The sequence below is a fragment of the Pinus tabuliformis genome, chromosome 3_2 (assembly GCF_031772625.1).
Source record: "Pinus tabuliformis cultivar Carrire ecotype Pingquan chromosome 3_2, CPIR1, whole genome shotgun sequence".
Lineage (NCBI taxonomy): Eukaryota > Viridiplantae > Streptophyta > Pinopsida > Pinales > Pinaceae > Pinus > Pinus tabuliformis.
In genome coordinates, this window is record NC_142302.1 from 1108063584 (window position 1) to 1108135672 (window position 72089).

The 72089-nt window shown below is 35.6% G+C and overlaps 1 pseudogene; it reads right to left on the bottom strand.

Moving 5' to 3' along the window:
• Positions 1 to 32219: 32219 nt before the first annotated feature.
• On the bottom strand, positions 32220 to 33135 carry LOC149184537 (RNA-binding protein 208 pseudogene; annotated as a pseudogene).
• Between the last annotated feature and the right edge of the window lie 38954 nt (positions 33136 to 72089).

Consider the following 72089-nt stretch of genomic DNA (forward strand, 5'->3'; position numbering starts at 1 on the left):
AAACGACCTCATACTTTAGGGGGCAACTGTTATAGACATTTTTGTGCCTAACAGCATGAAGCATGAAATGTCAATAATCTGAGGGATCCAAAGTCCCTAAACATGTTGTTCCTACCCCTAGAGGAACAAGGTCAGCAAACCACAGCACTGAAAATCAGTTATCCACCTGAAAACACTCAAAAACAAGCTATTTCTGGATCATGTCAGCTGCTCCACTGAGCATCTGCGCTGAATGTCAACTGCTCCACCCTGTACCTGCGCTGAATGTCAAAATTAATGAAGGCTACCTGCGCTGGGTGAGATTGGCCAAGTGGCACAGTCATTCTGCAAGGTGTCAATTGCCCAGGAAGCTTCCAAACTGACACTTGGGTCAAGGAATTCGCCTTGTGATGAGTAAGAGGGTCTTGATCTCCAAGTGGAAGCAAGAATCTCCAAGTGGACTCAAGAACTGAAGATTAACTAAAGTGGGAGAGGACACTAGTCAGCTTCATGCCAGTCTCAAGATGACTCATCCTTTCTCCAAATCTCCTATATATAGAGCTCTCTCATGAGGTCTAGGGAGGCTGGAATTTTGTGCAAGTAAGGAAGTGCTGTTGGTTTGTGTATAGAACTATTGGGTGATTGCTTTGAAGGAGGTGAAGAGGAGATTTCTTTCTGCTGGGAGGTGTTGCTGGATTGGGCCTCTTATGGTTGTAACACTCTCAGAACTTTTCTTCTTCTATTAATAAAGCGTTTGAGGTTCTTCTATATGCATGTGTCTCTATGGCGAATTGATACTTGTATATTTGATTTATTCTAATCCTTGAATCAATTATGAATGTATGCTTCTTGTAGTTTCCCTCTCTTGTTATTTTGCAGGATCTTGGTGTAGCTGGGCTAGTAAAAGAGCAAGGAGCTAGGAGCAAGCAGCAAAGAGGGAACATTGGATCAATCATTAGCGGAAGATAATGGTTAGTGGATCTCTTTCTCCTCTCTCTTACATCTCATAAAGAAGTAATATCAAATAGCTTTGCATTCGGTTGTTGCTGAGGTACTATCACCCTTAGAGTGGGATAGGGTCATTCCGTATTGGATACCTTTCCCAACAACAGGAAGGCTTTTCAAAGTAAAGGAAATTCCTGTTTTGGACCCCAGGAAGAGCTTGTTTAACATCAAGGTTGAAAAGGTTGTAAGGTTCTTCTACTTCAAAGTTAATACAATAAGTTTGTTTTCTCAATAAGTTGTTCATTAATGGTTTATTTCATGGATTCCTTGATCACCATAATAGGCATGATTTATGATATTTGATATGTAGGTGCTATTTAATGTTTGCTTGTTTGTGATTGCAATTCTTTAAAGATAACTCTTTCGAACAATTGAAGCATGACTACAACAAACAAGCATTGGATCTAAGGCAAGATCTTAACACCTTTATAGTATTTATGTGTAAATTTCATATGTCTAGAGAAAGACAGGTTTGTTTGTCTCTTTGTTGCTAGACTATCTTCTGATACTAGGGAGATCGGTCTTGTCTGCAAGATTGATTTATCTGGCCAACAAATTGGCGACTCTGTTGGGGAATGAATTTGGTTTTTGGTTTTCCTTTGTTTTGATTTGATAATATTGTTTTTGTTTCTAGTTCTTGATTGATGTATACTGGCTTGGGTAGTTTTCAGAATCTAGATTATTATTTTTTTTTAACGAAGTTTTAAAGGGACCGCACTTTCTCTTTATAGACATTGTAGGCATCTTTGCACTTTTTCTTTAGTAAACAGAGCGGAACCACACTTGTTACTTCTGGAGCCTGCGAACCCTGCAATTTTTTTGAAAAACCTAAAATACATTTTTCCAGTTAGGTTTAGGTTTGATTTAGAAGTTTTAGTATCTACCCAGACCGGTATTTTTGCTGTCCAAAATCTCTTCTGAATGAGTTCCGATAGTATTTTTTTTTAGATGATTTTCTAGAACTTTGCATGCTAGGAGTGGTTTTCACTTTGTCTCTCTAGTGACTCGAGAGATCAGAAGCTTGAGAAACCTTAGATTACCCTAGTGTCTTTTCGTCTTGTTTATGAGTCTGACTTGGTTGTGAATTCTATCCTTTGTGAGAAATAGATTCAGTTTTATTGTTGCAAATCTTTGAACAAACTTTGTTATAAGTTCTGAATTTCATTTTTAGAAAAGAAAACATATATTTGGATTTTTTTTGATTGATTTGTTACTCTGAACAAATGAATCCTTAGTTTACTGAACAACTAAGTAAAACATCCTCAAAAACAATTGAAGCCTTTATTCAATTATATTTTTAAAAGTTTTTAGATCTCAAAATTAGTTTTTGTAGTTTTGAGTGCATTTCTAGAACTTGTAGATCTCTTTTGAGTCAAACTGTTTTTCTTGTAGTTTCAAGTTTTGAAAAGGGAAAGGGATTTACTATGAGCATTAATTATTAGTCTCTTTATGACTTCTTATTGAAAAATACAAAAGGATTTTCTTTTCATTTCCATGTAGAAAGAAAGAATTGTTTCTTAAATAATTGCATTCTCAAACCCTTTCTTTTAGCTAGAATTTCATTGAAATAAAAATGAATTTCTTATCATTTTAGGTGCATTTTTTATTGCTTGGGGTCGAGTCTTCACACCATCAAAGTTTCATTTCCATACCTATTGACTTAAGGAACAACCCATAAAAGCAACGCTTAATTAAAATTGATCTAGTAATCTTTTTTAGTTCTAGGGCTCTTATCACCAATATAGCCTAGGCCAGTATCCTGGAGTAGGAAGTAATTAACTCTCCAAGATAGTTAAAACAAACAAGTAGATACATCTTGCGGTAGGAAATAAATCCAATTGTAATTGATACATTCTAGGAAGCTTCTCTTAAAGGAGTCAATCACGAGATCATGTCCGAACCTTTGAGACAATCAAGTCTGTTTCATTGGGAAAGATAGAAGACTTGTGCGTATTATAAATGGAAAACCTCAGATTAACCATTACTGAGGAGCCTGGGGTCACTTGTTGGTAAACCTCGGATTGACCATGTCAAGGAGCCTTCAAGGAGATTTGAGCTTTGTTACTCTGCCCTTGAGCGTAGATCGGTTCGTAGACTGTTCCCGTAGTTATATTTGTTGATGTTGGTAACCTTAGTGTCCATAAACTTAATATTATTTCCTAAGGTGATGGTGAAGGATGGATCTCACTATACCTAGAGCAGACATCAGCTAGACTCACTTGGAATCTCTGGGGGGTTCTCTTCACTCAAGATGGTTTTGTGAAGAAACTTGTGCCAGTCTGTTTCATTAAGCAGGTTGTCGGGGTAACTGTTCCAACCACCTTTTCTGTATTAAACTTCTACTAAGTTGGATTTCATCACCAACTAGTGTTTTTAGTATGGGAGGTTACTATTTGTGTGTGGTTTGAACTCTTAGATTTTTTAGGTGTGTGATTCAATTGTTTGTTTCTTTAGAGACTTTAGGTGTTTTTATTGAAATTTTCTTTATTTGTATGTGATTAATTAATATTTAATCATGGTTAAATTATGAGACAATCTCTTATACTTCAGGGGAAAGCTCGTAAGTATACACCAAGCCAGCTTGAAGGGCTACGAGCTCTTGTATCACCTAGTGACAGTAGAGTTGGATCACCAGAAGCCAAAGAATCATCTTTAATTATTCATCCTGATTATCAAATACAAACAACAGAGTCTATTCAAGAGCCAATTTCATTTTCCAAAGTTACTGGTAGTATTTCTCCTTCCAGTGAATTAGCTGAAGAACCTTAAATTTCTGAGCCTGGCACTGAACCTGCGTTACTACAACTTCAGGATTTTCTTCTCCAACTTCTAGTAATCCTGGTTCACCTAGGGTAAGCAATATCATTACTCAAAATCTTCCTTTTGGCCTCATTTCTATTGAAGAACTTGTTAACCCAGAAGAAGATGTTACTCTTCTCAAAAACTAACATATTTTAAATCTTATGGAGCACGGATCAATATTCTATATAGTCCTTTTAAGAGTGACACTTAGTATGTGTCATTGACAAATTTTTTAGAAAACCCACGTCTTAGTTTTTCACCACCTCGAATTCCTTTTCATCCTACACCAAGAGATTATTATCCTTCATCCATTATGTTAAGATAGTCATCTATGTTTACCCAAACACCAGAAACATTTTTATCTGGTGGTCCTTCTGTTCCTTTCGGGTACTAGTCACTCTCGGGTACTTTTTCAGGAGCATCTCCTCGAACGATTGAGAAAGTGTTATCATCTAGAAGTAATGGAACTCAAGTGTTGAACACAGAGCAAATCCTTATGATGTATGGTAGTAATCCAAATCCTCAACCTCAAGGTAGTCAGTTACCACCTGGGGGGCAACCTCAAGGTAGTCAGTTACTGCCTGGGGGGCAACCCAAAGGTAGTTAGTTACCACCTGGGGGGCAACCCTAAGGTAGTCAGTTACTGCCTGAAGGGCTTCCTCAAGTTTTTCAACCTCCAGGATAATATATACCCCAAGGTCAACCTTAGACTCAGTACATACCTCAAGGTCAACCCTAGTTTTCATACGTGCCTCAAGGTTATCAACATCAAGGTCAGTACCCAACTCAAGGTTTCCAACTGCCTTCTGGTCAACCTCTTTTACAAGGAGTTGGAAATGTACCGCTTAATTATCAGCCCTACATTCAACCAGGTTATGGTCCTCCATATGCACAACCTTTTATGGGTTCATACTCCAGAATGAACGTGGTGTGGGATTTGTGTCAAACTCAATAGACTATGCAACCTAATGTTCATTTACTTAATCAGCCTATACAACCTTTGGTTTCTCGTTCCACCCAGCAACCTGTCCAACCTACTATTCAAATCTCTGCATCTAGTATAGTTTAGTCACCTGGGCCTAGCTCACCTTGTACTCCATCTCAAACTGCTGCAACTATTGCAACTTCTATTCAAACTACAACACCTGTTTCTCGAGTATTTGCAGCTCTAGTTTTTACTACCCCTGCATCAGTACAAATTCCTGAAGTCTTTGTACCACAGTCAGGGCCTACAGTTCAGACTTCGGTCCAGATGCCTGCGGGACAAGCTAGTACGATTGCAACAATTAAAACAAGTCAACCATAATTCACATATCAAGCTTACCAGGGGTAGTATCAATTCAAGCCTACTGTACAAAACCTAGTTTATCAGTATCAACCATATCCTGGCTATACTTATCAACAGCCTCAACAACCTCAGTTTGGTCTGGTTAATCTTGGTTTTTCAAGAGGTTATAACATTCCTAATGCAAATCTGATTCCAGGTTATCCTAGATATCCTCCTCCTGGAACTCATCTCACTACTCAAGATTTTTGCGACCCTAACCGTTAGTTACAATTTATTGCAACTTTGTATTTACCTAATTTGTTATGCCTTACGAACGATCCAATTTACTATCTTCCATATTGGTCGCCAATGCCTAGTAAGTTGCCTAGTGATATCTTGAAATTCTAAGGTAAGTCACGACAGGATCCATCAAATCACATTATCACTTATCACCTCTGGTGTGCATCTAATTCCATCATTGATGATTCAATTTGATTACATCTTTTTCAATGAAATATTATTGGTCTTGCCGCCAAACGGTACATTGAGTTACCACAAGCCTCTTTTTATAATTTCAATCAGTTAGCCACTGCTTTATTAACTCATTTTCAGTTTGCTGTCAGATACAAAAATGGAAAGAAACTGTTAAATTCACTAAAACAATTCACGTCCACATACATTTCTGATCATATTCATGAATGGCGACGTAGAAGCCGTTTATTGAAAGTTTTCATTCTGGATCAAAATTTAGCAGAATGGTTCATTAAATCATTTTTACATAAAATCACTAAAGATGTAGCTAAGGGAGGAGTTGTTACTGAAGAGAAAGTCATTGCTCAAGCTCAGTACGTTGACCTCATCTATAGACAGTCAGGTACTTTACATGGAAAAATCCCTAATCTTCGAAAACATGGTCAAATAACTACAGCTCCTTCAGGGTCTCATGCCGTTGATGGTATGATTGGTTCAGTTACCACTAAAATTAAGAAGAAATCTTCAAAGAATTCTTCTCCTATAATAACTTTACCCGATTCCCCAACATGAGAGTCTTCTGTTGAAATTTCTGCCGACATCCATGTCATAGAATCATCTACGACCAAATCAAAACCTAGTAGTAGAAAAAGGGGAAGAAGAAAAAAAAAATTAAAAAGATAAAACAGATAAAAATGAATCTACTGAGGAAAAAGCTAAACCTCGTTATCCTTGTTTCATTTGCGACAAGGATCATTCTTCCAAAGACTACCTGCATTGAGCAGAGGTTTTGAAAATTGTTAAAGGTTCTCAAGCACCTGTTGTCTTGAAGGATCATTTTCCTACTCAAGATAATAAGATGATTGGTTCTTCCTCAAATTCCTCAGAAGAACCCATTATGATGATGTCTCATGTTAGGATTGTGACGCAATCACAAGATTATGGTAGTAAAAATCTTGTTGGTGGTAAAGAAGCAGAATCTTCTAATTCAAACACATCAACTACACCTCCTCCTAGTTCTGATCCACTACAGATTGAGAAACCCAACCCTAACTTAGTAATCAAACCGCCTACTAAAGGTATACTTTGGAAATCAACTTTTAATCCACATGCAAGAGCTACTCAGAATTATAACATTGTTGAAGACTTAGCTATTTCCGCTTTAATAATGTCATCTTTGGAAGTGCTGCAATTGTGCCCAACATAGCGTAAATTACTCTTGTATACTATAGGAGCTGTAGATATTCAGGATTCGAACCTAATAATCTTCGATTTAGATAATAGTACACCCCACCTCCCTCATCAAATGGCTTTTCAAATTCCATTTTTAGTAAAAAAATAGACATTGCTTTCAGACTGTGATTGATGAAGGGGATTCTACATGTGTTATGTCGGTCCAGTGTTGGAAATCGCTTGGTTCTCCCACACTTAATCAGTCTCTGAAAATTGTAAAAGCTTTTGATGGCCGAGGGTTCCATATTTTTGGTATTTTGTAGGATTTACCTATAGGGGTTGAAATCAAAACCTTAAATCTAGATGTGGAAGTGGTTAATGCCCCTCTAAATTACAGCCTTCTCCTAGGTCGCAGATGGTCTTATGCGACAACTGTTATTGTTTCATCGGTCTTTCGGCTTATCAAGTTTCCTCATAATGGAAATATCATTACGATAGACTAGCTGACTTATTTCTCATCCAACCCAGCCTCTACAGATAGTATTCAGCACATCGGTAAATGTGTCCCCTTCTATTACAACTATTCATATGATTTCATCAAATACTGTTACTTTTGATGATCCTTGGATCGTACCCTCCAATTATGAGGTGGATTCATTTGGTGGCGCGATGCCTTTGAGTCCCTTTGGAATTGCATATTAGGCTATACAGTCATTTTCTAATCCCTATTAAACCGAAATTGATCCAATGAATGTGGTCCAAGGGGAATCACTTTCTATATCTAGCTCAGCTACAACAACATTTCCTCATCTTGTTCATACTGATGAGTAGATTCGTGAACTATTGTCTGTTGATGATTTACCATGGGAAGATCTACATCACTGATCTTCATTTTTACCTCAGCTTAACCATTTTGAAAATTATTTTTCTTCTATTTTTATGACTGACTATGTCAAAGAACCACAAAATCCATTGCAACATTCTAATTTTGAGTTAAATTTGGAAAATATCTCTCTAACGGTTCCTATTGACATTTTAGTAAGACTGGAATTATTGAAAACATTCATATAGGTGCATCCTATACAGATGATGAAATCCAAACTTATAAAGCCCTATTTCAAGAATTCTATGAAGTGTTTGCCTGGTCATATGAAGAAATGCCAGGAATGGATCCATTAATTGTTGTGCAAGAAATTAAAACATACCTGAATGCTAAACCTGTCCGACAACACTTACGTCAGATACATCCACGAAAAGTTGCTACTATCAAAGCTGAAATTGAGAAATTACTTCACATAGTTTTCATTTATCCAATTCCTTTAACTGATTGGGTATCAAATATTGTTCCTGTCAACAAAAAACAAGGACTGATAAGAGTATGTATCGACTATCGGGATATTAATCGAGCTTGTCCTAAAGACAACTATCCAACCCCCTATATCGATCAAATTATTGATGATTGTGCCGGCAGTGAAATGTTCTCATTCATGGATGGTTTTTCTAGTTGTAATCAAATCAACATACTCCCTGTTGATCAAGCTAAAATAACTTTCATTTGTCCATGGGGAACATTTGCTTATTGAAAATTACCCTTTTGGTTGAGAATGTTGGAGAAACTTTTCAAAGGGCTATGTCTTACACATTTCATGACATCAAGCACATTGTGCAACCTTATCTCGATGATTTACCTGCCCACTCATTCCGTGGAGCTGATCATCTCACTCATTTACAAACTATATTTATGAGATGTAAGCATTATCGAATTCGGCTGAATCCACACAATTGTGTATTCTATGTAGAAACGTATCGCTTACTGGGATTTATCGTATCAAAAGCAGGCATTCATGTCGACCCCTCGAAGGTGGAAGCTATCATCAATCTACCTCCTCCTTTGACTCTTCACCAAATCTAAAGTTTGTAAGGGAAAGCAAACTTTTTACGTCGTTTCATTCCTAACCACGCTGAGATAACGAAAGGTTTTTACTAGGTTATTAAAACATAAAATTACATTCTTTTGGGATGAGATCACTGATCAATATTTTGATGCACTCAAACACGTGTTGACCCATGCACCATTACTACATCCTCCCAATTACAACCAGGATTACTTTTTTGCACCTCGCTGCTTCTCATTCCAGCATTGGGATGGTTTTAGTTCAGGAAGATGAATTCAACAATGAACATGTGATTTACTATCTTAGTCTAACTTTTCATCTAACTGAGATTAAATATTCACATGTCAAGATATTGGCCCTGGTAGTTGTTCAAGCTGTCCAAAGATTTCATCACTACATGTTATTACGCAAAACCATAGTAATTTATGACTGTAACCCTATGATGTAAATCTTGACCAAAAAATTGCTAGGGGGAAAGTATTCCAAATGGATAGTTATCCTGCGGGAATTTGACTTGAAATTTGAAAAATCCAAGGCAAAGAAATTTTTGGTTTTTGTCGAACTGATGTGTGATTTCCCATTTACCGATACTGAAACTGTGGCAGAAGAGCCCATTGCGGATGAATCCTTGTTTCTTATCAGTACTCTTGATCCATGGTATGGAGATTTTATTGTTTAAATCCAAACCTAATATTTTCGGCTTGAAATTTCATGATCTCAGGGATGGAAAATACGTTTCCAATCCCAACAATACAATATTATTGGTGATACACTTTATCTTCGTGGAGAAGATTCTATTTTCCAACGTTGTTTAACTCATGAAGAAGCTGAAAAGGCTTTTAATGATTGCCACTCTGGAGCATGTGGCGGTCATATGTCTCAGTATGCCACAGCCCAAAAGATATTGCACATTGGTTATTTCTGGCCATCCTTATTCAAAAAGTGTATCTATGCAGTTCAGAAATGCCCCAATTGTCAAATCTTTGATCGTAAGATGCATGCTCCACCCGATCCTCTCCACCCTATAATTGTTGTCGGTCCTTTCACAAAGTGGGGTATTGAATTTATTACATGTAACCCTCACTCGGCCAGTAGGCATGTGTATATTATCCTAGTAGTAAATTATTTTACTAAGTGGGCCGAGGCAATGCCTACATTTTTGACAGACAGCAAGATTGCTGCAACTTTCATATTCAATCATATAATTGCTAGATTCGGTGTTCCTCAAGCTATTATTACTGATCATGGAGGTCACTTTCGAAACATCATGATTACTGAACTAATAGATCAACTTGGCCTACACCACGATAGTTCTACTCCATATTACCCGTAGGCTAATGGTCTAGTTGAAGCCATCAATAAAGTTTTAGTCATTATGATCAAACAAATCATTGGTATTCATAAGTCGAATTGGCATACCATGCTATTTTTAGCACTTTGGGCATATCAGATCTTAGTAAAAACATCAACTGGTTCCACTCCTTTTCAATTAGTCTATGGTTTGGAAGCAGTGTTACCTATTGAATGCAAAATTATATCATTACAATTAGCCATAGAGTTACTCCTAGCTACTTCTGAAGAAGAGAAATGTTTTTTGTACTTAGCTCAGCTAGATGAGAAATGACGCACTACTGCAATAGCAAACAAGACTCATGCGAAATGAGTGAAAGCTCCGTATGACAAAAATGTTTCACCTCATAATTTTTCAGAAGGAAACCTAGTTTTACTATATGATCAAGCGAACGATAAGCTAGGGGCTGGAAAATTTTCACCTATGTGGCATGGTCCTTACATTGTTAAGCGAAAGCTGGCAAAAGGGGCTTATGAATAGATAGATTTTGACAGTTTCTCTTTGGGTAAGCTCGGAAATTGGCTTTATCTGAAGAGATATTATGCTTGAATTTGGTGTGGAGATTTTTTGTTAGATTAGTTTTTTATAGCTGGTGTGCTTTAGTTTAGAAAAGTGTGCCTAGTTTAGAGAGTGTTCTTATCATTATTCCTGCTTATCTTGATTTTACTCTTGATATTGCAGATGTCGATGTCTATTGAAACATACATTGGTTTTGCTAATGGTGCTTATCATAATACATGGGACATTTCTTCCGCAACTTGGGTTATTTATTCACCCTCTCATGAGTTAGTATTTATGCATGCGGTAAGCCTCGGTCAAACAACAAATAACATTGCAGAGTATAGTGCAGTGATTGAGTTATTATCTAAATCCATATCATTTGGGATTCAGAGTTTGATTGTTGGGTTGGATTCTAAACTCATTGTATTACAGTTAACAGGGTTTATGCCATTAGAAATCCAGTGTTATTAAGGTTATTTTTGAGAGTTCATCTCTTGGAACGTGAATTTGATTACATTGAATATTAGCATATTCCAAGACATTTAAATACATTAGCAGATGTAGTTTCTTCAAGTATGATAAATAGAGATTTGCGATAATCAAAACAGTAAATTTAATAACATTCAACAGCATGTTACACAAGATAGCCGGTAATAATGATATATCATAGCATAGAAGTAGCGTTTCAAAATATACATCATCTTTGATCATAGGTTGAAAAACATCTTATGATCGGCAAAATGATAATAAAAAAATTAAAAAATGTCACGAGTCTACAAAATCAATCATCTTATCCATAGCGATGATCACGATAAGAAACCACTGCTCGGGGCACCCTACATAGGAACCTCCTAAAAGGTCCTAGGACCCCAATCACATATCTTTGTAACCTAAGTGGAATATCATCTATATCCATGTCTGGAATATCTAGTGTCAAGCAATCTGGATGATGTTCCAAGTCGGTCAAGATCTCTACTGATTTGTCCTGTGGGGCTGTTGTTGCGGTAGCTGGGTGTCTCCTCTTGAAAGGGTGGACAGCGGCTCATCGTCATGGACCCACATCTACATTTAGACTTTTGATTGTCAATTTTGGACGATTTAAAATAAAATAAAAAAAATTAATACTTAGAAAGTGTTGAAAATGATTTTACCTGAATCATCCCATTATTCTCCTGGTGGAAGAATCATGTCTAGGTCACCACGATAATCCATCCTAGTGTATGGAAAATCTTGAATCGCAAAATGTTGGTTGTTCAACCAACAAAAATACTCAGGTGGAAATTGAACAACCTCTGTACCCTCGTCAGGGTAGCAGGACATTAAAGCAACCCAACGAACTATCCTAGGCTCTTGAGGAAGACTAGCATCAACAAGAATATGCTGCGGGGCTAACATGGGGATCCTCTCTAGAGCAAAGCTGACCATGATGAACCCATATCCAAAATTTTTTAGCTATCCGTTCTTTGCTCTGGTTAGTTGGTCTTTCACATTTTCCAACATAGCCTCACACCAATTGAATATGGTGCCTCAAAAACAGTCTACTGCGATCTTCATCTGTGATCCAATAGCCAAATACAATGCTGCACTCCCGTATAGCCTGGTAACAGTGAATGTAATTACCTTAAGCTCACGACGACTGATAGTTTTAATATCAATCTGTTTTTCCTTTGTTTGATCATCACAAAACTCTAATCAGAGACTAACAACAGACTGGCCACCTGGCCTAGTCTCGAAAAGAGATAATTGTTCACCCCTCTTGGACAGGCCAGTAAAAAAATATATGACCTCTAGCTTGATTTTGACTCGATGGGCACCAATCATGAAACATTGGTCCTGTGTGTCCTATCTGTCTACCAACCATTGCAAGAGGTTTACTTGGGCCCTCATACCCTGTATGCCCTAGAACCTTAGCAATCTGCATGCTCTCAATGCTTGCATTACGGGCATATGATTCAGTGCAGCAAAATCTATATCCTCATGCTCGCGTTCTCACCAAATAAGCATTTTGAATGTCCTACAATGCATGAAAAGACATATTAGAACAACCTTGTTCAGAAAATTTTGGGCAAAAATGGAGAAAAATAGATTTTGAAATTCATTTTCTCACGGTCCGCACCTGCCACTTACAAACAATGCATAGGTCTACATGAGCTGTAAGCAATAGGTGCAGACCCATGGCTTTTCTCTTTGTAGAAAAAAGTGGGGGTCCGTAGGGGCTGCATGTTGCACCTACGGACCCCCGCGAGTGAATTTATAAAACTATTTTTCCCTCAAAACTTAAATCTAAAGCCTAAAATCAAAATGTAAAATGATGAAATGCAAGATAAGGAGGACGTGGATTACCTGGAGTTGATGGTTTTCAATTCCGATGGATGGATTTTCCAGAACCTTCATAGGAAATTTCTTGCCGAAAAGCTCTCACTTTTCACTCTGAATTCAAATGGTAGAAATGAAGTTAGAAAAGCCCTTTTCATAAGTTTTTTCGAATAAATGAATTTTTAATTTATTTATTTTTCACTTAAAAAAGGCAATTTTTAAATCATTTCTATTTATCTTAAATATGTATGTGTAATTTTTTGAGTTTTTGTGCAGAATATTGGGTTTTCCGGGAAAACTAATCATTTTTCAACAAAGACCATGCTTTTATCACTTTTTTCAAATTCTTTCAAAAATTTACAAAAAGAGAGACATTGGAGTCCTCTTTAAGCTCTTTTTAGACTCTCGAAAATTGAAAATATTGTTGAGCACTTGATTGTTCAAACTAATTAAAATAAATGAATAATCGTCCCTTCAGTATAAGTTTACCCTTTTTATGGACTGAAATGGAGTATTTATGAAAAGGTACATGTTGACTAATTACGGTCAATAGAGTCCTCTTTAAACCCTTTTCAGACTTGTTAAATATGAAAATATTGTCGAGCGCTTGTCTTTTCAGCTCATTAAAGTATTGAAAATGTCATCCCTCATGTATTGTTTTATCCTTCTTTAGACCCGAGGGATTATTTTACGAAAAAGTATCCCCATGGAGTTGTCTTAAGTTTTTCTCCTGACTTGCTAAAATTGAAAAGCACTGAGTTTTTCCTATACTGAACTTGTTAAAATTTAACAGTAAAGGACTTGTTCAATTTCGAATAGGAATGAACAACTCCTTCTTAGGGTTTGAATTTTAAACTAAGTTCGACTCATCCGAAGGATGACCTTATAAGAAAGCAAATGTTATCCTCCTCAAGCTTGTCAAAAATAAAGAGGTACTTGTCAGAAATGGTGGGGGAAAGAGAGAAAAATGAACCTATTTCTTACCCTTTGTTTTGTAAAAAGTTATTAACCACTCTTGAACACGACACTTTTTTTTCACCTACGTTGGGAAAATACTTTTACTAACAGTTAATCAAACCACATTGAAAGTCTTCATCCAATTTCTGGGTATTAGCTTTGTGTTAATTGTCACCAAAACATCTGCAGTGTTGTTATGCGTTCAAGAGAACAGTTCAAACAAACCATTCAACTGCAAAATATCTATCATCCATTTTGACCATCCCTGAGTGAGTCCTTTCCAATATATTTCTTCAAAACTTTATCTATGATTTCATGTTGTGGGCTTGCTTACGACAGATCACTTGCTATCGAATTCAGCTCATTATCTAGGAAGATGATCTAGAAATTGTCAGTACCTTGAAATCTGCATGCCCTAATGACATTTTTCTCACCTTTGATGATAAGTTGCATCATTGACCTTCAATCGAATGATTCTATGACATGTTCAACTTCAGCTCATTTATTCACATTTCATGGATTGCACTGGGTACTTTGAGAGCCATTGACATTACTGGTGGTTTCTCTCACACTTGTTAACCGTTCACATCATTTATTGGTAATCAAGTGGTTTCTACCATGTTCGACTTCAACACATTCATTCACATGGATATAATCGTACTAGTTTGGGAAGTGGAAATCAAGACCCTGGATCTACTTTCTACCATCCAGGCTACGAGGAATTTTGTTATTCATTATACAATGGACTATTCATAAACAGATGGCTACGTCCATATTGTGTCTACACATGTCTATACTGTTGATGTGTTACAAAATCATTCTTGTATCAGAACAATTTAGTCAGTTTTCTAGTTAGTTTTGATGTGAGTATGGGAATGCCTACCTCAGTGATGATATGTCTATATATATATATATTTTGCATTGAATGATTCTTCAGGTTTCGACTGGGGTGTCCATAGGATGATCCTTGAAATGATAAAGTACATCACTCTTCATAAATGATAGACTCTATCTTCATCTATTACAGACTTTGCACTTTAGGGGGCAATCTGTTGCACTAAAAATTGTCACCTTGACATTTTGCAATTTGCGTGAGTCCATTACCACTCATACTTTCATCCTTTGCAATTTTTAAGCCTCAGTTCATCATATCAAGCCTTGAAAATAAGATAAAGCCCTCAAAAGTCTTTAAAACTTTGGTTCCACACTTTCTCTTTGCATTACCTGCGGTCCCGCACCTAATGCTCATGTCCCCTGCACACCTGACCACTCTGTCTCTATGTTATGGGTGCGGATCCATGTAAAAGTTAAAAAGGCGCAAGTAAATTCTAAAAAACCTCACTTTTAGTCATTTCTAGAAGCTTCTGGAAGGAATCTTGAGGTGACAAGTTCGCTTTCTTAAGGTTCATGCATCCCATACCTTAAGGAGCTAACACCTTGATTTGAGGAGCTTATCCCTTTGAAGGAGGATTCTATCCCTTCATAGATGGACATGTAACCTCCTCCTCTATGCTATAAAATGAAACAATGGGTTGGTTACTTGGGAGGTTGGAAGCTGAATATTTTTGAGGTGAAATGCTGTTGGAACTTAGTCTTCTTTAGCTGAGTTTTTATGAGGAGATATTACATACCTATAAGATCTCATTTGGAAGAGTGCAAGGCTTGTCAAAGTAAAGGAAATTCCTATTTCGGACCCCAGGAAGAGCTTGTTCAACATCAAGGCTAAAAAGGTTGTAAGGTTCTTCTACTTCAAACTTAATACAAATAAGTTTGTTTTTCTCAATAAGCTATTCATTAATGGTTTATTTTATGGATTCCTTGATCACCATAATAGACATGATTAATGATATTTGCTATGCAAGTTCTATTTAATGTTTGCTTGTTTGTGATTGTAGGACTTTAAAGATAACTCTTTTGAACGATTGAAGGATGAATACAACGAACAAGTGTTGGATCTAATGTAGAATCTTAACAGATTTATAGTCTTTATTTGTAAATAGCATATGTTTAGAGAAAGATAGGTTTATTTGTTTGTTTGTTGCTAGACTATCTCCTAATACTAGGAAGATCAGTCTTTTCTGCAAGATTGATTTATCTAGCCAACACCCTCCCAACCTTACACAACACTTTGGCTTGCTTCATCAAGTACTCAAGCTTCAGTGTTTTCCCTGCACAAAGGCAGTGTGTCGATTAGAGTCGATCCATTCCCCTCATAGGCTCTTTACCCGGACTTGGTCTAGCTGCAAGCTGAGCAACTTCCCCTGGAAATTTGTGTATTTCTATTGGAAATAATACTGAGAGGGGGGCTGAATAAGTATTATCAAGTAAAATATTCGTTTTTCAAATCCAGATGATATATGCTATTTCAGTTAATTAAAACCGCGTATATACGCAACTATGTAGAAGGAAACCCGCATATACAATGCAAACTTATTATTTACTTTATCTTTCAGATGTTGATTATTAATATGTGTATCAAAATCAAATAACCAGTAACCAGAAACAGTAAAAGAGAGCAGAGGACAATCACACACAAGAACACAAGATATAAGGTGGAAACCCAATGTGGGTGAAAACCACCTGCTGCAATTCGTCTCTATCTTATTTTAATTAGAAACTTCCATTTACAATGTACTGGTGTAGTCCTTTACCAGTATGCAGGTTACAACCTGCAGAGAGCTACAACCCTCTCTCATTCTCCAGCTTCTTCTGGAAGGGAGCTACAACCCCCTTAGCTCTTGTACTAGCCAAGATACTAGTACGTAGGTGTTGGACTACTGAAGGCTACAACCTTCACTTTTCTCCAAGGACTACGTTTCATAAATTTTCAGACTGGAACCATGTACATCAATCAATCATCAAGTATATCTGCATCAATCAATCACCTTTTCCTAATTATCACTGAATCAACTAAACACTTCTCTGATAGCTGTACCCAGAACACAGTAACAGTAACCACACACCAAATTCTAAACCCAGAATACTTTAGCAATAAACAAAGGTAGGTAGATCATAATTTAAAGATATACGCTACTTCAAAAACCTGAAACCTGCGTGTAGATCTATAAAGGATAATTCATTCTTTCAAATATTTAGACACTAATTAACCCAGATTGTTAGATTTATAGATCAAGCATGCACCTCATATAATAGATCAAAATCATACAAAGATACTATTATTCAAGATTAAAGATTATGACCCATCAATACAACTTATCCTTCTTTATGCGCTAAGGTTCCTCCTTCATTCAGATCCAGATCTGCACCATAACCCAATCACAAATATTTCAGATCTAGCACTTATTAGATATTCAAATCATTCGATGATGCTTTGCCAAATGATCTCCTTCCTCTTTTATAGTCTTAGTCCTTCCACAATAACACGGTCCAAAACCATAGGATCAAAAACGTGTTGGACTAATACCATGAACCAACCATGAAAGTGCATGAGATCAACACTTTTGGATGCAATACCACAAACCAAAACCATAGGATCAAAAACTGTCGGACTAATACCATGAACCAACCATGAAAGTGCGTGAGATCAACACTTTTGGATGCAATACCACAGACCAAAACCATAGGATCAAAAACTGTCAGACTAATACCATGAGCCAACCATGCAAGTGCGTGAAATTTTCTCTTCATGAAAGGAACTTTTCTCTGCATGAAAGTGCATGAACGTTTCTCTACATGAAATAAAATTTTCTCTCCATAAAAGTGCGTGAACTTTTCTCTACATGAAATAAACTTTTCTCTGCATAAAAGTGCGTGAAATTTTCTCTACATGAAATAAACTTTTCTTTGCATAAAAGTGCGTGAACTTTTCTCTACATGAAATAAACTTTTCTCTTCATAAAATTGTGTGAACTTTTCTCTATATGAAAGAAACTTTTATCTTCATGAAAGTGCGTGAGCTTTGCTGCACTATAATTTATCATGTGAGATGAGTGGGTTGCCATCAAGTACAACATATGTATCATAGTGCCAACAATCTCCCCCTTTGGACTTGATGGCAACAACAACAAATCACTCTCCCCCTTTGACATCAAGGGCAAAGGGAAAACCAAGATAATCTCTTTCCTAGAGAAACATTCTACTACCCATACTCCCCCTGAGTACCTGTTGAAATCTATGAAAGAGCTCCCCCTTTGTATATGCCAAGGTGTACCACTATATTCATTCTTCCTCTGAGTACATGCTGAAGTCTCTGCTCTGCTGAAGTGTGTTGTCCATGCTCCCCCTAACTATAAGCAAGGTCTGCAAAAAAAAAAATTGTTTTGTAAGAAGAACATGACTCTATCATAAATTACCTTCTTATCACCAAGGACTCATACATACATCCATCTCCCAACCAAGTGGGTATTGACTCATCCACCCAACCAAGTGGGGATACATCAAAAGTTTACACATGATAAAACAAGAACATTACATCTTCATCCCAAGCATAGTGGGGAAACCAAGATAGGCCGTTACATGACCTTGACACCATAAAAGAGATACATGACATAGAGACGAAATATCTAGAGAAATACTTACGAAAGCCACCAATAACTGATAGCAGCAGTATCTAACAATCACCATTCAGATCAGGAACCCCGATTTCCTTCTGTTCTCCCTCTGCATTTGTTCCACCTGAAACCAACAACAGCTGTGAACTAGAATCAAAAGCTTCTAAGATAATGCCAACAATGCATCATTAGAAGTTTATCTGCTCCCCTTGAACCTGTTCCAGATGGACTCTGTCACACCCATATCATACTATCTTCAACCAGAGCCTGTCCCTACTGATATCCATCAATCCTCCATATACACGACTGTCTCTGCAGAAACCGACGTATGTATGTGGATCCTCCTTAGGCAACTCGCATACACCAATTTTCCTCTGAAACAGACAAGTTTTAACAGCAAGATGATGCATCAAGTACTCCTATCTTCTGTCTAAGGTATTCAAATGTCTCCCTGGGTAGTGGTTTGGTGAGTATATCAGCAACTTGTTCTTTAGAGGGAACATATTCCAACTTGACCTTTTGCTCCAACACTTGTTCCTGGAGAAAGTGGTACTTGATCGGTATGTGCTTGGTCTTTGAATGCATGACTGGGTTCTTTGAGATGCTGATTACACTTGTATTATCACATAAGATGGAGATAGGTGGTGTACAAGTGATTTGAAAATCCTACAAGGTTTGCATCATCCAAAGGAGTTGAGTGCAGCAAGATGTAGTAGCTACATATTTTTCTTCAGCTGTAGATAAAGCAATTGAACTCTGTTTCTTGTTGAACCAAGACACTAATATGGAACCCATAAAGAATGCTCCACCACTTTTTCTCTTTCTGCCATCCACGCTTCCAACCCAATTTGCATCTGTATAAGAATGTAGAGTGAGATATGTATCTCAGGATACGATAAGCCATAGTTTTGAGTTCCTTGAAGATACTTGAAAATTCTCTTTACTGCCTGAAGATGGGTTTCTTTAGGATTTGCCTAAAATCTTCCAACTATTCCCACTGCATGCATGATGTCTGGTCCAGTACCTGTCAAATAAGGAAGACTTCCAATCATGGATCTATAGGTTGGTTGATGCACTGCTGCAAATTCATCATTTGCACTAAGGCTACATCATGTAACCATAGGGGTACACACTGGTTTTGATTCTGCCATGCCATATTTCTTCAAGATCTGCTTGAGATACTTGGTTTGAGACAAAAATATATCACCTTCATTTTGTTGGATTTGCAATCCAAGAAAATAAGTCAGTTCTCCAAGAAAAGACATTTCGAATTCTTTCTGTATCACCAAGGCAAAGATTTGACTCATATCTTCTTCATTGCTACCAAAGATAATATCATCTACATACACAACAAGTATTAGCAATTTTTCATTTTCAAAAGATTGATATCTGCTGATCCTTTTGAAAAACTTTGCTAATGAAGATATTTGTCCAAACGGTAGTACCAAGCCCTTGTAGCTTGTTTCAGACCATAGAGAGCCTTTTTTAGTTTGCATAAAAGATTTGGATCATTCCCAAGAATGAAACCATCTGGTTGCTCAATGTACACTTCTTCTTCTAAGTCTCCATTCAGAAAGGCTGATTTCACGTCCATTTGAAATAATTTGAACTTCTGAAAGCTTGAGAGAGCAAGGAACATTCGGATGGCCTCAAGTCTAGCAACAGGAGAAAACGTTTCCTCAAAGTCTATACCTTCTTGTTGAGCATACCCTTTACAAACAAGTTTGGCCTTGTTTCTAATCAGTTCCCCATTTTCATTCAACTTGTTTTTAAAAATCCATTTTGTCCCTATGACATTCTTATCTTTTGGTCTAGGAACTAACTCCCAAGTGTTATTCTTTTCGATCTGCTCAAGTTCTTCATCCATTCGCTTGACCCAGCATTCATCTTTACATGTCTCTTTTACATTTTGTGCTTCAGTGGAAGAGAGCAATGCCAAATAGCTTGAGGCTTCTGCAATTTTTCTTCTTGTTTGTATACCTGCCTCTTTCTGCCCCAAAATTTGAGATTCTGGATGATTCTTCTGAACGTACTTGGATGGAGTCTTCTCTTCTATCCTTATCTGTTCCTCTGGTGCCTCTTGAGGTTCGTCTTCATCATCAGTCTGATTTGACAGGTAGTCTTCATCCTATTGGATATTTTCATAAGTTACTTGCCTAGGAATGTTTCTTTCTTCATCAATCACTACATGAATGCTATCGACAATTATTCCAAGTCTTTTGTTGTAACACTTATATGCTTTGCTGTGGGGAGAATAACCAAGGAGAATGCCTTAATTTGCTCTAGGTTCAAGTTTTCCAAGATGTTCATCATTGTTCTTAATATAGCATTTACTTCCAAAAATTTTGAAATGTTTTACTGAAGGAGTCTCACCACACCAGAGCTCATGAGGAGTTTGAGTGCTATTCACTTGGACATTTGTTTTGTTGAGAATAACCACCGCAGCAAATGCAACTTCACCCCAGAAGGTTGCAGGAGTTCCAGACTCATAAAGCATAGCACGAGCCATTTGTTGAACGATTTTGTTCATCCTTTCCACCACTCGATTTGGCTAAGGAGTCCTAGCTGTAGAGAATTCCCTTCTTATTCCATGTTATTCATAGAAATCGAAAAATTCATTTGAGGTAAAATCCCCACCTCTATCAGACCTGAGGCACTTAATTTTGTGATCTGATTCATTTTCAACCAAGGCTTTGAAAGATTTGAATTTTTCGAATGCTTCATCTTTGTGCTTCATAAGTCCTATCCAAACCATCCTGGAGAAGTCGTCAATGAATAATATAAAGTATTCTTCTGTTCGAGGTGACCTTGTCCTAAATGGACCACATACATATGTATGGACTAATTCAAGAGGCCAGCTAGCTTATCCTTCCTTCTCAGGGAAGTTAGTTCTGGTTTTCTTACCAAACTGACATGATTTGCATATTGTATTGTCTGGAATTCTGATGTCTAGAAGACCACGAACTGCCTGGTATTTGCATGCTTTCCTTATCTGTGAAAAACTTAGATGCCCCAACCTTCGGTGCCATAACCAGTATTCATCATTCTTTCTCAAATAGCATTGTTGTTGTCCTTCTTCAAATATGTATAAATTATTTGGAGTTCTTATGCCTTTTTGATCATTGTTTTTCCTCTATCAAGATCACGAACACTACATCCATTTGATCGAAATATTACTTCAGTTCCTTGATCGCACATCTGACTGACACTTAGTATATTATGCTTCAAGCCATCAACATACAAAAAATTTCCATCTTTGACCTTTTATTTCAACTGAACAGTGCCTTTTCCTTTTATGACTGCAGGGGTATCATTTCCAAAAGAAACTTTCTTTCCATTTTCTAAAGCACTATATGATTGAAGTTTTTCTTTATCACCTGTCATATGCTTCGAACAACCACTGTCAATGTACCATTGACTTTCCTATCCTTCTGCATAAAAATCTATCCCACATCTTTCTAGTTGTGGTTCCTTCATTCTCCATGTTCTGGCACTTGAGGCTTGTTCTTTCTGAGTTGTCTGCCGAAACCTGCTCCTGCATTCAGAATCTTCATGACCGAAGTTATTGCAAATAGAACATTCAATTTCATTTTCAAGGGCGGAAAATTTGTTATAGGTCCTTTTTGTGATCCCAGTCATACTTCTTTGTTTTTGAGCTTCTCTAGTCATGATTGTCTTATAGGCAACACATTGAGCTCCTTTGTGACCAAAGTTATGGCAAGAGAAACATTGGCCATTGAAGAAACTCCTGCGATTATCAAATTGACTGGCCAAATGATTGTAGTTTCTATTGTCATCCATTCTTGAGGAAAACTGAGAAGATTTTACATGTGGCTAGTTGTAGCTTTGGTTCATCCTTAAGGTGGATTTCCCCTAATTTACCTGGTAGTCTTTGTTTATTCTTGATGTAAATCGTCCCTATTTTACCTGGTGAACTCCATTGGTCATTTTCCCATTCCTCCTTGCTACATCAAGATAACTTTTTCAGGTGGATGGTTTTTGCGCTTGAGATGCTTCTTCATTATATCCTAGACCCGTCTTGATTAGTGGGGAATGTTGCACATTGATAGTCTCATCTAGAGTTTTAGATCCTTTAACAAATCTAAGATTAATAGCTTTAGTTTTCTTAATCTCTTTTCTAAGACCCACAATTTCACATTGCAATTTTTCATGATGTTTTTCCCTTTCAGCCAGTTGACATTGCAGAGAATCAACAATCACATTTTTCTCTTCTAAACAAATTTTGAGATTAGAAATATCTTCATAAAGACCATTTGCATCTATAGCATCCATGTAATCATCATCTTCAAAAGCCAATAAAAGTTTATAATTATTACCTCGTTCATCTTTGTCACTATTTGATATTCCATCACTATCTTCATGAGTGTAGTAACTCTTCTTGGTTACATTTTGTTTCTGGTTCCATCTAACAGGTTCCTTCCCTTTGTCAATCTTATCCTTATGTGGACACTTGGCAGCATAGTGACCAACTCTTCCACAAGCAAAGCATTTGAAAGGTAACTTACCACGGAATCTTCCAACACCGCGTTGAAGGTTTTTGACAAAATTTATTCTTCCTCTTCTTTTGACACGTGTCCTAACTTATAGTAGTCTCCTTTTCCTGAACCCTTGAAAGTAGCTTCTCTTCTCTCTGATGGTCCTCCTTTCCTCATTTCATAAGCAGTTAGAATTCCGTTTAGGTAAGGTTTCGTAGATTCTCTTTTTCTTCTATTGCAGAAACTTTAGATTCAAACCTAGGGGACAAAGATCTTAGAACGTTTTCAACCACAACAGGCTCTTTTATTTCTTCACCCAAGTTTTTCATACAATTAACAATCTCATCTACACAAAGGAAATAGTTAGCCACACTTTCATCGCTGTGCATTCTAAGATTTTCATACTGAATTCTGAGGGTTTGAATTTTTGCTCGTTTTACGTGTTCATCTCCTTCATAGCTCAAAACAGTCTTGTCCCATATTTCTTTTGCGGATTTATACTACATAACCTTGATGAATTCTGATTGAGATAGACATCCTAATAAGGTATTGACTGCCTTTGCATTTGTTTCATATTTTTTCTTCTCAGCTGGATCTGTAGGAGCTGTCGATGGAAAAGAGTACCCTGTATCTATGATATCCCAGACTTCTGTACCAAGATATTGAAGATAGACAGTAACTCTTACCTTCCAATATACGAAGTTTGTCCCATCAAAAATCAGTGGCCTGATAGATGCTTCTCTTTCGTAGTTGCTCATGATGATGGATCTTCCTCCAAGTGATCAAGCTTCTTCAGAAGGACCTGCTCTGATTCCAATTGTTGGAAATAATACTATGGGGGGGTGAATCAGTATTATCAAGTCAAATATTCCTTTTTCAAATCCATATGATATATGGTACTTCAGTTAATTAAAACCGTGTATATACGCAACTATGTAGAAGGAAACCCGCGTATACAATGCAAACTTATTATTTACTTTATCTTTTAGATGTTGATTATTCATCTGTATATCAGAATCAAATAACCAGTAACCAGAAATATTAAACAAAGAAGAGGACAATCACACACAAGAACACACGATATAAGGTGGAAACCCAATGTGGGTGAAAACCACCTACTGCAATTCGTCTCTATCTTCTTTTAATTAGAAAATTCCATTTACAATGTACTGGTGCAGTCCTTTACCAATATACAGGTTACAACCTGCAGAGAGCTACAACCCTCTCTCATTCTCCAGCTTCTTCTGGAAGGGAGCTACAATCCCCTTAGCTCTTGTACTAGCCAAGATACTAGTACGTAGGTGTTGGCCTACTGAAGACTACAACCTTCGCTTTCCTCCAGGGACTACGTTTCATAAATTTTCATATTGGAACCATGAACATCAATCAATCATCAAGTATATCTGCATCAAGAAATCACCTTTTCCTAATTAGCACTGAATCAACTAAACACTTCTCTAATAGTTGTACCCAGAACACAGTAACAGTAACCACACACCAAATTCTAAACCCAGAATACTGTAGCAATAAAGAAAGGTAGCTAGATCATAATTTAAAGATATACGCTACTTCAAAAACCTGAAACCTGCGTGTAGATCTATAAAGGATAATTCATTCTTTCAAATATTTAGACACTAATTAACCCAGATTGTCAGATTTATAGATCAAGCATGCACCTCATATAATAGATCAAAATCATACAAAGATACTATTATTCAAGCTTAAAGATTATGACCCATCAATACAACTTATCCTTCTTTATGCGCTAAGGTTCCTCCTTCATTCAGATCCAGATCTGCACCATAACCCAATCACAAATATTTCAGATCTAGCACTTATTAGATATTCAATTCATTCGATGATGCTTTGCCAAATGATCTCCTTCCTCTTTTATAGTCTTAGTCCTTCCACAATAACACGGTCCAAAACCATAGGATCAAAAAGCTGTTGGACTAATACCATGAACCAACCATGAAATTGTGTGAGATCAACACTTTTGGATGCAATATCACAGACCAAAACCATAGGATCAAAAACTGTCGGACTAATACCATGAACCAACCATGAAAGTGCATGAGATCAACACTTGGATGCAATACCAAGGACCAAAAACATAGGATCAAAAATTGTCAGACTAATACCATGAGCTAACCATGAAAGTGCGTTGAAATTTTCTCTTCATGAAACGAACGTTTCTCTGCATGAAAGTGCGTGAACTTTTCTCTACATAAATTAAACCTTTCTATGCATAAAAGTGCGTGAACTTTTCTCTACATGAAATAAAATTTTCTCTACATAAAAGTGCGTGAACTTTTTTCTACATGATATAAACTTTCCTCTCCATAAAAGTGCGTGAAATTTTCTCTACATGAAATAAAGTTTTCTCTTCATAAAAGTGCGTGAACTTTTCTCTACATGAAAGAAACTTTAATCTTCATTAAAGTGCGTGAACTTTGTTGCGCAATAATTTATCATCTGAGATGAGTGGGTTGCCATCAAGTACAACATATGTATCATAATGCTAACAACTTCTAGAGGGAAACTAGCCTCCCCCTAGGAATTGCACAATCCTCTTTGACATCTTGTTGGGCTCCAATATTGTGTAATCTTGCTAGCCAACCCTCCCAAGCAGGATTTGCACAAATTTTCTCAGTGGTAGGCTATTCGGCCCAGGAGTTTCACAAATCTTGGTAGTAGTCAGTTTCTCTGTTCAGACATTGCACAAACCTCCCGGGCAGTATGCCTAGCTCCAAGCCAAGAATGCACATTTTTCCCGAGTAGTTGAGCACTCGCATGCATGAATAGTCTGGTTGACCAGTTCCACTGAGAGCCGAGAGAACATGACTTGTATGCAGCATGACTTGATGTTCCTGGAATAGCAAGAGACAACATGCAAAAGCCATCCCATGATTCAAGGAGCTATTTTTCGCAACCGGGGATTACATGCAAAGTTGTTTAAGAATTTTCCCTCCAAGTGTCGCTTTTTCCTAGATTTGTGGCATGCATGTCATGAGACCAAAATTATATATTCGATGCATCAAAGGTCATTCATTCACATCAACCTTGGAACTTTGACATCCCATAGCACATACAACACTCTTCGACATATTCAGCTCAGCTATTCGTGGGTAAGTGGCCTCAACTTGTCTTTTTTAGCATTTCTGTGCCTTTTTTTGTATTATGTTCTGTGATTGATATTTTCTTGATTTATTTGAACACATGCTATCGTTTACATGTATTCTAGCTTGTCTTAGCTCTGTTTCAATTTTTGTTGCTACCTCACTATTATCACATGCATGAAATTGTTTTGCACAGACGTTCGCCCCACCGGTGAATGACCTCACACACATGCATGTTGATCTACTTGTTGAATCTCCCATTCATGTTTTTCATGCATTGTTTATCACTTCTGCTATCACTTAGTGTGACCATGCATTTCATTGACTTAGTTGCTTTTAGTTTCCTGTCGGTGACTCGGGCCAACCTTGGCCTAGTCTCTACCTTCACCAAGCCTGCATTGCGTAATTAGGGAAATGAAGGCTCACCTTCCTCTCCATATTTTCTCATTCTGGCCCAGAACTAGCATCCTAGACTATTTTGCACATTCCTGGAGGAGAGTGGCTACTTGGCCCAAGAATTGTGTAAATATGTCCTTGGGCCGACAGTCCTTCCTGGATAGGATTGCGCATTGCACAATCCCAACAGCTAGTTTCCCAACTCAATTGCACATTTCAAAGATCTAGTAACCAGTACAACCTCCCAAACAACCCAGACTACCTTTTATGCAATTACGGCAGGCATTCACTCAGCCTCCGAGTGATATTTGTGCAATCTTGCTCCTTAGTTTCCAAGGTATGTGTTGTGTCCTTCCATGAATTTGATTTATTTCCACTGACATATTTCTTGCCACGAATGCTACTTGTTTCCAAATATTTAAAGTGTTCATCTTTCTCAATGGATTCCAAGATAACAAGATCTCAAGACACTAATGGTATGGTAGCTGGAGCAACCACTGAGTAGGTGTCCTTTTGTTTGTTGATCTATGAAGATACGAAGCTGTATCTAGACAAGGACATCAAATTAAAGTGGCAAGAGGTGAATGAAACATTTGTAGGTACTTTTGGGAAGAAATTGAAGATCATCAATGTGAACATCCATAAGTTTGGCTTGTACCAGATTTCATGCAGATACCTCGCGTTCCCATGCACGGATATGATTCACTGGATCACCTTTCACACTAACCCCGAGATGATGACCTTGAGCAGTGTCAGTGGGACGAATCTTGCAACCTTCTAGGCATGATATTACAATGAGATGTATCATATGAATGAGCCCATGACTATCATGACTCCCCCATTCAATTTTCCCAATAGTAGAGCCAACTCGAGAGACATTCTAAAGGATTGGGTAAAGGAGGTAGCTCATTTTAGGATGACACCCAATAATATTTATAAGAAAAATATATTGAGGAAGGCATACCAATTCTTGGTCATATTCGCATGTCGACTGAGTGGTAAAGAAAGCACTAAGATCTTCTCTCATAGTTGGGTGGCTGCACTGGATCAACTGGCTAGAGAAGGAAGACCATGCAACTGGTTTGACATAATAACTCATCAGTTGAAGGAGAGGGTCACGAAGACTCGATAGTCACTTGATGGTATGCATGCAAAGATTTATATGTCCACTTACATTCTAGATGCCGTCTATGCCCGAAATGAGTTCCTAGGTTTAGATTGGGCATGGTCACTAACAGAGACTGTTGTGAACATTTATTTCAAGTTTTTGTTTGAATACAGCCTCAGAGGAGTGATCATACAACTGTCCGACCATTTTTTCACCCAAGTTTATAGTTTCATATTCTAACAGGATCCACCCTGCATGTCATAGGAAGTGATTAAAGCATTTCTAGGCATTGCAGATTGGTATGCCTCACCAACCAACACGTTCATCCAAGTGTTCATTGTGGAGAAGTCTCTACATGTTCTTCCAAATTTCACCTTGGACGTGCTTGTCTCCACATCTTGAGAGGATTTACAACTAGACTGTACCAAAATAAGAAGCCACCTTGGCCAGCTCTGCCATTGCAGATTGGGTTATATGAGATTTGGAGTATCAAGCAAGTGGATGTTGGAGCAGAGCAGACGAGGAAGTATCCTTTCGACATCTAAAGCTTCAACCTATATGACCCACATTGCATTTGTTGGAAATTATACTAAGAGGGGGGGGTGAATCAGTATTAGTCAAATCAATAATATTTTTCCTTTCATACTCAAATTCATATACACTACTTCAGTGAAGGTAACTCGTATGTACATGTAGTTGTGTTTAAGGCAACCAACATATATAAAGCAAACTTATGATTCAGTTAATTCATCATATGTTGATCTTTAATTAGTACATCAGTACGTCATTAACCATATAGACAGTAAACATGAGCAATAATATCATAACAAACCATTACACATAAGAAAGACACATGAACACCAATATATAAGGTGGAAACCTAATGCAAGACAAAAACCACCTGCTGCTATCTTCTTTTTAAGATAAAAAAACCTGTTTACAATCTTTTACTAGTGCAGACTCATACCATTACATAAGCACCCACCTAAATAAGGCTACAACCTTCTCTCATTCTCTAGCTTCTATTAGAAGGGAGCTACAACCCCATAGCTCTTGTACTAGCCGATCTGTTTACTAGTACGTAGTCACCAACCTACTGAAGGTTGTAACCTTCACTAGTTTTCCAGCTACTACTAGAAGGGAAATCAAACCCCCTGGCTCTTGTCTAGGACGATATGTTTACCAGTACATAGGAACCAACCTACAGAAGGCTACAACCTTCTCTCTTCCTCCACAGATCACATTTCATAAATTTTCAGACTGGATACCCTCAGAACACAAAACCATAATCTGAAGGCCACGCTTCATCCAATTTTCATACTGGACCCATCAACAACATTGAAGCTCAAAATGAATCACCACTACAATAAAACCATTTCATTAACCAATCATTGAATATCCAATCATCAATCTCTGAATCACCCACAACTAAATCACTAAAGGCTTGTCATCAAAACACAATCACCAGAATACAGAGAAGAACCCAGAACTCTCCAACAACCACTAGAACCAATTGCAAATTATGATATCATATTTCATAATGTATACACTACTTTAATGAGCCAAACCAACATGTATACATGCAATTACCAAAGTGAACCTGTGTATAGATCTGCAAATACTAACTTAAAAACTTAAAAACTATTTTCAAGATTTTGTCATACCTAGATCATAATATTTTCAGAATAAACATGCGTCAGTATTGAGATCTAGTCTATCCATGATAAAATCACATAATGATAATACATTCCAAGCCTTAATATCCTAATCCATCATCCATCATCATCCACATAGGTGCATCCTCAGTTCAGATTAAGCAAAGCACCACAAACCCATAACCTACATACTAGATCTCACACTTGCCCTAATGATCTCATCCTTTTATAGTTTTAGGCCTTTTTGAATACCACGGACCAAAACCACTTAGGATGAATACCTTGGACCAAATACCTAGAGTCAATACCTCAGACCAGATACTTTGCACTAATACCATGGATAAAAATACCATGGACCAAATACCTCACACCAAAAACTTAGTTTTCTGAAATATACGCGCTTTTCCTTTTGCGAAAGTGTGTGTGTATGTATACGCTACTTGTGTTCAGTGAACTTGTGTGTATACACAGCTTGGTTAAGGTGAACTTGCATATACCTCTCTTTCTTCTTCTTTGCAGTCTGATCTATGATTCTTTGCTGTTTACATGCTGCACCGTGATCTTCTGTCTGAGTGAGTGGCCATCAAGGAAAACACATGTATCATAAAAAAATCTCCCCCTTTGGACTTGATGGCAACAACAACACTGTTGGGCCTCACAATGGTCCCTATTTTCAATCCATTATTCACTAATATCTTCACATTTTACCTTCATGTCACCTCCATTCCACCTCCACATCATTACATTTACCTCATTATTGGGTTATAACTAAGCTTTTCCAAAGTTTATTAATTCTTAACATTTTAAAGTGAATTTATGGCTAAACTTTAGAAAATAATATGCTTATACTTATACCTAACAATTAGAATGAGTTTGTTGACATGTGTAGGTACAAAGGAAGCTTCCAGGGCATCTTTATGTGGCCTTGAATGATCAAATTCGAATTTGATAAGATAAGCCTCATGGAAAAGATCATGGAGAAAATCATGGACCTCATGGAGGAGATCATGGAGGATAGGGTTATGTGTCTAGATGGTTGAGAAATGTATGGAACTAAAAGAGAGATTAGTGGATCATCATTATGAGTTTGTTATCTCATCCTATTGTATAAATAGGAGTACCTCCTCCATTCCAAAGGAAGGACTCTTAGAGCATGTATCCAACTTATGATGGAATAGAATAAGGCTTCATTTTGCATATATTTCCATTATGTAGTTATAGATATAAGTTTTACATATATTTCCATTATGTAGTTTTAGATTTAATTTTCCTTAATGTAGTATATGGAATAGCTTGTCACTTTGTTCTTAGGAGAATTGAGCTCACTCTAGAATGATCAAAGTAGCATGCTATTTCATATTAGATCTTATTTCATTTAATTTCTTAGATGTTTGATGTTTGAGGATAGATTGATGAATGAGTTTTAAATTAGAATCTTATCAGCATATGAGAGAACAACCAAGGGTCTAAGTTAGGCTCTCTCTCTATTTGATTTTGTATGATAATTGAAATTCATTCTTTTGTTTTTATATTTCAAGTATCATATGAGGAGATACCAAGAGTCTAAGTTAGGCTCTCTCTCCATTGATTTATATGGTAATTGAAATTCATTCTTTTATGCATTTATGCTTCAAGTCATTTCATTTCTTCTGCTTATGAATGAATCTTAGTTTAGTTTGGATTAGTACATGAGAGGACAATCAAGAGACTAAGTTAGTCTCTCTCTCTCTACTTGAATCTGAACAATAATTAAGTTCATTCTCTTGTCTTCATTTCAAGTTTTTTTTAGTTTCATGTAATCAATGATTTCTCTATGATACTATAGGGAAGGACAATGAGGACCTCCTTAGTTAGGAACCTCTTCCCTTGCATATTGTATTGAATCTTAAATAATTTCGTTAGCCATAGAGTTAGTTGCCTACTCTTGCATATATATTGCTGGCACCATCACAAGCTTACGAGTTTCCCTGGTTGATATTTTAATGCAGCAATTTAAGCCCAATAAATTGCCCAACATTTTGGCGCTGTTGCCGCGGATGGTGCTAAGGGATTAGGCATTAGAATTTAATTTAGTACTAGTATTTTTCTTTAGACAAAATAACTTGTGAGACTTGGTGACAGCAGGATCTTCACAAAGAAGTTTAAGTTTGAGTTTTCTGATGGTTTAGTGATTAGCTAGTTTTAAATTTTGTCTTTTCAAAAACACCCCCCTGCATGAATAAAATCAAATCAAGTGATTAGTATGCTCTCTTCCTACGCTTCGTGCGATCAGGAAGATCAGAAAGTCTATTGATTTTGTTCAAATAAGCATACTCTTGGTGGAGAGCTAATTTGAAAAAAAAAACAATAAAGAATTTTGTGAATGAAAAAAAAACATCTTTAAATTTTTAGATGAAATTTAGTTTTTTTAATTTTAGATTTAAAAAAAAAAATAAAAAAAATTCCACAAAATAATAGTAATATATGTATATAACATATATTATTATTATTAAAAAAACTAACCATTTTTTTTTTTGTGTTATTTTTAGATATTAAAAAAAAATTAACCATTTTCTTTGTTTTTTAGATATTGAAAAAAAACTAATCATTTTTGCTGTTTTTTTAGATATTTAAATATATATATATATATATATATATAAAACATTAAATAAAAACAACATTAAAAAAAACAAAGAAAATGGTGAAAGAAAGAATCAATAAGGTCTTCGATGCGACTACGGCTTGGTCCGGTCTTATTCCATCGCTCGTCCCGGCATTTCTGGATAACGAATAGGGCAGGGCCATCGCTGCTATAATATAATGAAAGGGCCCCTGCACGGACGGACAAATAACCGATCAATACGTTCATCACTAAGGGATTCGATCCAACTTGATACCTTACTCGGGTTAAAGTTTCAATCTTTTTAGCATAAAGATGCACAGCGGATAATGACTTAATGGCACTTCCTCGATCCTTCATTACGCAATCCAACTTACTCCCTTTTAGCACTTATCTACTGAAGATTTTAGTCACTAATAATCAGTAAGGCTTATGCCCGCGTCTAACCGTATTAACCAAGGAGCACCTCCTCGTAGCTATTCTTATCACACCCAAAGATGGTCCATTCCTTATTCATTCTCGCCTAAGAGAGCCTTACCGGAACAGAGTGAACAAGAGGGTGCATCAGCCGATGGCTTCCTTAGCTGCTCCACTCCACCACCAAAGCGCCGGAGATCCTCAGATTAAGCCACAAAGAGCAGATAATGGCAATAGAGGTTGGCCTCCTCCTGCGTGGCTTATGTTCAACTGTCGATATGCAAGAATATCAGCGGCCGAGTATCCTTGGTTCAACCCTTGAGCAGGAACAAGGGCCCCTGGAAAAGGTGCTGATGGTGGAGGGAGAGCATTAGAGCTAGCTCCTGGAGGAGTGCGTTTGCTACCCCAAGAACATTTGATAGACTTTCCACCAATAACTCTGCCAGTAGCCAGCTGAATGGCTAGAGCAGCTTCTTCATGGCTTCGATAACGGACAAATCTAAAGCCCTTGTCCCTTTGAACACGGACATCCTCAATAACGCCCACATTCACAGAAAGAAACTTCCTGTGTAATTCAGTCTGGGTAACCTCATGCGGCAAGTTCCCAATATAAACAGTTGTGTACAAAGGATTGTTTTCTGGTCCTGAGGTTTGGGCACCACCTTTTGGCTGGCTTCGTGTTACGACCGCTGTAGTTCCAGCTGAAATGTTGAGATCTGCGCTACCATTGGCTGAGTATTATTTGATGCATTTGAAGCAAATTGCATTTCAGAGTTCTATTTGTCATCACTTGGATTTCCAGAGCTTGATTTGGTTGCCCAATTACACCGAATAGTTCTACTCCCAAGAGTTTTTCCTGTCATCTGGTTTATAGCATTATCAGCATCCTGCTGATTCCTAAAGGAAACAAAACCAAATCCCCTTGATCTGCTAGTCTTTTGATATGAATTATTGGAGCATTTCCAGAAATTTTTGTGCCAAGGTGTAGGTCGATTTCCTTCAAAAAAATCCGCCAATCCCTGGAACTTTGTTTCATCTTGCTATTTTAATCTGTTCAAATCTATTTCACCCAAATACCTTGACCAACTTTCATTCCCACAGAGCCATGTGGACACATAGGAATAGAGGTTACAAATATGATAGGCTGATATTTCGGATCCAATCTCACAAACTCCAGGCGACCTCCGCATTATGAGACCGGCGCAGCTTCCATATAGGCGAATCCTTGCAGATACAGCTCAGTCCTTACACGAAGTAGATATTTGGTCGTTCGGGGATGGCGTTAGCTGAAAATAAGGGTAATCTCAGCCGAGGCTTCCGCGGTTTACAGTTGGGATGCGGCCATCGATTGGCATTCTACGCAGATATTTAGAGAGGAGTCCCTATATATTCCTTTCTTGTGATCCGCTCGGTTTCGAAGAGAAAGGCAACGTACGAGGGCATATTCCAGCACTTCTTCCCTCTTCATTGCATGACAATCCCTTGGCTACTTCATGGCAGTCTAGCAAGTTACACGGTCCTACAATGAAGAGATGCTGAAGGTCTTTGGAGCCCACCGATGTATTGTGATGTAAATTTGAAAGCACTGCAGAAACAGGGGCAGTCTGGGCTTAGGATGAGAACAACTGGTTTTTGGCTATCTACGAAGGAATTTTGTTTAGATAATTTTAATAATCTTGAAGTTGGTACTGAAAAGTTGCCATGGTCTTTTGTCTCTGATATTTCCATGCCTGGTAATTTCAATGAACCCTCAGATGCTGGGGATTCAGGTTCTGCAATGGTATCGCATGACGAAAATCCAGAGATCCCTGAAAAAGGTTTTACGCCCAGACTCCCTTTTGACTCAAGTCAATTTGTGCACAGTGATGGGGCAGAGTATGGTTATGATGCAGAGTTCAATTCCATGCAGTATAGTCCCAATGAACCTTCACTTGTTGGTGATTCAGTTTCTATGTTGGAACTGCATGATGAACACCCATCCTATAGCCATGCCAGCCTTGCTAAAAGTTCTTTGCCCATACCCCCTCTGGATTAAATGAATCTGTGCAGAATAACGAGGCACATTACGGGCATGAAATTGATTACGTCCATTACTACTTTCGGGATGGAAGCGGGGCAGACTACGGTCACAATGAGGCAGATCACAATTATGAGCCTTCAGCCTTGTCCTCTGAAACCGAAGGCCAAGAGGATGCAGATAGATTTGATGGTTTATTTTCTCCATCGCAAGAGTATACCGAGGTGCCACGCTCATTTGAGATCGGCTTCTCATGGCCAGAAGAAATCGATGCTGGAATAGAAGGATTTCATATAATATATGGTAAAGAACAAAAAGTTGCTGCAGAATACCAGCAGGTGATGGAAGTCTCAGTTGATGCAGAGAATACCCAAGTTCTTGAATCTGTCATTCTAGACAGTGTACATGATATAGAAAACTTACCAGTAGATGCAGAAAAAATGTTAATAGTTCTGAGGACAGTATTCCTGAATTGGTATCAATTATGAACATTAGTGCAGATGTATCTCATGAATCTGAGTCTCATTTTGGTAATAATGGTTCACATGACTTTGTTTTCTCCTCATCTGAAACAGAAACTAACGGTGAAATACAGAGTTTTGAAGCTAACACAGAAGCAGTGTCTTTTGAGAGCCTTTTCATTCAAGATCCAGAGGAACTGAGCACATCATCAGGTGGAGGTGCATCTATTTTTGCGGTTGTGATGCTTGCTACATATTTGGTCAGTGTGTATAGAAAGAGTGCCAAATGTACAAGTCCTAAGAGAGCCCAAGAACATGATCAGAACACTGTAGCAGAGAAAAATGGTCCTACAGATGATGGTCATTCCATACCAAGAAGGGAGATACTATACCCCCAGAGAAATCACTTTTCTTCAATGCAGATGACTGTGCCCTGCGAAAATAACTTCGAGCTGAGGGATTCCTTTGAATTGCCCACGGTTTGTTATTTTTTTTAATTAGTTTTTATTTTTTTTGTGTATTTTTTTTTATTTTTATTTTTACAACTCAAAAAATATATATATATATAATCAAAATAAATAATAAATTAAAAACATTTGTTTAATCAAAATAAATAATAAATTAAAAACATTTGTTTTTAATTTGTTATTTAAATAAAAATTTTTGTGTTGTTTGTTATTTAAATAAAAATAAAAAATATTTTGTGTTGATTTAATATTTTGGATTAAAAAATAAAAAATAAAAATCAAAACAACACAAAATAATTTTTATTTTTAATAAAAAAAGGATTTTCTTATTTTCATTTTGTTTCTAATTAAAAAAAAAAAAAAAAACAAAAACAATAACTAACTTCATTTTAGTAAATAAAATTTTGTTGATTTTATAATTAAAAAAAAAAAAAAAACATTTCAACTTAAATAATAAATTAAAAAATTTATGTTTTTTAATTTGTTATTTAAAAAAAAAATAAAAAAAATTAGGTTTTCATTTATTTGAATATTTTTTTTCTAAAAAAAAAAAATTATTGTTTAACAAAAATAATTAAAAAATTATAAAAAAAAAAAAATTAAAATATATATATATATATATATATATAATTAAAAAAAAAAAAAACAAAAAAACAAAAATTCACAAAATTCACATAGATTTGAAAATAAAAAATAGGATACTTGGAAACACATTTCGAAAATCGATTGGAGGATTCTTACTTTAAGTTGGCATCACATCTTTCTGTTGTATGCTTTACGATGCACTAATATGCAGGACACAACAGATAATTCAAATGACCATCTTTTCGCGAAGTACATTTCATGAGTATCTGACACAAACAGGGACTATTATTTTTCATGGTTGTTTTACGAATGGATTGAAATTGATATCATGAATTGAGTTACTTTCAACGCTTTGATTTTTCCTAAATCTGTTTTATTTGGTATGAAATTTTTGCGTAAGAATCATGAAGGAAATGAGTAATTCTTCTTGAACAAACTTATGTTTTCTTTCTGCCAAGGTTTTTACAGGTTATAGGATAACAAAGTGATCATTCAGGAGACTACATTGTGACGACAATTAGTCTTCCAAAGACTAAATTCATGAAAATTTTGAAGACAAATCCATCTCCACAACCACTACCTTCCACCTCCCTGAAAAAGATTGAATTCCACCAATCGTACATCCATAAAGCATGACATTTCCATATCCATTTTTCACAGCAAGAGTTCTTATACATCCACCATGCATTTTCCTTACATCCATCCATTTTCTTTGTCATTATCATTCCCCTTCATTTCCGCCAATAAAACCCTGCTTGAGTCAAAGTCCTAGAGTCTATGTATCATTAAAAAAACACCTAGAGGCTTGCATGCCTTAATGGCAAGTACTCTTGCCAATGAACAATGGGAGTACATTAATATCCCTTGTTCATTGGATCTTGTAGGTGACTCGACTACGACAAATTTATTCGTACCTACAAAGATGTGTTAGGCATCCTGACTCCCATTGGAATCAATGGTGGGAGCTCTTGTGTTGGCTAGGGGCATTCATTAACGGCCACTAAGTCAACAACTTCTTGCTATGTTCGACATCGACACATTTAATCACATAGTAAGATTTGTGCCATCAAGCATTGAAGACTTGAAGACCCATATTTTGTAGCAGATGAAGCCAATTTCCTTTCATCAGTTTGTCATCACTTGAGGACAAGTCAATCAATAAGGCTGGGAGGGAAATGTCACTTATATATTTTGTATACCTTCCAAGCCTTATAGATTTTCAGCCATATTCAGCAGACTCATCAGATTCATCATCCAGCAGCAGAGGATCCAGCAGCAGATACGACTTTCAGCCATGTTCAGCAGACTCCTCAGATTCATCATCTAGTAGCAGAGGATCCAGCAGCCGATACGACAATACAGATCCATCTTTCATCCACAACTTGAAGAAGAAGCTTCAGAGCATAATTGTGGCAGCTGAACATGCATGATTCATCCACCATTTTCACAACCAAGTAAGGAGGACTATGAACGACATTTTTGTAGCCACATGTGCACAACTCTCATCCATTTTTGGAAGGGTAAGTTAAGGTATGATATTTTCTAACTTATAACCATTAAATTCCTTGAAAAGTTAGAATAATAATTTTTGGAAAAACTTCACTTCCTTTCCCCATTTCACATAACTGCCCAAACCATCCGTTTAAGGGGAAAGATACATTTACATTCATATATCACAACCCCACTTAACCCCACTTACCTTCAAAATATATTCACTATTACATGAGCATACAAATGGCTTTGTCGAAAGTATTTAGAAGTTAATTGGATGCCAAAACAATCATGGTTGTTACACAAGAACCAACCATGACACATTCCAACAAAAATACTCTGCCATTATTACATGAGCTTACAAATGGCTTTGACAAAAGTATTTAAAAGTTAATTGGATGCCAACACAATCATGGTTGTTACACAAGAACCAACCATGATGCATTCCTACAAAATACTCTGCAACAAAAATCACATTTTCAATATGCAAAGATCATACATTGAATGCAACAAACAACATATGGTTGAAACACAAGAACCAACCAAGTTGTAATTCATCAAAATAACGCTTTGCAAAAGTTATGTAAATGATATCATGCAGAGTTTAAGCCAAAGCTCAAGTACCAAAAAGTAATGTAGTAGATTGCATGAGGACATGCAATACCTTCAGTTTGGGGCAGATGTTGGGCCTCACAATGGTCCCTATTTTCACTCCATTATTCACTAATATCTTCACATTTTACCTTCATGTCACCTCCATTCCACCTCCACATCATTACATTTACCTCATTATTGGGTTATAACTATGCTTTTCGAAAGTTTATTAATTCTTAACATTTTTAAGTGAATTTATGGCTAAACTTTAGAAAATAATATGATTATACTTATACCTAACAATTAGAATGAGTTTGTTGACATGTGTAGGTACAAAGGAAGCTCCCAGGGAATCTTTATGTGGCCTTGAATGATCAAATTCGAATTTGATCAGATAAACCTCATGGAAAAGATGATGGAGAAAATCATGGACTTCATGGAGGAGATCATGGAGGATAGGGTTATGTGTCTAGATGGTTGAGAAATGTATGGAACTAAAAGAGAGATTAGTGGATCATCATTATGAGTTTGTTATCTCATCCTATTGTATAAATAGGAGTACCTCCTCCATTCCAAAGGAAGGACTCTTAGAGCATGTATCCAACTTATGATGGAATAGAATAAGGCTTCATTTTGCATATATTTCCATTATGTAGTTATAGATATAAGTTTTACATATATTTCCATTATGTAGTTTAAGATTTAATTTTCCTTAATGTAGTATATGGAATAGCTTGTCACTTTGTTCTTAGGAGAATTGAGCTCACTCTAGAAGGATCAAAGGAGCATGTTATTTCATATTAGATCTTATTTCATTTAATTGCTTAGATGTTTGATGTTTGAGGATAGATTGATGAATGAGTTTTAAATTAGAATCTTATCAGCATATGAGAGAACAACCAAGGGTCTAAGTTAGGCTCTCTCTCTATTTGATTTGTATGATAATTGAAATTCATTCTTTTGCTTTTATATTTCAAGTATCATATGAGGAGATACCAAGAGTCTAAGTTAGGCTCTCTCTCCATTGATTTATATGGTAATTGAAATTCATTCTTTTATGCTTTTATGCTTCAAGTCATTTCATTTCTTCTGCTTATGAATGAATCTTAGTTTAGTTTGGATTAGTACATGAGAGGACAATCAAGAGACTAAGTTAGTCTCTCTCTCTACTTGAATCTGAACAATAATTAAGTTCATTCTCTTGTCATCATTTCATTTTTTTTTTAGTTTCATGTAATCAATGATTTCTCTATGATACTGTAGGGAAGGAAAACGAGGACCTCCTTAGTTAGGAGCCTCTTCCCTTGCATATTGTATTGAATCTTAAATAATTTCGCTAGCCATAGAGTTAGTTGCCTACTCTTGCATATATATTGCTGGCACCATCACAAGCTTACGAGTTTCCCTGGTTGATAATTTAATGCAGCAATTTAAGCCCAATAAATTGCCCAACATTTACCTCGGACTAGATACTTTGGACTAATACCAAGGATAAAAATACCATGGACCAAATACCTTAGACCAAAAACTTAGTTTTCTGAAATATACGCGCTTTTCATTTTTCGAAAGTGTGTGTGTATGTATACGCTACTTGTGTTCAGTGAACTTGTGTGTATACACAACTTGGTCAAGGTGAACTTGCATATACCTCTCTTTCTTCTTCTTTATAGTTTGATCTATGATTCTTTGCTGTTTACATGCTGCACCGTGATCTTCTGTCTGAGTGAGTGGCCATCAAGGAAAACACATGTATCATAAAAAAATCTCCCCCTTTGGACTTGATGGCAACAACAACACCAAGTCACTCACCCCCTTTGACATCAAAGGAAAATGGCGGACCAAGATATTCTCCCCTTTTGATATACATTATGCTATACATGCTCCCCCTGAGTAGATGCTGATTGAGCTCCCCCTGTGTACATGCTAAGATGTACTAAACTGTCCATGCTCCTTGTGAGCACATGCAGAGTCTGCAAAAATATTTTTCAAAAGAATAACATGACTCTACAGCTCAACTAAGTGATTATGACCTTCTATCAGCAATGACTTATACATACATCAATCTCCCAACCAAGTGGGGATACACCGCTTTTGACTCATCCACCCAACCAAGTGGGGATATACCAAATGTTTATACATGACTGAAATGGAAATTATTACATCATCCTTTCAATGCATAGTGGGGTTACAAATTAGATCTTTGCTTGACCTTTACATTAAATGAAATAAGGAAAACTGATCTAAACAAGACCATGATAGTCATCATCAACTATCATACACCATATATGATCTGTACCATTCACAACATTAGGATCAATCGCCTGTATACTTCCATCATGAAAAGAGTCACCTGAATAAAAGTAATTACACAAATCTGTCAGCAACATTAGCAACCTGTATATGTCCATCATTAGTTCAATGTAAATATAATTATCTTGTGACAAAGTATGCCGCATATAGATATCAACTCATCCTCTTGATCTCATCAAGATCAACTTGCTTCATTTCCTTAGTAGAAAGAGCCTTATCAGAACCTTCCATGAATCAACTAAGCATATGTCATATCTCCAAGTAGTAACATAAAATCATTCACATCATATCATATGCATGTTAAAACACCATAGTCATCATCTATGACCATAACATCATCATCAAGAACTGAATGATATTTCCAAAAGATCCCTCAATATATCAACCATCTATCATCAAAAATCATCCACAATCACCCATAAATCTGATCTAAATAACAACTATGTAACCCCAAGCAATACAAATATCATCATCATAGGCAACATATAACTGAAACATAGTATGATGTGTACCAAATACTTCTAAAGATAGTGACAACAATGAATTATTAGAAGCATATTCTCCCTCTGAACCTGTGCCACCTATTCACTATCAGATTCTGATTATTGCATATATCAACGACAAATATCAAGGCAACATCGTAAATCAGATATACATCAAGCTATCAACAACTTATGAGGATCAACACATTTCTACATATCTTCACCAGATTGTAATCATCATCAAAAAGAGTAGATAATTGACTAAACAATATCATACTCCTTTTCCTGAGTCTGTCCCACTACTTTTTCTTCAAAACACCATATATGCGACTGTGTAGCTTCTAACTCGCGTATATACATGACTTGTCTTTATGAAACTTTCGATGAGATGTAGAACACTGAAGTTTCACACTTTTAGCTCCCCCTGAGTCTGTTATGTCTGTACACTGTGCTATGCCACATCTTCCTAACTGTACTTGCTTCTTTTTCCATATCTTCGAGTGTGATGATGTTTTCTCATTTTGGTATGGTTCCCGAACTTTGCTCCTGCATTCCTTTTCTATATGTGCAAATTTGTTACATGCATAACATCTTATATATTTCATATTCCTTCTTTGGAAATCAATGTATTTGTGACCAATCATCTTGCAAGAAAAACAATATCCCTTAAAGTACCTAGAAGCTGATAATGTTTCTGTGTGACAGCCTTGAACCATTCTACTTCTGCATCTCACTACAACATGTCCAAAGTTATGACATATAAAAAATTCAACATTATTCACTTGAGGAAATAACCGACTATCACTTCCACAGTTAGGAGTAAAATATTTTCTTTGAAGATTTTCTTTCCTTAGTTATCGATGGGGTTTTCCTTTCATCTCCTTGTTGAGCATTTCAGATTTTGTATTAGAGTTCCTTTCCTCACCTTGTGAGCTAGATCACCTTCAATAGATTCATGGAAATAAGACCAGTTTTGATGGTAGGAGACCTTTGACTACTAAGAATATTATACAAAATCTTAGTACTGTTTTGAAATCGAAACAATTTATCCTTTTCTTCTAATTTACCTTTTAAGATATTTACCTCAACCTGATATTGCTCTTCCTTTTCCATATATTGCTTCTTCAATATTTCTTCAAAGTTTCTTCCTTCTTCCACTTGTTGTCTTAATTTAAGAATCTCATTTTCTTGTTCTTCATCTGCTTGAGGTAGTTCTTCATTCTGCTTATTTTCAAGATCTTCTTTTAGAGAGAGGATCTTAGCTTCAAGACTTACAGAGTAACTGGATCTATCTTTAAGTCTCTAGGTTGTTATACTTTTATCATTTATTTCATTTATTAATGATATCACTTCAACCCGCAGTTTCTTCCTTACTTTGTTTCTTTCCTCCAGCTGAGATTTTAATCTCGTAACTTCTTCTTTGAAGGCACACTCCCTTTTGTCAAATAGATCTTGTTGATCTCTAATTTTATCTGATGCTTCATGTGCTTACTCATCTTCAATCTAAGGTGATTCGAAATCTAAATCCTTGCTTCTCCTACTGTCACTATTCCTTTGAGTTGTGTTCTTCTTCTAAGGCGCTTTCTTATTTAGCTTCTTTCCCATTTTTTCTACAGATATCCTTCAAGCAATCAAGCTTCTGCCAAAGGACCTACTTAGATACCAATTGTTGGAAATAATACTTGGGGGGGGGGGGGGGGGGTGAATCAATATTAGTCAAATCAATAATATTTTTCTTTTCATACTCAAATTCATATATGCTACTTTAGTGAAGGTAACTCGCATGTACACGCAACTGTATTTAAGGCAACCAGCGCATATTAAGAAAACTTATGATTCAGTTAATTCATCATATGTTGATCTTTAATCGTTGCGTTAATATTTCATTAACCATATAAATAGTGACCATTTGCAGTAATATCAGAACAAACCGTCATAGTTAAGAAACACACATGAACACCAAGATATAAGGTGGAAACCCAATGTGAGACAAAAACCACCTACAGTTGTCTTCTTTTCAATATAAGAAAAACATGTTTACAAACTTGTACTGGTGCAGACTCATACCACTGTGGAGCCACCCATCTGACAACCTTCTCTCATTCTCCAGCTTATAATGGAAGGGAGATACAACCCCCTAGCTCTTGTACTAGCCAACCTATTTACTAGTACGTAGGCGCCGACCTAGTGGAGGCTGCAACCTTCACTCATTTTCTAGCTACTAGTGGAAGGGAGCTCCAACTCCCTAGCTCTTGTACTAGCTGATATGTTTAAAAGTACATAGGAACTGGCCTATAAAAGGCTACGACCTTCTCTCTTCATCCAGGGACCATGTTTCATAAATTTTCATGCTGGATACTCCTGGAATACAACACCATAATTTGAAGGCCAAGTTTCATCCAATTTTCATACTGGACCCATCAACAACATTGAAACTCAAAATCAATCACCACTACAATACAACCATTGCATTAACCAATCATTGAATACTCAATCATCAATATGTGAATCACCCACAACTGAATCACTAAAGGCCTGTCATCAAAACACAATCACCGGAATGCAGAGCAGAATCCAGAACTTTGCAAGAACCACTAGAACCAATTGCAAATTCATATATCATATTTCATAATGCATACGCTACTCTGATGAGCCAAAATTTTGTGTATGCGTGATTTTACCAAAGTGAACCCACGTTTAGATTCACAAATGCTGACTTAAAATATTCACAGCTATTTTCAGAATTCAGTCATACCCAGATCATAACATTTTTAGAATAAAACATGCATTAGTATTCAAATGTAGTCTATCCAAGATCAAACCACATAATGATAATACATTCCAAGCCTTAAGATCCTGATCCATCATCTATCATCATCAACATAGGTGCATCCTTAGTTCATAGCAAGTAAAGCATCACAAACCCATAACCTGCATACTCGATCTCACACTTTATTAGATATTCAATACTTGCACACTTGGCCTAATGATATTCTCCTCTTTTTATAGCTTTAGGCATTTCTCAATACCATGGAACAAAACAACTTACGATCAATACCTTGCACCAAATACCTAGGGTAAATACCTCAGACCAGATACCTTGGACAAATACCATGGACCAAATACCTCCGACCAAAAACTTAGTTTTCCAAGATATACATGCTTTTCCTTCTGTGAAAGTACATTTGTACATATATGCTACTTGTGTTCAATGAACCTGCATGTATACGTAGCTTGGTCAAGGTGAACCTGGTATACCTCTCTTTCTTCTTGTTTGTAGTCTGATCTATGATTCTTTGTTGTTGACATGCTGAACTGTGATCTTCCATCTGAGTGAGTTGTCATCAAGGACAACACCTGTATCATAATTCCAAAAACATTGTGAAGGATCACTTTGCGAGAGTTCAGCTCAACTCGATCCATGGGGCATCTCATTAGGTTGAGGAGGACTCATGGAGATACTGTTACAATTCCTCGAGGCCCAATGAACATAGAGTGGTTAGAAAAGTAGCATGATGGGGAGCACCAACAGTAGTAGTAGCAACAACAGAGGCAACAAAACCAAACATAGTTGTGCACGACAAAGGGAAGAGGAAGATTATTGACTGCATGGAGAAGGAGGAAAGCTGCAAGTTTCGAGGGGATCCACTTGTTGAACAAGTAGCTATGGCTATTTAGGCAAAGAGACAACAACACAACAAGCGAATCGCAAGAAGGTGGAGGGGAAGGAAGACAATGGAAGAAACTGAGAAGGAGTTGCATGAGCTGAGTGAGAAACTGCGGAAGGAACAAGAGCTATGCCAATGGGTGTAGGAAGCACAATAATAGTTTATTTAGCAGAGGGTGCATCATGTGCAGACAGACAAAGTAGTGCACGTACAAGTAGTTGATTCATATGAACAACTGGCATCAAGTGAATGATAGAATAGGCACTTGAACAGTTGGATGCAGACATGGAGCAGTAGGAGTTGGAATAGGATATCAACCTCATGCCTCACCACAAAGAGGTCGACTCACCTACTTCATTGCATCCCAATGATGAGCAAGTCTGGAATGACCAAGGAGGAACTGAGATCCTTGGTGGTCAACCAGAAGCAGAGATGCACAACATCTCCTTTGATGAATCTCATCACATAGTTGTGCAGTCTTAGAGAGTACCGATTCTAGAGGACCAAACATTCCCTGCGCAATTTGAAGAGAAATTTATCATGACTAATGTGCACAAGCATTCTACTACGTGGCCAATACAACCAGAGTGTATGCCAAAGCCACTACCTCAAGTGTTCATTTCATCATACCTGAGAATGAGTGAATTTTGAAGGAACTACAAGTGGCTAAGCAAGGAGGAGACTTGGTGAAAATGTTTGCCTAAGCTGAACTAAAGAAGGAAATACTAGATGAAGTATTTTCCTTGGACATAGTTATGTAAGAATTGTTTTGCAAGTTGTACCATGCATCAAGCAGTCATTCATCTCCACAGATGGTAGTAGGGATGTGCGAGAAGAGAACACACCTTGAAGAACATACATATTGTTTTTGATAACATGCAAGCATGGATGATGAAGTACAAGGGAGCCCCACTTCACTTGATAAAGATGATGAAGGCCAATGTAATAAAGCTACAATCATGTATCAGGAGTCAAATCCAGAACTATGAAGACCTATCGCAACTCATCACTAGCATACATGTTTCCCATGCATGAGTATTCAAAAGCATGGAGGTTATAGTGCACACTCATGTGATCACATCACTTGGGACCCTCACCTAGGGGAAGACCAAGAAGCAGGTCCAATAGGAGCTTGAATTGGACTTCAACAAGTTTATGCACACTGCCACCAGCTGAAACTTTCCTATCAATGCAAACATCATGCGCAAGTACATTGCTAGTCTAGCCATACTAAAGACAATGATGTACATGCTCATAGACGAGTTGGACAGAGGAGCCTGAAAAGTGTACCCAAATGCTATGGAGGAAAGGTTCAAGTTTCAGACAGATGTCACAGTAGAATACACAGACACTATCAAGGAATAGCAATCTTTTCATCAATATGTAACCATTGATCAGCATGAGGATGTCAAGTAGTTGGACTTCTATGGTTGTCTAAGTCCGAATGATTTCTATTTTGGCTTGTACAATCCATTGTTCACATGGGAACATGTGCATTGTAATGTTGAGTCATGTCAACTGTAAGTCAAGTGTCAAGAGTGGATGTAATAGTCATAGAGTAGGTTAAGAGTCATGAGAGTAGTTGAATAGTAACATAGGGGAATGCCAAGGTCACATCATCCTTTGCTATAAATAGTCCCTCATAACTCATTGTATAGGCTTTTGGTCATCTAAGCTTCTACTAAGACTATTTTGAAGAAGGCTTGGACAATATTGTAACGCGCCTTGGCTTCTCCACTATACGGATCTAGTACATCTCATTGGAGGAGCATGCAGATGTGGTTGTAACATTCCACTATTGGGGCTAACAAGTTTACATTGATGTATTGTATGATTGTGACTTACACTTCTTTATATAATAAGAGGTAGCACATTTTCATGCATATGTTGTTATTTTAGTTGGACTTCTCTGGTATCTTTAATGATATGTGTTGTTTAACTTACATACTTATGTATGAATTGATTCACATGAAATTATATGAATCTTGTTGTTAATGTGTTGCATGTGTTGTTAATGATGTCACCATCCATGTCGACTTATTTGCCAAACATTAGATAGACCTTTCACTTGAACCTTTCTATAACAACCATAACACTCATCTCGAACTGATCCATGAGTGCTTTATGTGTTATCTTACCTTGTATGATGTGACTGTTGCATCCGAGTGAACTACTCCGCCGGAAGTTGTGCGTGTCCTTTGTGTTGTGTGTTCTTAGCCAAGTTGGGACTGATCCCTTTCAACCTGGAACTCATGTTCACCTCCTTCTCCTTTCAAAGTGTTGGAACCTCTCATACACCTCCCTTGACTCACTACATCAGTCACACCCTTGTTGCTAACAAAGGTATTCTATTTGCCTCTATGCGACACTGCGGTCAAGGCATTACCTTACGACCCATTGTTGGGACTCCTACACTAAATGGTCTGAGGTCTAATTGGGACTTTTTACTGGGATAACTCCTTGACATGTTGGCGGGTCCAACACCATAAATAGGTTTTCAAAAAGGCACATGAAACTCCGACCAAAGATATACATGCATTACTAATTGATTGCTAAGTGCACCAATAGATGGCCTTGCTCTTGCACTCTTAAAGATTCTTGCACCAGGAAGAAATTATGCATAAAGTTATTATGTGAATACACCACATGGCCTATTTATTACATTTGTTAGAGACATTTTGAATATTGAATCAGGGTCAAGTGCACTCTCCAAATGGTTGTTTACCAAGTGCAGTTTAGTTCCTGAACCAATTTGGGGTTTTCAAACATTGGAAAATTTTCAAGAAAAATTTGAATATGGTTATTATGAAAAATGATGTTATAACACCTCCACATTAGTCAAAATTCATCCATATCATACCGAGCAAATTTGAAAGAATAATTAATGTTATAACCCTAAATTAACACAATTTTCAAACTACCAACTTTCTCCTTGATTTCCATGCAAATGAGCATGAATATGAAAATTCCAGAACAAGGGTTTCATTAAAAATATGGAAAATTAGGCTTCCTCCAAACAAATTTCTAAAAATTCGTCATTATTTGAGAGTTACTTAAGGTTCTTTGAGGCCATTTTGTAAAAAATGCACAAATTTCTAGAATTCTAAAATCATGCCTAAATTTGAAAAAAATGCAAAATTATGCTTAAGATTCATATTTTCTTGATTATTTAATTGGTTTAATAGAGTTATATTGATGAAAAGTTGTTGGGGTACAAGTTTCGATCTTGTTTTCAAAGGATTCGCTTGTCTAAAGCCAAATTTGTAATGTAAGAAAAATATAAAAATAGAGCCACAGCTCCATGCCTAGCCAGAGAGCTATCCCATATCCTGATGCTCTCATACAGAGTTACGTGGGCTTCCCCCCTCTAAGCAACAGGTATTTTCATCTTATGTTCAATGATGTAAAAGGACTACACAACATTTTAATAAATGCATGCATGGTTCTTTCCTTATTTTACAATGTATTTGATGCTTATATTGGATCTATGATTTAAGTAGTTTACAGAGGGTGTGAGTTGGATTGATTGGGCCCACAAGCCAGATAAACACCTATATTTCTAGTTTATATATTTTAATGGTTTATTACTTTTCTATTATATTATATATTTCATCTTTTGGTGCATTAACTATTATGATTTATTTTGAAGATCTAATGAGATTGAGTGCTAGGTTTTTATGCCATTTGCATAGTTCTTTGATTTGTTCTTAATTCATATTCAAATATGAGAATTCATAGTCTTATGTGTGAGATATCCTAATAAGAAGTATCATACATTTGATTGTGTGGATAAGGATCTTAATTTACATCACATTGTTTTGTGAGTTTGGAAGTGGACTATCTATACAAGACTTTGGTGAAAGATTTGTTCAGGTCTTTGATTGTGCTCATGATCTGAGGTATTTTTTCAAGGAGAAGATACATAGGTAATTATAGGAAAGACTTATATTCAAAGAGATGCATATCCGTTAAGTCTTAAAATTCCTATGTCATAACATAACTTCAACGAACATTTCCATTCAAAATCTTTTGTTAAACATTGTGACTAGGGTTTTGAAGTATTTAATGATAACTTCTATAAATGCACATATTTTGTATCGCATATATTCGATATATGCACAACTTATGTATATGTACATATCTTATGTATATGTGAAACTTCCATATATGTGTGTACACAAAATTTGTGCATTTAGAAGTCGTGAATAGAAAAAAGTTATGTATTTAGAAGTTGTGCATACACGAAAATTTCACATATATGGAAAATATGTACATATATGCAATATATGCAGATATATGAAAGTTGTACATATACAAAATATTTACCTGCACATGATGTATGAAATTAGTTGAATTGCATATGCTTGTCTACTCTTTGAGCACTAATTCTTTTTCATTATTCTCTTTTGTATGATAAATTGTTCATGGTAGAAAGGGTTCACTATACATATCAATATTCCTTCATAATTATTTTCTTAATCTTGGAATATCCACCACTTCATAGTGCACTTCAGTTGGAAAGAAAACCTAAAAGAATTAAAGTGTATATTCTAGATATAAGACATACTCATAAGGACATGTTTATTTGACCACTTTCCAAGTTCCACATAAAACAATTACTTGTAACTTGAAAAAAAAAAAGAGAATTTATATGTATGATACATACTTGGAAGTGTTGGAATATTTAGATGTTTGTGTATGTGTTCATAGAAAGAGAGTGAGATATGGAAAAGGGGGCAGGGTATATTTCTTTGTTAGCAACCTTCATAGTAAGTAAAAGAACTCAAAGTAACATACTAATTCTAGATTATTTTCTTACATTTTAATAATTAACTAAAAATAAATAAAATAGAAATTTATTAATTTGGTAGCATTGTAATGAATATAAGACATGAAAGTTATATCCCTTTCTCCCTACAATGTCAATTCACTTACTCAAATCTCAAGATACACAATTAACAACCTAGTGTAATGTCAAATTGGCAAATGTTACATCCTTATTTATGTGACAAGGGACCTCTTTTATGCAACAAGTACTTGACTACTTAATTTATGAATTTGTAGATTCCATACTACCATATTGGCTATATTTAAATAGATCATATTTATAATATATAATTTTTATATGTTTAATATAGTTTTGGTTTAATTTGATTTCTATTTATCTAATAAATCAGGATTATATGGTCAAAATAGTTTATTTTCTCAAGATTTTTATGATTTAATCCTTGATTAGAATAAGACATATAATTAAAGGTTAAAATGAATCTTTATTTGTTAGATGAACTAATTGTTACTAATATGGTGTCAAATTCAAATTTGCTAGGTATTGTAAACTACATTATGCATTAATTTACATTAAAGGGTTTATTATTGGTCATTATGAATTAGAAAAAACAACACACCAACTTGGGAGAAGGTATCTCTAGCCATTTTCAACATATTGATTCATCCATTGATGTTAATATATAATACGATATTTTACCACATCTATATGTATTTCTCAATGACATCTCATTATTACATAATGACAACACCTCATTTGTAGATAAGGATAAAAAAATCATAAGATATTGACCTTGGACTTTGTGGTTGTCCATGGAATCATATTCTAACATTTACCTCCTTAATTACATGTATCAATAATTGTATGAGTAAGATAACAATAACTATTGCATAAACTAGTATTCTCTTAAAATATTCAAGAAGAAAAATTTGAACTGAAATTAGGTGAACATATGCCAGAAAAAGCACCAATATGGATATTGAGAGGTTATTTTGAAATCAAAATTGAAGTGGACTAAGTTTTTTGGAAGTGAATAGATTCCATCTCTAAACATTCCTTGATTACTTGATCAATTGTTAAGTAATTTAGCTACAATAAGCTAGGATATTCTATTATTTGTTGAAAAAATAGGTTCTTCATTGTACAATATGCTAAAAAATAGGAAAATCAAAGAAATGTCTAAATTTATAAAGAATTAGATGTTCAAAAACATCCTAAAGAATAGTTTGAAAGAAATGAGAGGGTTTCATATTCCATGATAGAACTTCCCAAATTCTTTGATTTGATGAGATTGATCTTGATGTGTAGACCAATTTCTACCTTCCAATTCCATAATGTTAATCATTTTTTTTATTTTTCATATTCCCAGTAGTCAAGTGTAAGCTGAGAAATATTTGGAAGTACATGTTTGATGTTGTTTATTAGTTTTATATTTTATGGTTCATCATTATATATGATGGTTTTCGTAGTTGAGAATTGATTTCAATGATGCACTACCTCTCTTGAGTGACATAACATAACTTTTTTCTTGGATTCATGTTCTAATTTAAAAGGATTATAAAATTGGAACTCAAGGATTATCAAAATAATAATCATGATTAACTATATGAAATCCATTTTCCTTTTTTTTTTTTTTCTCCATCCAAATTTGTCTTTACTTTTGTTGAGATTAGATAGTAAGACATGAAACTTGTTCACATGTTGATTCCATATTGAAGAACTTTTCCAACACAATGATTTTTTTTCATTTCATTCTTTCTATTCTTCTTTCTACATCTATTTTCATGATGATTTCTCCTCTAACAATGAAGATAAGGATGGTGATCAAAACATTAATTAACATATGACTAACCCAATGAAAATGTTGGAATTTAATATAATTGGTTTAATGCTTTTATCATTGAAGATATGATTAACATTCTTAAGTTATTCATTAACTTTTGAAGTATTCAATTTTTATCAAGAAATATTGCACCCATCAATTGAATTGGTTTGGAGTAATCTAGGACATAAATGCCACTATTTTTTCATATCCTAAACCATGATAATTTTGTTAAATTTTAATCTTTTCCAATATTTCCAAATCATCTTCACAAATATCATTTTTATGTTTTCTAAACTCACATTTACTACTACGTCTATCACTACTTTCTTCATCTCATGACTCATATTAAATAGGAGGTATCTTCATTGATTCTTTCCATGTGTAAGTATTTTATGTGAGCACCATTTAATTTAAAAATTACGTTGAATAACATCATTGTTAGTTCTTTGTGTATAATTCCTAAATTTGAATATAGTTTAGATATCCTGTTTAATCATATTGCATTTTTATTGATTTCCACCCTTGGAATATGCATGCTAAAACCCACTCTGATTCTAGCAAGTGTTATATCCCATCGAAATTTCCATTCACACTTTCCTAAAGTCACTCCTATACCTACATAGGTTACATAGTTTAGTAAACCCTTGCAAATTGGTGCCCTTGAAACTATTTCCCCATTATGATTCGGAACCTCCATAGTATGTATCAAAGATCTTGCCACATGCATATTATCATAATGATTATTGTCTTGTTCCATAGAATCCCAGGTAGCACATTTATTTTTCCATTATTTTGGTGAAAGCATGGCGTTGGATTACACTTTTTAGCAAGAGAAAGCGTGTTTAGGTTGAAAATATATGGCTTGATTGAGCCATTTAAGCACTAGATCGAGCATATTTTAAGTGATAGATCAAGCTCGTTGGGTAGCTAAAAAGTAGCTCAACCGAGGGTTACTTTTTAATGCTTGATTCCACTTTATAGCTTGATCGAGCTATAAATTTTTTGAGTAAGCCATTTTTTTATTAAATACCCCACCCATGGTCTGCGCGAACATTTTACACAGACCAGAGGAAATTTGAGAGCTTGACAAAGAGTGTTTAGGTAGCTCGACTGAGAGTATCAGAGCTTGATTGAGAAATGGAATCATGGAGTGTTTAAATCAATTGTGCAACGATCTCGCCAACATTGCAGAGGCCAAAAAGAAGGTAGATATTCTATCTTTTTCATCATTCTTATTGCATTTTCTTACAAAATTAAACAAATTAATTAGAAAAAAAATTATACAAAAACCTTCAAAACCACAAAAAAACCCTTCAAAATAACTTAGAAAACCACAAAATGAACCAAGAAAACCACAAAAACCCATAAAAAAACACTTCAAAACAACTTAGAAAACAACAAAATCAACCAAGAAAACCATAAAAAAACCCTTCAAAACAACCTAGAAAACACTTTGAAATCACCAAAAAACTATAGTGTAGACTTCAATTTTTTATCTTACTTGCAATGTTTTGTTTACTAAATGCATATTTTTTGATTTTGAATGGTATTTTTTTTTCTAATTCTTTTAGGTTTTATAGTTCTTATTTAGGATTTGTGTGAAATTTTTTTAAATTTTAATTTTAAATTTTTTTTATATTTAAAATGAATTTTACATTTCTAGCAAATTTGACTCAAAATATAGCCTAAAAAACTATAGAATAGAAAATAATGAAACTATAAATAATAAATAAGTAAATTAGGAGTTTAAGATTGACATGGTTAATATGGTTGCTCATAATGAACATATATTTATAAAATAAGAAATTTTGTTTTATTTTATTATTTTAAATTTAAATTAATTTATATTTTAAATATTTTTTTAATAATAAATAAAATATGATTCTAGTTTTAAAAATAAAATATTAACCTTTAAAGTTAAAAATGTAAAAGGAGAAAACTTTGTTATTTAATTAGTTTATTAACTAACTAACTAACAATATATATATGTATATATAAAACATCATGTGACAAAATATATATCTATCTATCTATATATATATATATATATATATATATATATATATATATATATATATATAACGTCATGTGACTATATATAATAAATCATTTAACTTAGTTATATATAATAATAACATAGCATGTTAGAACATAATCATTCATATATATATATATATATATAACATCAGATAACTATATGTTACAGTGGTATATATATTGTTTATAATATGACATAGTTATATAGCTACTTAGTTTATAAAATAAAGTTATTTAAAACAACAAACATTATATAACATAGCATATAACATAATTCTATTTCATAACTACATGACTATATAATTATTTAAATATAACTATATATATTAAACTATTATAAAGTATAGCGTATCACATAATTAGATATATTATAGTTTTATATATATTGTTTATAACATAACTCTCTCTCTCTCTCTCTCTCTATATATATATATATATATATATATTGCGCATACTTATAACATAATATAACTATCACATAATATATGATATTATAGTTATAATAGTTAAATTATATATCTAGTTATACAATTAATTATGCTAGCATAACTATTTAAAAACACACACACACACACACACACACACATATATATCATTTAACATATAACTATATATAACTTTATATACAATTTGATGTTTCAACAATGCATCATTGATAGATACATTAAATCCATAATGAAAAGTGCATTTGGGGAGTGAATAAATGCATTTAGACTTTTTTCTAATTTGTACCATATCGTTTCACTATGTAGTGTGTTGTACAAGAAACATTGCCTTCATGTGCTTGCACCTAATTCATGTCATTTGCCAAAGTCAATCATTAAGAACATAAATTCTATTTGAGTATTTGGTAGACATGAAATTTTATTAGTTCTATAAATAGGTTTATTTCAAAATTTTACATTAATATTTACATATTGATGTGCTATGAATAAAATACATGATTTAGAAACAAGAACAGGTGTGAAGGTAGATTTAATCACTGATTTTGATTGTGTTTACATGGAACTAAATACTTGTTGGAAATAATACTGAGAGGGGGGTGAATCAGTATTATCAGATCAATAAATTAATTTTAAAAATTGATTTCTATATGCTACTTTAGCTCACTGAACTAGTGTGTATACGCAACTGTACTTAATGCAACCAACGCATATGAAGAGATCTTTTGATTTACCCAAATTATCATGTATTGAACTTTAATCAGTATATCAGGAATTCATTAGAGAGTGCAGTAAAAACAGATTAAAGCATCACACATAAGCAACACACATGAACACCAACATATAAGGTGGAAACCCAATGTGGGTGAAAAACACCTGCTGCAATCATTCTGTCTTCTTTTAATTAGAAAATTCTATTTACAATTTTGTATTGGTGTAGTCTTATACCAGTATGCAGGCTTCTAACTGCAGAAGGCTACAAACTTCTCTCGTTCTCCAGCTTCTACTGGAAGGGAGCTACAACCCCCTAGCTCTTGTACTAGCCGATGTGTTTACTAGTACCTAGGCTTTGACCTACAAAAGGCTACAACCTTCTCCTTTTTCTTCTAGGGACAATGTTTCATAAATTTTTAGACTGGATTCATCAACAACATCATATCAAATATACCTACATCAACCAATCACCTTTCGAACCAACCACAACCACATCAATCAATCACGTTGACAACCCATCAATCTAATTATTGAGAATACTGTCACTAGAATACAGTAACCAGAACCCAAGCTAAAACCTAGAACACTACAACAACAAACAGAAGCAACTAAAACCTATTTTATAAGGTATACACTACTTCCATGTGTCGAAACTACATGCATACACACTTTCCTTAATGTGAACCAAGGTAAAAATATGCAAATCAATTTATGATGTATATGCTGCTTTGATAGGAAAAACCAACGTGTATACACTACTTTTCTGAAGTGAACCTGTGTACAGATCTATAAACGATGATTTATACATCACAACTATTCTAGACTTAACTCATACCTAGATCATGATATTTACATATTACAACATGTGCCAGTTATTCAGATACATGAACCAACCACAGAAAGATAATTCACTTCAAACCTTAAGATCCTACTACAACATTAGATCTTATGCTCCATCAACTGCTAAAGTTCAAATCGAGAACAACACCATAAGCCAATAACCTGTAAATTAGATCTCACACTTCATCAAATATTCGATACTTGCACACCTTGGCCTAATGATCTTCTCCTCCTTTTATACTTTTAGGCCTTTCTCAATACCGACCAAATATCTAGGGTCAATACCTTGGACCAGTACCATGGATCAAAATACCATGGACCAAATAGTTTGGACCAAAAATTTAGTTTTCCAAGGTATACGTGTTTTTCCTTCTGTGAAAGTGTGTGTGTACATATATGTGAATTGTATACAATTAACCTGCATGTATACACGGCTTGGTCAATGGTGAACTTGTGTATACCTCTCTTTCTTCATTCTATGAAAAGTGATCTGCAATTCTTTACTATATACCTACTATACTCTGATCTTTCATCTGAATGAGTTGCCTTCTGAACTGATTCCTTGAAGTTGCCCTGCATTTCATCACATCTGTAAACACTATTGTCATGCATTCTGTCACATCTGATATCTCTTATGTAGATTCATCTAGTTACCATATACAAGTGATTTGTTCTACTACAAGTGGGTTGCCATCAAGTACAACACATACATCATAATGCCAACAATTTCCCCATTTGGACTTGATGGAAACAACAACCACACCAAGTCACTCTCCCCCATTGACATCAAGGGGAAAGGGTCATGCTCCCGCTAAGTGCATGCTTAATTCTATGATATGTTGAAGTGTGTTGATTGAGCTCCCATGATCGAGTCCATGGTCCCCCTAAGCATAAGCAAAGTCTGCAATAAGATGTCCGAACAGAAGAACTTGACTCTATACATACATCACAAATGACCTTCCTATCACCAATGACTCATACATACATCCATCTCCCAACCAAGTGGGGATATACCAAATTTGACTCATCCACCCAATGAAGTGGGGATATACAATTGTTTATAGATGTCAAAACACAAACATTACATCATCCATCCCATCCATAGTGGGGTTCAAAATTAGGTCTTTTCATGACCTTTACATTAAAAGATGTACATGACTTATATAACAGAAAAAATATATATATAACAAGAACATTATAGTCATCAGCAACTATCATATGATCTGCACCATCAGTAGCATCTGTTAATCAGCATCCATACCAACAAGTTATATATGTTTGTCATTAGTTCCCAAACTATCCTCAACCATGTTCTCCCCTGAACCTGTTCCACCTGTTCACAATTAGATCTGATCATTGCATATGTTAGTAAGAGATATCAAAGCATCATCATCAATTAGATATACCTCAAGTTATCAACAACTTTATGAGAACCAATATATTTACACATGTTATCAACAGAGTGAAACCATCATCAGGCAGGGCAGATAATTGACAGGACCATGGCAGACCCCCTTTTTTTAGTCTGATTCACCGCTTTCCTTGAAACCAACATATACATGACTGTGCCCACAGAAACCCACGTATGTATGCAACTATTTTTTATGAAACTTGCGTATAACCACCTTTCTTTGAAGAAATTAGGATTTAACAATAGGATGATACAACAACTACTTGCAACTTTTGTCTGAGATATTCAAATGTCTCTCTGGGTAGTGGTTTAGTAAATATATTAGCAACTTGTTCTTTGGAGGGAACATACTCAAGTTTGACCTTTTGTTCAAGCACTTGTTCATGTATAAAATGATATTTGATGGGATGCTTGGTCTTGGAGGGCATGACTGGATTCTTTCAAATACTGATGGCACTTGTATTATCACATAGAATGGAGATGCGTGGAGTACATGTGACCTGAATTTCTTGCAAGGTTTGCATCATCCAAAGTAGTTGTGTGTAGCAAGATGCAGTATCCACGTATTCTGCTTCAATTGTAGATAATGCAATTGAACTTTGTTTCTTCCTAAACCGAGACACTAACCAAGAACCCATATAGAATGCACCACCAGTAGTGATTTTTCTTTCATCAACACTTCCTACCTAATCTACATATGTATATGCATGAAGTGTAAGATGTGTATCTTTAAGATACCATAAACCAAAGTTTTTTGTTCCTTGAAGATATTTGAAAATCCTTTTGATTGCCTGAGGATGTGTTTCCTTAGGATTTTCTTGGAATCTTCAAACTATTCCCACTGCATGCATGATGTCTACTCGGGTACCTGTTAGATAAAGAAAACTACCAATCATGGATCTATAAGTTGGTTGATGTACTGTTGATAATTCATCATTTGAGCTAAGATTGCATCCTGTTACCATTGAGGTACATACTAGTTTAGAATATTCCATGCTATACTTTTTCGTGATCTATTTGAGATATTTGGTTTGTGAGAGAAAAATACCATCTTTATTTTGCTAAACTTGTAGACCAATAAAGTAGGTGAGCTCACCAAGCAAGGACATTTCAAATTCTTGCTGCATTACTAAGGAAACGTTTTGACCCATGGATTCTTCACTGCTACCAAAAATGATATCATCAACATACACAACAATTATTAGCAATTTATCAGTGTCCATCTTTGTATATAGATTTCTATCTGCTGACCCCTTCGAAAAACCTTATTGGTGGAAATATTTGTCAAGAGAGTAATACCATGCTCTTGGAGCCTGTTTTAGACCATAGTGAGCCTTTCTGAGTTTGCATACAAGTTTTGCATCATTCCAATAATGAATCCTTCTAGTTGTTCAATATAGACTTCTTATTCTAAGTCTCCATTAAGAAAGGCATATTTTACATCCATTTGATATACTTTGAATTTTTGAAAACTAGAAAGAGTAAGAAACATTCTTATGGCTTCAAGTCTCGCAATAGGTGAAAATGTTTCTTCAAAATCTATACCTTCTTGTTGAGCATATCCTTTTCAAACAAGTCTAGCCTTGATTCTAATAACTTTTCCATTTTCGTTCAGCTTGTTTTTGAGTATCCATTTAGTTCCTATGATATTCTTATCATGAGGTCTAGGAACTAATTCCAAAGTATTATTCTTTTCAATTTTCTCAAGTTCTTCATTCATGGCCTTGACCCAACATTCATCTCTGCATGCTTCATTCACATTTTGGGGTTCAACGGAGGATAGTAATGCTAGATAGCTTGAGGTTTTGGCAATAGTTCTTCTTGTCTACACACCTACCCCTTTTTCCCCCAAAATCTGCATTTCTAGATTATTTTTCTGAACATACCTTGATGGAGTCTTTTCTTCTATCATTATCTCTTCTTTTGGTGCTTCATTGGTTTCTTCTTTAGAATCAATGTGATTTGATGTGGGAAAATGATCCTCATCTTCTTCATTGTCATGATCTTTGGCTCTTATCTGTTTTGGATTTTTGAATGCTTCATCAACTACAAAATCAATAATTTCAATAGTTTTCCCAAGTCTTTTGTTATAACTTTTATATCCTTTACTTTGGGAAGAATAGCCAAGAAGAATACCTTCATCTACTCTGGGTTCAAACTTACCAAGTTTTTCATCAGTCCTTTTGATGTAACATTTGATTCCAAAAACTTTGAAGTACTTTACTGTAGGAGTTTTACCATACCAAAGTTCATGCAGAGTTTGAGTGTTGTTTACCCAAACATTTTCTTGGTTTAGAATATTGACGGCGGCGAATGCAGCTTCACCCCATAAGGTTGCAGGAGTTCTAGATTTATCTAGCATAGCACGAGCCATTTGTTGAATAGTTCTGTTCATCCTTTCTACCACTCCATCTCGGTGAGAGTCCTTGTGGTGGACAACCACCTTTTTATTCCATGTTGTTCACAGAAGTCAAAGAATTCATCTGAGATAAATTCCCCTCCTTGATCAGATCCGAGGCATTTGATTTTGCGATCTAATTCATTTTGAACCAAAGATTTGAAGGCTTTGAACTTTTCAAATGCTTCATCTTTATGCTTTAGAAGACCTATCCAACACATTCTGGAAAAATCATCAATGAACAATATAAAGTACTCTTCTCCACGAGGTGACTTTTTCCTTGATGTTCCACATAAGTTAGTATGAACAAGTTCGAGAGGCTTACTGGCTGATCCTTCCTTTTCGATGAATTGAGATCTGGTTTTCTTACTAAATTGACATGATTTGCATATAGTATTTTCAGCAATGTTGATATTTGGAAGATCTCGAATAGCCTGGAATTTGCATCCTTTTCTTATTTGAGAAAAGCTTAGATGTCCAAATCTTCTATGCCATAGTTAGTTTTCATCATTTTTTCTTAGATAACATTATTGTTGTCCTCCCTTGAGTATGCATAGGTTTTTTGGAGTTCTTGAACCTTTTATCACGGTTTGTCCTGTATGAATCTCATGAAAAACACATCCATTTGATGGAAACACTACTTCATTTCCTTCATCACACACTTGACTCACACTCAACAGGTTATGTTTTAAGCCATCAACATACAAAAAATTTCTAGCTTTAACTTTTTCTTTCAAGAAAATAGAGCCTTTACCTTTTATGACAATAGGAGTGTCATTTCCAAATGAGACACTCTTTTCCTTTTCTAAGGCATTATATGAGTGTAGTTTTTTTCTGTCACCTTTCATGTGTTTTCAGCATCCACTATCGATGTAACACTGGTTTTCTTTTCCTTCTGCATAAAAGGCTATACCACATCTTTCTATTTGTGGTTCTTTCTTTCTCCATATTTTGGGATTTAATGGAGTTTTATCCTTTTGAGATATTTGTCGAAATTTGCTCTTGCATTCAGATTCTTCATGGCCAAAGTTGTTACAGATTGAGCATTCTATTTCATTTTCAAGTAGAGAAAAGTTATTATAGAAAATTTTCTTGATCCCTATCACATTCCTTTGATTTCGTGCTTCTCTAGTCATGATGGTTTTGTAAGAAACAAATTGAGCATCTTTGTGTCCAAAATTATGACATGAGAAACATTGACCATTAAAGAAATTCCAGCACTTATCAAATCTACTGACCTAGTGATTGTAGTTTCTATTAATATTAATATTTAAATCAAGTTGAGTACGATTTACTTGAGGTTGGTTGTGGCTTCTGTTCATCCTTGAGGTAAATTGAGCCTACTTTACCTGATGATCTGCTTTATGCCTTTGCTGATGATTGTCAAACTGTTCACTGCTCTTTGCTGCATCAAGATAGCTTTTAATGGAGGTTTATGGCTTTTGTGATTGAGATGCTTCTTCAGTATATCCAAGACCTGTCTTTATCAGAGGAGAATGTTGCACTTTGATAATTTCATTTAAGGTTTTTGATCCTCTAGAAAATATAAGATTGAGAGCTTTTGTTTTCTCACGATCCTTTCTTAGACCCACAATTTCACATTCTAGTTTTTCATTGTGTTTTTCTCTTTTAGAAAGTTGCTATCTAAAGGTATCTATAATCATATTATTTTCCTCTAAAAAGATTTTAAGTTTAGAGATTGCTTCATAAAGATAATCTTCATCTAAAGCACCCAATAAATCATCATCTTCATAAGCCATCAGAAGTCTATAGTCATTACTATTTTCATCTTCATCACTATTTGATAAACCATCGCTATCTTCATGAGTATTGTAGCTCTTTTTACTTAAACTTTGTTTTCTATTCCATTTTGTAAATTCCTTCCCTTTATCATATTTATCTTTATGAGGACATTTGGCAACATAATGACTGACTCTACCACAGGCAAAACATTTGAAAGGTAGTTTACCTTTGAATCTTCCGAAACCCCGTTGAAGGCTTTTGACAAAGTTTGCTTCTTCTTCTTATTCTTCTGAAATATATCCTGATTCATTGAGTTCTTCTTTTCATTTTGCTGACTCTTTAAATGGGGCTTCTCTCATATTTGATGGACCTCCTTTTCTCATCTCAGAGGTAGTTAAGGTCCTGTGAAGTTGTGTCATAGTAATTGTCTGTAGACCATTCTTTTCTTCTATGGTAGATACTTTTGATTCAAATTTAACAAACAAGGATCTTAAAACTTTTTCAACTAAGGTAACTTCGTTTATCTCTTCACCTAGACTCTTCATGCAATTAACAACCTCATCTATACATAAAAGTAACTAGATATAAGTTCATCATTATGCATCTTGAGAGTTTCATATTGAATTATGAGAGTTTGTATTTTAGCACGTTTTATCTAAGAGTCTCCTTCGTAGCTTAGAATGATTTTGTCCCATATTGATTTGGCTGATTTGAGCTACATAAATTCGATAAAATCTGATTGTGATAGACTTCCCAATAATGTATTGATAGCCTTGGCATTGGTTTCATATTGCTTTTTACCTGTCCTATCTATAGGAATTGCTGATGGAAATGTATATCCTCCTTCCACTATTTCCCAAACATCTTTTCCAAGTGATTAAAGATAGGTTGTGGTTCTTACCTTCCAGTAAACAAAGTTTCTCCCATCAAATATTGGTAGTCTGATGGATCCCCTGATTTCTTGATTAATCATGATGGTGAATTTTCCTTCAAACGATCAAGCTTCTTCTGAAGGACCTGCTGTGATACCAATTATTGGAAATAATACTGAGAAGGGAGGTGAATCAGTATTATCAGATCAATAATTTAATTTTCAAAACTGATTTGTATATGCTCCTTCAGCTCAGTGAAGTAACATGTATATGCAACTGTAATTAATGCAACCAACGTATATGCAAATATATTTTGATTTACCCAAATCATCATGTATTGAAATTTAATCAGTATATAATGAATTCATTGGACAGTGCAGTAAAAATAGATTAAAGCATCACACATAAGAAAAACACATGAACACCAAGATATAAGGTGGAAACCCAATGTGGGTGAAAACCACCTACTGCAATCGTCTTTATGTTCTTTTAAAAAGAAATTTCCGTTTACAGTTTTTGTACTGGTGCAATCTTATACCAGTACACAGGCTTTTACCTACAGAAGGCTACAACCTTCTCTCATTCTCTAGCTTCAATTGGAAGGGAGCTACAACCCCCTAGATTTTGTACTAGCTGATGTGTTTACTAGTACGTAGGCACCAACCTATAAAAGGCTACGACCTTCTCCTTTTTCTTCCAGGTACCACATTTCATAGATTTTTGGACTAGATCCATCAACAACATCATATCAAATATATCTACATCAACCAATCACCTTTTTAACCAACCACAATCGAATCAATCAATCAATTTGACAACCCATCAATTTGATTATTTAGAATACCATCACCGAAATACAGTAACCAGAACCCGAGCCATAACCCATAACACTACAACAACAAACAAAAGCAACTAAACATATTTTATAAGGTATATGCTGCTTCCATCTATCAAACTTGCATGCATACGTGCTTTCCTTAATGCGAACCAATGTATAGATCTGCAAATCAATTTATGATGTATACGCTACTTTAATAAATTAGATCTCACACTTCATCAGATATTCAATACTTTCACACCTTGGCCTAATGATCTTCTCCACCTTTGATAGTTTTAGGTCTTTCTCAATACCATGGACCAAAACCACTCACGACCAATACCTTGGACCAAATACCTAGGCTCAATACCTTGGACCAGATACCTTCGACTAATAACATGGATCAAAATACCATGGACCAAATACATCAGACCAAAAATTTAGTTTTCCAAGGTATACGTACTTTTCCTTATGTGAAAGTGCATGTGTACATATATGCGACTTGTATACAATGAATCTGCATGTATACCGGGCTTGGTCAATGGTGAACTTTCATATACCTCTCTTTCATCATTTTGTCAGGAGTGATCTGCAATTCTTTGTTGTATACCTACTATACTATGATCTTTCATCTGAATGAGTTGCCTTCTAAACTGATTCCTTGAAGTCGACTTACATTTCACCACATATGTAAACACTACTATCATGCATTCTGTCACATATGATATCTCTTATGTAGATTCATCTAGTTACCATATACAAGTGAGTTGTTCTACTACAAGTGGGTTTCCATCAAGTACAACACATACATCATAATGCCAACAATACTTTGATTGATAAATTATAAAAAAATGGACTCTAAAGTTTTGGACATCAGGCTAGATTATTCTGCTTAAGTTTAGAAATGGTTTTTTATCAACATTCTTTCTAAGTCAACATTTTTTTCTTACATTAGTTTATATGTAGTATGTAATAGTTTTGTATTATATGTAATACTTTAGTCAACATTTGTTTCCTAGATTAATTTATATGTATTATATGTAATATGTTGAGGCATCGCATTTATGTTCCCCAACTGTAGGCCATTGCAGTGCAAGGGATTTTGTTGTACATGGTCGAGCTCATGATAGATCACGAAGCCCACCGAGAGTTCACATTCCACTCATAGATCCTCCCTCCAATGCCAGTCAGAATGTTAGAGGTAATGTTCTATCTTTGTTGATGATCATTTTACCTCTAGTGGACCTTCTTCATTTATTTCAGGGCCACCTCCTGCATTTTTAAATTCTCATTACAGTTTATGTGTTTATGCCTTAAAATTGTCTTTAATTTTTAAATTGTCTTCAATTTATGTGTTTGAATATAATGTATATGTTATTATCCTTCTATCTTTTTAGTTATATATGTTAAATTATGTTTATCATTTGCAAGTCCTCACCAGGCTAATGTTCAAGATCATAGTGCAGCATTGGTCCCTCCGTGGGATGATATTACAAATCATATCACATTGGAGGATGTTGTGACCTATCATACATGGATCATGGAAGAGATACATAACATCATTTCCAATTTACAAACTCGTTGTATTTTTTCTTTAATGTTGGATAACATCAATAGGTTAATCAAGACATATTGGAGGTTGGATCTACAGAGCCACCTCCTACAATCCATACAGAGGATTAGAAGGCATGAGGTTAGAAGCCCATATAGTTGGAAGGTGGTGAAATCGGCCACCAAGAACATTGATGTTCATGTGGAGTTGTTCAACATCCCTTAGGATCACCCCACTAGACATAGACCTCTTGTTGTAGCATTCTTTTGTTTTGGTAAGTTAGAATTAATTAGTCAAAAAATGAAAATATATTTCAAAAAATGTCAAGTCAAGATATGGACAAATAGAATATTAAATAAAAGTGTTAGGGATATTTGATGAATGAGTCCATATCAAATAAAATGTTCGAATAGATGCCCTAAAAGGTTAAGGCAAAGATAAAATGTTAGGCCAGAAAGAGAAAACAATAAACTCTAAAATTGTTACAAATCCAAATGACACTACTCTTAGTCAATTTTGTTTTTGCAAATAAAGGTTCTGTGCAAATTGTTTAAATTCCACACTAAGTTCATACAATCGAATTGTACAGTTTACATGAATGGATTTGATTTAAATTTCTTGTCAATAGGTAGCGAATAAAATTGGCTCAATAGTTTAATCTTAGCCAATGCAGGAGATAAGAGATAGACGTAGATTAGTCATCAAAAAGAAATATTGAGTTGCTAGCCTAAATGCACTCGGATGAATAATTGGACCATGAAAGGATTTTATCCTAAGTTGTAACATTGGATAATCCGTGCATAAGATGCTGCATTTTATATTAACTATGAGTTCTAAGCACTAATGTTATTTGGTAAACACCCTAACTTCATTCATTTGTACCCTGATTACTAAAAATTGTCATATCCGCCATAAAATTGTGACCCCACCATGACTTTTGCCTCAGATGTTAAATCCCTTCCACCTTACCTTTCATATCACATGCTCCCTCAAGATCCAATGGTATACATCCCTCCTCATCCCTCATTTACCATCCGAACTTTATCGGTGGGGGGTGTGGCTACGAAATGGGCAGTTTGTGAAACGCCTTTTTAAACCACATTTTCCTTATTTTAGTATTTTGGGACTGAAATCCCGAAACAACTTATTGTCTCAAGTTTATCTTGAATGTGGTTTATGAGTGACCATTTACCGTTGCTCTATGTTAATGTCCACATTTGCCCCATGTCACTTCTTCCATCCAATCAACTATCGCCTATCTATTTTTCATTCAATTCATAACTCCCACGAATTTATGTCCCAAAGACCCGTTAGTGAAACTCGATGGATAATTAATGCAAATTTAACCATTCATTCAATAGCTTTGATCCATTTTTTCAATTAAAATCCCTATTCCTCCATGAAAATAGTTACATAGTGCATTTTTGTAACTAAATTGATCATTCAAGATTGCCTCCTTATAGCTCAATGATGGTTTGAAAATCAAGCAGTTATTTTGTCCTGTTTAGAAAAAGGGCGACATCTAGGTCCACTTATCTCTTTTTCGGTCGTACCATTTTTACTGTGATCACTCTGTTTCAAAACGATTTTTCCATTTATAGCATTTTGAATCTGCAAATTCATTTGATAAAATGCCTCCTAAGGGAAAGGAAGTTGCAGAAATCCCAAATCCTGTTGTACATCCACCAGGTGACTTCCATCATACCCCCCTGGTTGACAGAGATTGTAAAATAATTGAGACTTCTTCTCAATTTGATTTATATGAAATTTACTGTTGGATGGAAGATTTGATTAGAAAAAGGAAATAGGACTTTGGGACTCCCTCATTTCCCACTAAATTTTCCCTCAGATACACAAAGCACCTAAATTTGTAAAGAAATGCCATCAATCCTATGATCCCAATGAAAGAGAAATCATTTCACCCAGAGGAGAAATCCTCTATTTAATCAATGTTGAGTCCATTGAAAATATGTTACAGGCCCATACTATTACACCAACACATCCGTTTTCCCATGAAAGCCTGATAGAAGCCTATCAAAAACTAGATTTTACTAAAAGATCCCATACTCTTGAACTTTTCCTAGCTATTGATAGTCCTCTACCTAAAACAAACCCTCCTTATGACTCATCCATGTTCCCTGATAGAACCAAGCAAATCACAAGTATTTTGTCCTATCTTCTTGGTTATAATTCTGACCAATATGTTAATGAAGACATCCTAGATTTCTTGTCTATTCTTTTTGTTGATTCCAAACCCATTGTTATTTATAATTTCAGCCAATTCTTAGCTGAATCCATACATGAGAAATTTTTCCAGTTTAATACTGAAGAAGTAATGAAGTATGCTTCAGTACTTTTATAACTTTTTATACACTTTTAGGGAGACAAATTTCCATTCACCTTACAAAAGGCAGATGAGGAAGGCAACCAACAATTAGTGATCTTTCAGAGTACAATAGGAATGAAGGACAAAGAGGAGTTTACCTATAAACAGTTCATAGAATTTTTTATTCATCTAGCTATTAGGCTTATGAGCAGCACTCCAGTACCAAGAATCAGTGATGAAATTGTAAAAGTGTTGCAGCTAGTTGATCAAGCCACAACAGGAGATTGGTATCTTTACCAAAACTACACAGAAATCAAGGGTTATGATTGTGATCTTCCACCCTATAAGCTTCCCAAGTACCTCCCCATTAGAATATTTGCACTCGAATATGTTAGGAAGAGGTTACATGCAGATGAGGTACACTTTGTGGCAGCATATAAGAAATCTAAATTCAAGCTAAAAGCTCAGGTTGGTCCATTTATCTGCAATACCAAAGTAGCAAGAGAAGAAGCAAATAGGTTACTAAAGGAAATGAAGTTTGGTCTTAGTTTCACTTGGTCTTGTGATCCAATGGGATTGATTTCTAAACTCAGGGTTGAGAATAAGTTTACTACATATCACCACAAAGCTAGACCTGAGATAGAGCAGTACAAAAATCAATTAGAATGAACATAGAGCACCCTCAAAGAAGCTGAATAGCAGGCAATTTATACTTCAAATGTACAAACTCCACTTGCACAGGAAAAGAAAGCCAAAAGAGGAAGGGAAGAACAACCTTCCCCTATAGCTGAAGCATCAAGCCAGGGCCTTACGATTATGCATAGAAAGAAGAGACCTAGGATCTCTGTGATTGCTGGTACAACACATGAGTCTTTGAAAACCATGTTTTATGGAATTGGAGAGACTATGCTCTATACATAGTCTTGTAGATAGTCTACCCAGTCCCCAACTCATTCCACTACTTCTCAGGAACAACAGCTAATTCAGACCAGTGGAAGCATTTAGAAGGACAAGGAGGAAGACATATTTCATGTTTTCAAAGAGATTAAAAAGAAAAATGAAGAATTGAAGTTGAACACCTACACCCAATTCTGGAAGCATTCTTCTAGCTCTCAAGCCATACTTCTTTCAGTCTTTGACTCTGAGAAGGGAAAGATGCAGATGGCTTTCTTGCAAGCCCAAATTCCACAATCGAGGAGTGTTGCACATTATCAGAAGTAGACCTCTTTTGAATTTAATGTAAACGGTGTGCATTTAATTGATCAAATTGAGATGCATAAAAAAACTGATCAGATGATTTCTTCCACTATTACTAACACTGCCATGAGTTTGTCAAAGTTACAGGTTACCTTAGAAAACACACAATCATAACTCAATTTGGAGAAAGTCTCCTCATTGGTAAAGGACAAAAAGCTAAAATGTTTAGAAGATCTGGTTCTGAAGATGGGATATGATCCCTCCAACATAAATGCTACAAAAGAACTAATTAAGAAGAAAAATGTTGAAGTTGCTGCATTAAAGAAGCAGTTCAAGTTGTAAGCTTCTGAGGACCTGATGGCTAAAGAGATTGAAGAAACTGAAAATCATAGGTCTGACACGATGAAGCTCATCGTGGAACAAAATCTACAAATAAAATACATGGAAGAGCAGATGAAGAAACTGGTCAAGGAGAAAGAGGAAGCTATCAAAATAGCTAAAACTCTAATGGACATAGCACCCCTTGCAGAAATCGTTGTAACCAGGGTTTCTACTTCAGCGACAACATCAACTACAGGTAGAACAGAAGGAGTTGAATAGCTTGTTGTTGAGTACTAGAGAAGGTATGTTATTATCGTTTATTTTGTCATCTTTTCTTTAAAACTCATAACATATTTTCATCATGAACTAGGTAGATAATAAGAAATTATGATAAAATATATAGGATTTGTATGCAACACAAAATAACCAATAATTCTCGTTTTCTTATGTAGGAAAAGGAGAAAACAGAAGATTGTCATCCCAAAGGAAAAGACAGGACAAAGTTAAATGTTGTCCCTTTGACAAGGAACCACATTGAAACAAGGTGATCCAAATTGGAGGGTATCAGCCAAGAAAGGGAAAAGGAGATACCAAATTGGTGCACGAGAACAAGAGGATAACTGAGAATTAATAGTCTAGTGAATCCCTAAGGATCCTTTGATCCTGAGGTATCACTATCTTAATGATTTTTTGTATCGTTGATATCTCCACTTAGCTGTTATAAGAAGGGGCAACATTGCTAGCCCGGGGGATTAACTGTTGTTGTTTTAATGTGATTCTCCTTTGTATTTGAAACTTTTATCATCGACTCTTGTGGAAGAGTGATCCACTGTAACTCTGTTTTGATGTTTTGATATAAATCTGGTTTTCGTTCCATCTTTAACTCTAGAGTAATCCCTAGAGGCTAAGAGCCCAACCCTGGTGGAACACTTGCTCCTCTACCATTATTTCTTATTCGTGTGTGGTTTTCGTTATTAGCTCTGTTCAGTAATCTGATGTGTTTTGCTATTTTACATAATGGTTCTGTTATATTTTGTTTATGCTCAACTGAATAATGTTGTTCTTTGTAACAGGAATGTTATGTTGTTCATTCTAACTTTATAACACATTATTGTTCCTTTAACCATTGATATAACATTACTGGTCCTTACAGATTGGCTTTGTTGCTCGATTACAGAGTAACCATGATGTACATCCATAAATCAGTATTACTGTATTTATCTATGGTTTACACATAACCGTGATTGTTTTTCATTTGGCGTTGTTGTTCCATTACAAATCAAAATCGTTATTGTTTACAACTGTGATTTATACTTGTTGTATCGAAGTCAGATTACTGTTCCTTTCAATATTAAGAGTGTTGCATGTGATATTTGTTTTCGTTTATTATACATTTATATTTGGTTCAAGTTGTTGTTCTATATTTCATCTCTGTTAGTTGCCACTCTATTTCCGTTTGCTATATGATTTATCTTTAGAGTAAGGATTGTTACCTAATTCTTGTAGGATATAATTGTTGCATTCATTTCCATAGATTAAGGTTTTATTGTTCAAACTTGTTCATAAGAATAGTTGTTGTTCCATTTCTTGTCATTTGTATTATCATTTCTTTGATGTGTAGAACGATCTGAGACTGTAGTGAAAATTTGACATATGTTGTCTAGTTCCCAGATTGATGACCTTTCCCTTGATTGTCTTTTAACTACATCAGTTTATAGAGGGATGAGTTACCATTACTATACCCTTGACTCATAAATTGCTATAGCTTTCTGAGTGCATGATTTGAGTTTTAAGGTTCTTTTCTATAAGTAGATCTTATTTCAAGCATCCATTTACTCTTGTATTTAGAGCACTATACTACTAGCATTACTATGAGAAATGACCATCTCAAACTGATTACACTATTTGAGATAAAAAATCGTTACTGGATTGATAATTTAATGTACGGTAAATAGAGGTGTAAAAGACCCTTTTTACTGCTTGACATTTTGGCGCCGTTTTCAGGGAAGAGTGTAGCCATTTGTTTCTTTTCTAGAGTGATGTAAGAACCTCCTAGGAGAGAACTAGGTTTTAAAAACACAAGGTAAGAACCTACGTACGGAGCATGTAAGAGCCTTGCTCCCGTGCCCGCTTTCTTGCAGATTTGTTTCTGTTCTTTGGGTAGAAATTAGCATTTGGTTTGTGTGCATGACTAAGAAGAAAAAGCCTGAAAGGAATCCTAAACCTCTACCCAATTCTGACAAAGTTAAGAGGCCAGTGATCCTTGGCTGATCGACCTTTATAGATGAAATACTTAAGAAGGCAGAATCTCAGCCTTAAGTAGGACCTAGAAAAGTTGCTTCTAGACAACCTACTAGTTCCCTTTAGGCCACAGGATCACCATCTGTAGCCTTTGCTGAGGTTCATAGTCAAACCAACAACAATATTCTCAAGAGAATTCTAGCCCAAAATCATTGCAAGAAGGGAACCTTAGCAACCTCTGTGAAGGGAGAGGAGAAACAGGAGAAACTGAAGAACCAATATCTCCTCTTGGGATAATTTAGCCATTAGGTAGCCCAAATAAGGGAAGTGCTACAAAAATCATTTATAACGAAGTTGAAGAACCTCAAGATTTAGAATCCCCCCAGACATTAGGCACTCTCATCATCCCAGACAAAGGAAGTGCTGTTAAGGCCATTCCTATTAAATCCATTCCCCCTCGATAGCCTAGGAATACCCTCCTAGATATCCCAGAAGATTATTGGCATATATTTGACCAAAAGGCCCAGAACCAGCCAAATATCCAAACATCTACACTGCAATATCCCATTGTGGATACTGCAGCTAATGCACCTATGAAAGAAATTCCTCTCCAACATATCCCTACATTCCATTGCCTTAGTCAGAAGATCCAGATGCATTCTTATTTGAATTTGATGTACTGTGTAGAAGATATGACTATACCATCGATCCCTAGAAACTGAAATTGTTTCGCTCTACATTAAAAGGGGATGCTTTAAGATGGTTTATGGGATTGGCTGGTGGTGTTATAAACAATTGGGATCAAATGAAAGATGCTTTTGTAAAGAAATATCAGGACTGTTGTAGGTCTAGAGAATTAAAATATGAAACATTTCAGATGGTAGCTAGACTGAATGAAACATTAGAAGAGTATGTTGAACATTTCTAGTATAATCTTCAAAGATCTCCTTATGCATCATTACCCTTACCTAATAATGTATTAGAATCAACATTAATTAGGGGAATGAAGGAACAGTGGATTGCAACACTAAATTTTATGGGAAAATGATATAATTATCAGGAAAATTTTGCTGACATTATTGATTTATGTATAAGGAGCTCGAGAGGTAGCACAAGACTAAAACCAGTGGAATATGAAAGGCTTACAAGAGACAACAAGATCTTTGTAGAGGGAGTAAATCGCGTAGAAATTGGAAATTTCTTAGAAAATTTTAAAACTGACATACTGGGGACACTAACAACACAACTTGATATTATGCAGGCCAAACAAAAGAAAGCAGAGGTAGAACAAAATTTGGCAATATTTTGTCCCAGATGCAGAAAGAAACACAGCGACAAGGAGTGTCCATTACATGCAGTCCGAGTTTGTGCCATTTGTACAAAATACTACTCTACAGAGAGCTGTCCCTCAATTCCTGGATTGAAAGAAGTATATAAGGAAGCGGAAGAAGAGCCAGAATTGGTGTACCTAGTCAATCACCGCCATCAATGGAAGCTGTGACAATCAGGTATGTTCCCATATCCAACTTCTTCTTTTCAGCCTCCACAATATCACGCTCAACAATATAATACAATGTGGCAAAATCAACCTCCCTTCTGAAATTGGTCACAACAACCATTTCCTTCATCATCACCATGGCAAAACCAAGCAAGTCAACGCAGTTGGCCAAATTTCCCTATACTCCACCATATTGGAAAAAAAATGTATATCTAGCATAACGGTCCCCTCCTACTTCATAGAGTCAAGCCTGGTAGAAAAACTGGCAAAGACCAATGAATCAGCCAGTAGGAACCATTCCACTCCCTCAACCTACGCTGCCAACATTACAACAAAACCCTCAGTCTAACTTAATACCACAACTCCTGGCCTAGCCCAACCCTGATCCAATTAATATATTGGTCCAATATATCCAAATAATTGAAACACCAAAACCAGAAACCGATCTAAAGGAGTGTAATGATCTTCAATTAAGATCTCGGTGCATTATAGAAACAGAGGGAAATAAAACTACTCAAGTTGAAAATCAGCTACCTATAGAACAACCACCATAAGAAGAGGATGTGACCAGATAACAAATTCATGATCAAGCAACAACATCTTCTCCCCCATTCCTAGAATGATTAATTATACCTCGACCTATACAACATCCTAATTTTGACATTCTAGGAGAACTAAAAAATCTGTACATAAAAGTCCCACTCCTCCAAGCCATCCAAGACATCCCAATATATGTAAAGACCATCAAAGAGCAATGTATAAAAAAACTAAGGAGGAAAATAACAAATAACCCAACAGTCCAAGTAGTTGGTATCTTATTTGATCTATTATCAGGAAAAGAAACACCCGTTAAATATGAAGACCCAAGAAATGCAATAGTAATAGTACAAATCAATGGACAAACCTTTTCAAATGCCTTAGTTGATCTAGGAGCTGTAATCAATATCTTAACAACCACCACTTGTCAAAAATTTG